The 72,089-nt window shown below is 34.1% G+C and overlaps 2 protein-coding genes across 4 annotated transcripts; both read left to right on the top strand.

Moving 5' to 3' along the window:
• The first annotated feature begins 23,012 nt into the window (after positions 1 to 23,012).
• On the top strand, positions 23,013 to 63,761 carry LOC149555063 (uncharacterized). 3 transcript variants are annotated; one of them, XM_089829096.1, is made up of 8 exons: positions 23,013 to 23,070; positions 56,894 to 57,058; positions 57,163 to 57,276; positions 57,376 to 57,529; positions 57,763 to 57,887; positions 59,867 to 59,980; positions 60,139 to 60,211; positions 63,368 to 63,761. In XM_089829096.1, the coding sequence occupies exons 2-8, from the start codon at positions 56,993 to 56,995 to the stop codon at positions 63,403 to 63,405; spliced, it is 684 nt and encodes a 227-aa protein (XP_089685222.1). In that variant the 5' UTR covers positions 23,013 to 23,070; positions 56,894 to 56,992; the 3' UTR covers positions 63,406 to 63,761. The 3 variants fall into 3 exon arrangements, with proteins under 3 accessions (XP_089685222.1, XP_089685224.1, XP_089685223.1); XM_089829098.1 differs by having other exon boundaries at positions 23,013 to 23,128; XM_089829097.1 differs by lacking the exon at positions 23,013 to 23,070 and adding an exon at positions 34,077 to 34,095.
• LOC149555064 (uncharacterized) lies at positions 29,148 to 33,737 on the top strand. Its single transcript, XM_089829095.1, has 4 exons — positions 29,148 to 32,509; positions 32,641 to 32,939; positions 33,075 to 33,471; positions 33,581 to 33,737. Exons 1-4 carry the CDS (start codon positions 32,100 to 32,102, stop codon positions 33,600 to 33,602), a joined length of 1,128 nt encoding a protein of 375 aa, XP_089685221.1. The 5' UTR covers positions 29,148 to 32,099; the 3' UTR covers positions 33,603 to 33,737.
• Positions 63,762 to 72,089: the final 8,328 nt, after the last annotated feature.

Here is a 72,089-nt window from a genome sequence, read left to right as displayed (position 1 = left end):
TTAGTATATTTTATGGTTGTATAATTATTTGGGAAGGTATGCATACTCAATGTGGTTATATTTATTTAATTATGAACTGAGGAAGTCTTAATAGGATTACATAATTGCTTGTTTGTAATTGGTACAAAGGAAAGAAATTTCCTTCATTTGTAAAGTGTGGAAAGTATGGAATGATATGCTTGAATATCAAAATTAAGCTAAAAGATTATTAGATGCTTTGAGAAGAGGTATGAGTAGAATCGATTGTTCCCAGTGGACTTCAAAGGAGTTGTAAAGGAAAATGTGTTGTTGTTTAGTTAGTTGAATCTTATTGGATTTGTATATCCAAAAGGTGGGTTTAACATATTTTTCAAGAGTTCAGTGATGTTTTGTATGGGAGGATAGTGATTTGAAAGGTCAATATTTCTCAACACACCATTGAACTTGAACCTAATACTAAATTAGTTGGATAAAAATAGAGTACTTTAAACTAATTTTTGGAGCCACTTATGTAGAAAGAAATAAACAAGAGGGGTGAGAGCTAAATTATCTCTCATATTAAGCATACATCATGGGTCTTAAACCTTGTACTTGTTAGGAAAAAGAACGGGGAGATAAATTTGTGTGCATATTTTTGAGATTTCGAGATAGATGTGTTGAAAGGCTATCAACCTTTTCCTTCTAAGGAGTAGATCATTCATGAAGTTTCAAGATTAGAGATGTTTTCCTCGCTAGATGGTTATTTTGGTTACAATCGGATATTAGTAAGGGGAAAGGACTAGTTCAAGATAGTTTTTACCACCAAATAGGTTACTACAGCATAAAAAAAGATGCATTTTTTTTTCCAATGTTGGGGAAACCTTTCAAAATGCTATGTACATGTTTTTTTATAATTTAATGTATAAAATTATCTTAGTGTACCTAGATGACATTACTATTTTTGTCAGCGAAGAAAAAGATCACTTAAAACATCAAAGGTATATTTTTGAAAGGTGCAAATAATTTGAGGTGTTCCTTAATCCTAAAAAATGTGTATTTGTTGTTCATGAAGGTAGATTTCTTCGATATGTAGTATCAAAATAGGGTATCACCATTAACCCTAAAATAATAGTAGTAATTTTGGCCCTTCCTTTGCTAGCACACAAGAAAGCTTTACAAAGTTTCACTGGTAGAATAAAATTTGTCACAAGGTTTATCCCTGATATTATTAATTTATTGAGTCCACTAGCTACTATGTTGTGGAAAAATGTGCCTTTTAGTTAGACTAAAGATGGAAAGATGAATAAAATAAGCACTTACAACAACTATGTTAGAATTCTTTAGAATAACTAAGAGGGGGGTGAATCAGTTATCCAAGGTCCAGATGTAGAAATAAAACTTTTCACACTTAGTGAACCCATAGCCATAAAACATATTCATTATGAATGTATCCATTAGATCATACAATCACTTGAACTTTGTAGGTTATTGTCAAATCAACTTTGCAGAATGTAAGCATGAAACATAACAAATTCAATAACACATTAGACGTAATGATTTTACATGGAAACCCAATTTACGAAAAACCACCAATAACATGTTACTCATTCTCACTCTTTTTAAGTGATGCCCTATGAAAGGAAAACCTTGTTAAAGGTTACAATGCACAATGTTAAATATGACCTAGTTAGAGGATTTCAATCACCGTGTTAGGAGTGAACCTTGTTAGAGGACTTTAGATCATTCACTTGGAATGTCACCTAGTTAAAGGATTTACAAATGATTGTTAGGTCAACCTTAATCCAAAGGATTTACCCTAGATTGATACAATGATTAGAAAGTAACAATAAGGCTTGATCTGATAACAACTTACAACTCACTTTGTAGATTACATATCTCTATTTTAGTCCCCCATTCTTCTTGGCTTTCACACACTTCAACTTTGATAGCTTGTCCCACCTGCAAGCATCTATACCTTTAAGCCTTCTTACTTTACTTGCCAGTATCACTCTCTTCTCTTTGGTCACTGAATGAAGCAATACCTTAGATTCCATGTCTTCCTTAGGTTCTTGAACATGACAACCTTTGCTTTTGATCAACCATCTCTATAAATAGAAAATTTAGATCTTTTGTTGTCCATCCTCTCTCATCCATTTAGGGTTAGTTAGGATTCAATGAATATACCCATCTTTTCATTTTATTCCCTTCTAGAAACTTCTCCTTCAATTCTCTTTGAATTTGCCTCAAAACAGTTCATCTTGAATTTTGTGCCACTAGCTCATTAAGCTTATCTTCCACATGGTTCACATAATCCAAGAAATTAAACTTGTTGGCTCAGATTCATTGAATTTATGATCTTTCTCATAATTCTATCACTCAACATTAACTTGCTTCTAATTCTCAGCACATACTGCATTGCTCAGCATCCACTATCAAATCACTTAGCATGAACTGAAGTTTACTAGTGCTCGACATCAACTAAACTTTCCTTGGATAACACTGTATCACTCGTCTTACACCAAAATTTGACTTTGCTCAGCTCCAACTAATTTTTTTCTCGTCTTATACTAACTTTTCTTGCCACCTACTATGCTTATTGTTAAGCTTGGTAGACACAATTTTTTCACTTGTTCTTCTAAACTTAATCAATGTATCCATCCTTCGCAACCTTAAGTATATAATCAGTGCACTATAGTATCACTGTCTTAACTAATCTTTGTACTCCTTTTCCATATCATAGCTCAACCTTTCCTCTAGGTAATATTGTTACCTCATTTGATCAAATCCTCTTCATCAATCAAACAAATGATAGTACTCAAATCACCTAAGCAATTATCTTACCAACAAGTAGCAGGTTTGACATCAGTAACAAAACAATGATTGAAACACATTCTCATACTTGTATCAATCTGTTTTCAACAAACTACACTTATAAATCCTAATTTCTCTAAGGATATTGTTTTATACACTTAACATTGATTTTATCTCAGTTGTGCTAGTGTAATACAATGATGAAGATTTGGAATAACATGTGTCATTATTGAATCAAGGGCTTAATGACTATGAGTGGATGTAAGCATTTTGTGGAGAAACACATTGTTTCTATTATATGGAGTTTGAAGAAATTTAAGCACATGTTGTCTAATAAAAAGATTGTTCTAATGGTTGCTCATTTGAGCATGAAAGAGTTCCTTTTGAGAAATGACATAAGTGATAAAAGAGTCAATTATGTAACTAAGTGTATCATCCTAAAAGGTTAGCACTCATAATTGGAGGCTCTAGGACCTATCAAACCCCATTTTGGTGATTTCCATATTTGAATATTCAATATGCTCGATCCCAAAAACCTAAAATTTACCCCTCCATTTCATCACATCCCCCAACCCCATGACTAATTTTGAGATAATTTCTCTATAGACAAGTTAACCTATCAACCTATCAACTTGTCCTTGATGTAAATTTGATTGGTGGAATTATCCCTAGGATTTGGGGCCTAGTTTTGGCCTAGGGCACAATGGTAGAGTTTTCTTCCAAGGTTTTGAACTATGCTCAACCTAGAAAAAAATTAAATTATGAAATAGGTATAAAGAACAGGCCATCTACTCCTATCATTTTTAATAAGTTGATATCATGAGAAAATGCAAGCTATTCATGATCTCAAGCAAGTTCAAGCAATTCAAGACATTCTATAATTGAGAAATTGGATTCAATATTTGAAGGCAAGATCTCCAAGTCTCTATTCCTTCAAGATCCATTCAAGAAAAGGAAATATTATCTAATTTTTGCAAGTTTATCTCCAATGATGACAAAGTGGAAAAAAATTCAATTCAAGAAAGAAGATCCACATATTTGTTCTTCTTCTCTCTCCTTCTTCATGTGGTTGTCAAACATACATACATTTAAGATCTAGGATTATAAATTGTATATCCATACATTTGTGAAGGAATCATTGATTATACATCTCATTCCAAGTACGCATCTCAAGATTTTTCATGGATTTGAGCAATTACTACATCTATTCATGAGGGTTTTATGCAAGATGAACCAATTTTGCATTCATTTGCTTAATGCAATATTAATTTTATTTCAAGGTCAATTCCTAAATAGGGCTTTGATCAACACAACTTCCTTTCAACAACCTTTTTCCCTTCTTTTTTATATGTAGGAATATGTTGTAGAGTCACAATTTTAGATCTAAGAAGTACAAGCACAATCATTATATTTGGAGTTGTTGGGCACAAGTTGACCTACCATCTTGTCCCTACACATTTTGGCTAAAATTGTACACACACAACTACAAGTTTTAGGTTCCTAGGTCTCAAATTATGACAAATTTTGACATTCTAGTGATAGTCAAATTTATATCCAAATCTTAATTTTGTTCATCTTGTTTTAAGGTACTTTCTTTCTCTCTATTTTCCTCTTGCTCTTGATTTAATGGATCAAATCTTCTACTTACACAAATCTAGATTTCCTTTAGCATATTGCATTATATCATTACCCTAAAAAAAGAATCAAAATAACCCCCATGAGTAGATATCTTCCATTACCACCCTTCATCCTTTTGGTTGTGCTAATCAAATTCATTTAAGGGTAGACCTAGGCTTTAATGTATAATACCCCTACTCATAAATTTTAAGAGTGATTCTGCATCCTATCATTGCACACCATTTTCCACTATACATTAAGGTAATGGAGTAAAGTGTAAAGATTAAGATTACCAAGATGGGCAGGGAAAAATTTTTGTGTAAGAAACTTATCGATGGTATAAAATGCAAAGAAAAACATGAGAAAGATATTGTTATAGTATTAAATGATGATAAGAAATCAGTTTCATCTCTTGTCACTGATTAGGTGCAAAAAAATATTCATTTTTTGTAGGTTGGTGAGCCCCAAAAGGCTTGAATAAAGCCAAGAAAAAATATTTTAGATTTTAGTCCATACCTTACGTCCTTTTGAATGATATTTTATTTAGGATAGATTTCAATGATGTTCTATTAAGATGTATTAACACTGACCATGTTGACAAGGGGTCCCATCAGTTCCATTAGGGATCAACTGGAGGTCACTTTTGACCGCCACCAACAACTCTCAAGGTGATGAAGGGTGGTTATTATTGTCTTTCTTTTTAGCAAAAAAATGTGCCAACTAATACCTCTTCCTGTATAGACTGATAGGGTTTGCAAGTGACACGTTTTATCACTTAGTTTTTACGTTTGTTGCATAATTGTGAATGTAAAAACAATATTAATAAATGATACATTATATCATTTTATTATTATAATTTAAAAGTGCAAAATATGAAGGGAAAATAGGTATTAAAAGTAATAAATGATATTTTGTTGCATCTCATATTAAAATTATTAAATAATTTGTAATTATCACTTTAATAAATATGATTGTTATAATAATATTATTAAGTGATTAACTGTTAATTAATGATATTATTGATGTAATCAACATTTACTAAAGTGATAAATAATGAATTACTCAATTGTGGTGCATAATGGATATATTTTTACTTGTAAAAGTCAAATTGGGTAATTCATTATTTATCACTTTATGGAAAAAATAAGAAATTACCTTAAATTACAAGTATGATATTCTTAATCTTACAACCACTTCATGTTCCAACAAATGTTTTAATTTGTGTACTTATGAATTGAAAATGAGAAAGGAACAATTGATATTATTGGGATTGATTCTCAAAATGATGGGTACCTTAAATTGAAGATGACTTTTGAAATGCATATGTGTGGATAACACATTTGGATTTTAGATTTCCTTATGGCTGGATGTTACTTGCATTTCATTGTGAAATATGGTGGTTTTTATGATTTTAAATGTACTTTGGGAAAATGAAAGAGTGTTTCTTATGTTTCTTTATGAGATGGGCATGACTTCCTTTAACCATACATTTCCATTACCTCTCTTGGTTTTACCTATTTAGAATTCCTTGTTGGCAGGCTGGGTATCTTTCATGTCAGGAAAGATTCTAGAAAAGCTTAATAGCTTCGCGATAGGGTGGTAAAGCACTCCTACAATATTCTTGCCCTTATGTTTCTTAGACAGGTTCTGTTGAAATTCTTTAGAATAACTGAGAGGGGGGGGTGAATCAGTTATCCAAGGTCCAGATGTACAAATAAAACTTTTCATAGCTTAGTGAACCCATATCCATAAAATATTTTCATCATGCATACATCCATTAGATTATACAATCATTTAAACTTTTAGGTTATTGTCAAATCAATTTGCAAAAATGTAAACATGAAACATAACATATTCAATAACACATTTGACACAATGATTTAACGTGGAAACCCAATTTGGCCACCAATAACATGCTACTCATTCTCACTCTTCTGAAGTGATGTCTTATGAAAGGCCAACCCTATTAAAGGTTACAATGCACATTGTTAAATGTGACAGTTAAAGGATTTCAATCACCTTGTTAGGAGTAAGCCTTGTTAGAGAATTTTAGATCATTCACTTGGAATGTCACACAATTAAAGAATTTACAAATGACTGTTAGGTCAACCTTAATCCAAAGGATTTACCCTAGACTAATATATGATAAGAGAGTAACAATAAGGCTTAATCGGATAATAACTTACAACTTCATTTGTAGAATACAAATCTTTGTTTCAATCTTCCATTATGCTTGGCTTTCACACACTTCAACTCTGATAGCTTGTTCACCCTTCAAGCATCCATACCCTTGAGCCTTCTTTCTTTGCTTGCTAATACAAACTCTTCTCTTAGGTCATTGACTTAAGCAATACCCTAGACTCCTTGTCTTCCTTAGGTTCTCTCATATGACAACCTTTGCTTCTGACCAACCATCTCTATAAATAGAGAATTAAGATATTTTGTCATTCATCCTCCATCATCCATTTTAGAGATAGGTCAAATTAGGTAGGATTCAATTAATCTACCCCTCATTTCATTTCATTCCTTTCTAGAAACTTCTCCTTCAATCATCTTTGAATTCGCCTCAAAATGGTTCATCTTGAATTTTGTGCCACCAACTCATCAATCTTATTGTCACACGGTTCACACAATCCAATAAATCAAACTTGTTAGCTCAAATTCATCGAATTCTCAATTTTTCTTATAATGTTGACACTCAGCATTAACTAGTTTCCAATGCTTGGCACATATTGCATTTCTCAACATCCACTATCAAAACGCTCAGCATGAACTAAAATTTATTGGTGTTCAACATCAACTAAACTTTACTTGGTTTACACTGTTTCACTTAGCTTACATTGAAATTCACTTTGATCAACTCCAACTGATTTTCTACTTGGCTTGCACTAACTTTTCTCGACACCTACTATCTACTTGGTCAAACTTTGTAGACAAACTTCATTTAACGTGTTCTTCTAAACTTAATCAGTATAACCAAACTTTGCAATCTTAAGTAGATTATCAATGCACTCTAATATCACTACCTTAACTAATTCTTGTACTCCTTTTCATATCATAACTCAACCTTTCCTCTAGGTGCTATTGTTACCTCATTTGATCAAATCCTCTTCATCAATCAAACAAATGATAGTACTTAAACCATATAAGCAATTTTCTTACCAACAAGTAGTAGGTTTGACATTAGTGACAAAATAATGATTGAAACACATTTATCATACTTGTATCAATCTGTTTTCAATAGGTTCTAGAGATTTTGTCAAAAAGGTCAATATAATCGGTCCATCTTGGTATTCTGGTAATTGAATTATGGATCTTTTTGATTAAGCATATATGTATATGTATCATTTCTATTAATTTTAATGAAAAATAAATTGACTAATTTTGACTATTCAATATTCCAATGGCTTTGATTCTCCTTGACTTCCGGATATTATGGGGATTGTTGATGTAGCATTGGTTTTGTAGGGGCAATCTTTACATATGGTATCAAAGCTCTTGGTTCCACACTCAGGCCTTGAGTTTGCTATGCTAGACACACAATTGTAAGTCAACTAGCTTAATTTATGTTATATGAGTTGATGATATAGTTTGCATGGCATGTCTTCTAGTAATGATTACTTTGACATAGAAGGATAAGATGCTCCTTATGTATGTCAAGATTTTGGATTGACATTGCATTTTTTTAAAGGTTGTCACAATTGAAAGTTTATGGAATGATTGGTAATTTGTGTACCTCATATGGTTATGATTATATTTAGATTTAGATTATGTGATGGTATAGTATGCATATTGTTGTATTATACTTAAGTATTGTTTCTTTGCATACGTGATGCAAGAAGAGTTTGAATTTCTATGAAGTGTTGAGATAGTCAAATAATGGTTGACTTTTGCACTAGGCTATGAGTGTGTGTGATGCACATGCGGTGCAAGAATTATTTTTTATGCCAGATTCATGTGGTTCATTGAGTAACCTAGTATGATAAGTAGGAAGAATATGGATTTCATTTACAAAAGTATTGCATGTTCCATTATGCATTTATAAATGTGTGATTATCAAGATATATATCATGTGATGCATGCAAAGTTTGGTTATGTTCTTAACAACCCTTGGACACAAGGTGTTGTTAAACATGTACTCCCTCTTGGTGACTAATGAGAGTCATTGTGCTTTAAGTGAATTAGGTTTTCATTTCATTATGTTCAGTTTCATGAACTTGGATGTGATAAAGGACTAGCTTGAAATTTTATATTCTTTGTGATCACTGAGCCACCAATTTCTTATGTGACCTATTTACTATGACTCTTGTTCAATTTTAATTTTGGTTTTGTACCTCCTTTTTGGACTTTGACTTGAGAATTATGAATCTCATTTTCAAGATTTCTTTGATCTTGAGGCGGCTAGGGTGTGTGTGTATTTTTGATGATGCTAGTCCTGTGATTTGAAGGTGATGTCATCTATCATGTTTAGTGTGGAACATTGATAGGATGTTGAAAGGATTAGATTGTGAAGAACATGCCTTTCTTCCTTTTGCATTTATTTTTTTAATTTTTTTTGTTTTATTTTGGAAATCTTACCTTCTAGTGTGGGTGTCGAATGTGGAAAAATAGGGAGGGGTAGAAGTGATGCTTTCATTTTCCACTCTACTTGCCAGTGTAATACTGGCACTACAGAATGCTTTGGCCAAAGCTATGTTGCCCTTGTTTCATCTCCTTTCCACATCCATGATTATAGCTATATGGCATATGCGAGGTTAGACATATGTGTGAGGTAATATGTTTCATGGTTGCACCAAATACCTCTTGTCTTTGGATCTATAAAGGCATTCCATAGTTGGGAATTCTACATTATAGGTGGGATTCCAAGAAAGTACCTTTTATATTACTAGGGAATTTTTGAGTTGGGTAATTCTATGAGTTAGGTAGGATCCCAAGGAAATGCTTATTGGTAATATTTGGGCATTTATAGAGTTGGGTATTCCACGAGTTAGGTAGGATCCCAAGGAAGTGTAAGGCTTCATGGTTGGGCAGGAAAGCACCTCAACCATATTTTATGTGATGATTTAATGGTTTGAAGGCCATACCTTACAACTTGTGCTTATATGTTGGTTAAGAAAACTATAGTGACAAGATGGGCTTGAGGGCCTAAGGTCACTAAATTGATAAAAAATGTATTTACTGATCCTTGCAGGTGATTGGTGAGAATACCTAGATGATTTACTTAATGGTGTTGATCATATGGTAGATGACATTGCACTTTTATGATGTGCTTATTGTTCCATGTCCGATGTGTAGATCAAAATTTTCTATGATGCCCATTGAGGTATGATGCTTTAAATTATACTGCGTGTATTTATTAAATCATGCATTTTGATGGATGGATGATGTGTAGGTCAACATCCTTGGATGATGTCATGTGTTACATTCTTAAATGGATAATTATTTGTTAATCCTTGATTATGGTAATGAAATAGTTGTTGACTATTCAAACTAGGGCTTTTCTTGATTATTTTCGTGTTCCTTGCAATTGATAATGTGAAAGTTGTTTAGTAGGACAAACTTTATTTCATCATATGTATGGAATATTAACATGATGATATGTTGTGCTCAACAATTTGGTTGATAATTAGTTTATGAAATGTAATTATTATTGCACCTATCATTTCAACATGTAAGTTGGAAACTAGAATGAAGTTGCATGATTAATTGGAAAATATTCTATCTACTTGTTGATTCAACTATGTGTAGTCGACTTTTGACTAACTAGACTTGACTTTTTGGTCTATGTAGTAAGTGTATGAAAATGTGGTCTTCCTATGAGAATGCAAAAGGGTAGGTATAGATTTCTTTTATTTATTTTTGGAAATATTTTGCATTCGTAATATGTATATGTGATGATCCACCATGCATGTGACTTCTATTTTATAGAAAGTTGTTAACTCATTTTATTTAGTCAACTCATTTGATGAACGACAATTAACGAATTTGTCATCTTGAGTTGTCTATTTTGGACTCCTAGTTGATATGTTGTTTGACATAGACTTGGTCATTATGTATTCGACTTAGACCTTTAGTCAATATGTCTGATTGGGATTTGGTTTTATTATTTGTTGATGTAGAACTTTGGGTCAAGCTAAATGATGTATTATGATGTAAATACATTTGGATGTAAACTTTTGCAGGCATTTAGATGCATAGTGATAATTAAATGTTTATGAGTACATAGTTTAAATTATATTTCATGAAAATCAAATGATGATGAATTAGATGTAATGTGATTGCATTGCCTGATTATGTATCATGGATAGTGACCTATTGATTTGGACACTTACTCACTTAGTGAGCACCACATGTTAGATGGTATGTATCATAAGTATGGTTGATTATTTTTGTTACTCTTGGTCAAGGTGTGATTAAAGATGAGTTAAGGGAACACATTGACTCCTGATGTTTATAATTGAATACTTCTCTTCTTGAGCTACTGACATTGAAATGAGTTAAAGGTATTGTAAGTGTACATGTATAAGTATCATACGAAGTGGATATGAAGTACCTAACAACGAGGTCAAATCCAGGTGATACAAAGGTATGACAAGTAAGCTCAGGTATGTGTTTAGTATCATATGATTTTAAGGTGATATGATACCTCAATTTTGAGAATCATGGAGATAATGAAGTATTTGATTCAATATTTCATTTGATATTTGATTTCATTTATGATATATGATGGATTAATACTTTGATGTTATTCCTATAATACAACAGAGGGAACATAAGAAAGGGGAAATATTGTCAGAGAGAGGTAGCCTAACCTTGTTAAACTATATAATGGTAATGGAATTCACATACACACATAGAAAATGTTGTTAACATGAATACTTATACATGTGCTTATATAAAATTGATTTTGTTACTTCAAATATGCTCTTATATTGTCTATAAAAGATTATTCCCATGAGACTGTACGAAGATTTTATTAGAATGCATTCAAATGACATGTAGGTTTTATTTAAGGGAATGAAAATTTTACTTTACTTGAGTAGATGAAAGTCAATTTATAGTGCATGCATTATTAAGAGTAATGAAAAATAGTTTTTTAATCTTGTTATTCTAATTTTCTCAAATTTCTTTAAATAATTATTATTTTATATTAATCAAGCATGAAGGACGATGCATTTTCTAAGTGGGGAAGGATGTCACAATCGACTATCTTATCCCCAGATTTTATCGGTGCTATTATTACCACGTAGATTTTTTTTTGTCTTAGGAAATCTTTATACATGGGAATTATTGAGAAAGCAGTTATTAAGTTAACAATTTTGTAGAAGATTAGGGGGCTAATAACACCAAATTTATTGGCAACCATATCATAACCATCTCCTCCCTCATTCATGGGGCAGAAAGTCCTTCAAAAGTTTCCCCTCTTCCTTCCTATGGGAAGCAGAGCCAAAGGTCGGTCTCCATTCTTCTACTAGCAGTCTATAATATTATGAAAGCGATGAATCTTGGATAGTGGTAACAAGGGAAGGGCCAAAGGAGCTCAAAATGAGGAACCAAAACATGAGTAGATTTTGAATCCTCTCCATTAGCACTCCAATTACAATCCAAGTTCTCTAATCTCTTTTCAATACTGAAACAATGTAATTTTCTTGTTCTTAGAAAATGCCACAAACTTGTGAATGAAATAGATTTTTGGAAAACCTACTATGATTACTAATTTATCTATTGACAAGCATAGATTGAAGTTATTTTCCTTCATTCTGTGGGAAGTTAGAACACCATGGTACTTAGAGTATGTTATCTTAGAAAGAAATGATTTCTATACTATGTTTTTATATTCTTTATTGAGTTGGAGATGGTCTACATTCAATATGCTCTACAATTAAGTTAGTTATCCATACAAATAATGGAAGAGGAATTTGTGTTTGAAATTAGTTTCATTTTACCCTCTCTACAATTGAGCCTAACTCTATTAACAACCACCAATGGACAAAGTTGCTATTATCTTAGTGTTAGAAATTTGTTCAACACTCTCCTCGGGATTTGTGACAAGGGCTTAACCACCTCCTGTGTACTATAAGTTGAGTGGTTGTATTGAACATTGATAAATCGATCTTTTGGTGCAATGACAACCCCACTCTAACAAGTGGTATCAGAGCTTGGTCACAAGTTCAAATGAGGGGGAGATTGTTAGAAATTTGTCCAACACTCCCCTCAAGATTTGTGACAAGGGCTTAACCGCCTCCTGTGTACTATAATTTGAGTGGTTGTATCGGGCATTGATAGATCAGTCTTTTGGTGCAACGACAACTCCACTCTAACACTTAGATGTTGATAAAATATGTTGTCTGTACTGCAGATAAGGAGAAGAAAATGGTCTAAAATCAACCTTCCAAATTTTCCTCTACCAATGCCATCATTGATATATATTGGACTACTAATAATGTGGCCATTGGCTTGGTACCAAACTAGTGAATGAGTTTAATCTCATGTTTCAAATATCTAAACATCTCACATAAAATATTTTAGTTATGGAACGTACCATTAAAGGATATCATAGATAAATGGTATCTTAAGTTGATACCTCAGAAGTGCTCTTAGCAAATTCCCTAAAATTAGCATGTAATGTGTAGACGAAACAATCAAATAGAGATGTGTTATATTTGAAAATGAGGTGAATGAAAAACATGAAAAGAAAGATTTTTTGAAAGATTGAAGTTAGCATAGACACTCACCTATATAACATGCCACTGTGAATTTAGGATTCAAATGATAGTAGTAGGTAATAGTGCTCTAACCTTCGATGATAAAATTTAAAGTATTTTCTCAATTGTAAATGTTACATATGAATTTGTGGCATTCAATGTGTATCTTTTCAAATATATACACACGAATAATTACTAATCTCTTTGAATTAGGAAAGATAAGTGGTTCTATGAAAAAATGATTCTATTCATTTCAAACTCCTGTGAGAAAGGGTAAATAATGAACTCCACTTCTTTGGAATGTGTCGCAAGACTCTATTTAATGAATTTTCTCATTAATGTGGATTGAACTAAGATTGTATAGAACTAGTTTGCAATTGCTTAACTAGAAGAACTTACTCCACTTCTTTGGAATGTGTCGCAAGACTCTATTCAATGAATTTTCTCATTAATGTGGATTGATTGTATAGAACTAGTTTGCAATTGCTTAACTAGAAGAACTTATCCTTGTTTTTTTAATGATAGTAGTAGGTAATAATGCTCTAACCTTCGATGATAAAATTTAAAGTATTTTCTCAATTGTAAATGTTACATATGAATTTGTGGCATTCAATGTGTATCTTTTCAAATATATACACACGAATAATTACTAATCTCTTTGAATTAGGAAAGATAAGCGGTTCTATGAAAAAATGATTCTATTCATTTCAAACTCCTGTGAGAAAGGGTAAATAATGAACTCCACTTCTTTGGAATGTGTCGCAAGACTCTATTCAATGAATTTTCTCATTAATGTGGATTGAGTTAAGATTGCATAGAATTAGTTTGCAATTGCTTGACTAGAAGAACTTATCCTTGCATATTTATGGCATCACGATATATAAAACTTAGTCAAGCAACTAGATACTAATGTCTTTGAGGTCATAGAAACTGGTGGCATACTTATTTAAATTCTTGGAAAGGAGCTATAGGTTCAATGTTTGTGAGGTTATTCTTTCGAAATTGTGTATTTTTGTCTATTGGTAGTATTACCTGGATCACTTACTAAGTATGATAGAAGGAAGATTAAAACTAAATTTCTTTAGTGGTTTGAATCGACCAAAAATAATAGTGATAGGCTTGCTATTGATTGTCATTGAGAAAATAATTGAATAATGATGTATTTTTCACCATCAATAATCTATTTAGTTGAAATAGAATAGTTTGAATTCAGTTCATCAGTAGTTGATATAAATTCTGAAACTATTCCAAAATTTTACCACTATAATTGATGCATTTCTCTTAAAGGAAATTGGTACTTGTACTCTAGTAAAAACTAAATTGATTTTATACAAAGAGAATAGGGAGATATTTAGTGCTTGACCACATTAGCTTAAAATCTTTAAAGAATATATGATTTCTTGTTTGGTTTTGCATAAGCAATATCAATCAAGTTGATTCCATCTATTGAATGATAAATATTTAAGAACAAATAATGAATAGGATAATTTGAGATCAAGGTTAATTGTTCAAACTTGGTTGGCTTCAAATTTTGATCATTATGTGATTAGATGGAACCTAATTTACCTTGCAAAAAAAAAAAGTATTCTTAATCTTACAACCACTTCATGTTCCAACAAGCATTTTAATTTGTGTACTTATGAATCCATAATGAGAAAGGAACAATTGATATTATTCGGATTGATTCTCAAAATGATGGGTACCTTAAATTGAAGATGACTTTTGAAATACCTGTGTGTAGATAGCACATTTGGATTTTAGATTTCCTTATGGTTGGATGTTCCTTGCATTTCACTGTGAAATATGGTGGTTTTTATGATTTGAAATGTACTTAAGGAAAATGAAAGAATGCTTCTTATGTTTCTTTATGAGATGTACATGATTTCTTTTAACCACACATTTCCATTGCCTCTCTTGGTTTTACCTGTTTAGACTTCCTCATTGTCAGCTTGGGTATCTTTCATGTTAGGAAAATTTTTGGGGAAGCTTAATAGCTTCGTGGTAGGGTGGTAAAACACTTCTACAATATTCTTGCCCTTATGTTTCTCGGACAGGTTCTGGAGCTTTTGTCAAAAAAGTTGATGTAATCGGTTCATCTTGGTATTCTGGTAACTGAATTATGGATCTTTTTGATTGAGCATATATGTATATATATTGTTTCTATTAAGTTTAATAAAAAATAAATCAACTAATGTTAACTGGTCAATATTCCAATGGCTTTGACTCTCCTTGACTTTCAGATATTAGGGGATTGCTGATGTGGCATTAGTTTTGTAAGGGCAATCAATTAATGATACAAATATTATTATTTAGTCGATAGGCTATTTTGGGAACTTTATTCTCGAAAATTAAAAATTGGACGAAAAATTTGCAAGTTGGCCAAAAAAGTTGTCAGTTTGGCCAAAAAATTGAAAATCCTTCCCATTAATTATTTACTAGCCAGTTTTTATCTCCCTCCACTTTTAACTCTTATTTTGATATTTATTATTTGTTATCTTCACTTTTAACTATTGTTTTTCTTTTTCTATTTATAAGTTGTGATCTCACATTAACTCATGTCGTGATCTATTCAGTTAACTTTTGATTTTAAAATTGATTTAGATTTTAGTTTTTAAATTATTTTAAAATATATTTTTATATTAGTTTAATTTTTCCTTTAAATATTATTTTTTAGTTTTTATAATTTATTTAGTCAATAGAATATTTATTAGACATTTTTTTGTATTTCTCTTATTAATTTTTCATAATAGAGTTTTTGATGAGTTTTTTTGAATGATTATTTCTTCATATTTGATAAATTTAATTTAAATAAATAATATTTATTAATCTATTTAAAAGATTTTAGTAAATATTATGTTATTTAAATTAAAAATTATTAATAATCTAATTTGTTCACATAAGATTATAATTTAAATATCCACTTTTAATTATTATTATTCTTTTTCTATTTATTTAAACAATAATTACTTGTGATCTTCACATTAGATTATGTTGTGATCTCTATTTATTAAACTTTTGATTAAAAAAAATTACTTGTGATCTCCACATTAGATTATGTTGTGATCTTTATTTATTAAACTTTTGATTTTTAAAATTGATTTAGGTTTTAATTTTTAAATTACTTTAAATTATTATTTTTATATTAGTTTAATTTTTTATTTAAATATTGTTTTTTAGCCGATAGGCTATTTGTATGAACTTTGTTCTCGAAAATTAAATTTTTGACAGAAAATTTGCAAGTTGGTCGAGAAAGTTGTCAGTTTGGCCGAAAGATTGAAAATCTTTCTCGTTAATTATTTACCGGTCAGTTTTTATTTCCCTCCACTTTAAACTCTTGTTTTGATATTTATTAATTGTTATCTCCACTTTTAACTATTATTTTTTTTACTATTTATTAGTTGTGATCTCCACATTAGCTCATGTTGTGATTAGGCCTGGAATTTGATAGTCACCCCTCCCTGTTATATGAATTTTTGATGATGGTTGAGTCATTTTGGTACCTTTCATTTTACGTTCAAAATAATTATTGATTGTCAAATTTTTTTTATATGAATAATTTAATAAATTATTTTTAAATTTTAATAAATTTTCACTGTAATTTCCAACATATTAAATATAAAAAAAAATTCAAAAGTACACCATCTAATATTCCAATCTATAAGGAAAAAAATTCAATTAAAATTAAAAGTAAACATTTCATTACTATGTTTTTTTTTTTTTTAAAGGGGTAAATGAGGCCACAAACAGGGGACCTCATCCCCGTGAGATTTGAACCTTGATGGCAAGCATAACAACTCAACAACTTAACCATCATAACATGCCACTATTGGCCATTTCATTACTATGTTACCATCATTATGAAAATGATTTAGCCACACAATTTTTTCTAGCCATTCCATTCGAAATTTTCGTTTAACTGAAATTTTTTTCTTCCCTTGATTAGAAATATTTGACCTATCTTCAATTTCATCATTAAAACTAAACCCTTCCCTAGTTTGATTTGTTTGTTCATTTAAATCGTCATCTGAAGAAGTCCCAAAAATTTCTTTGAAATTTTTACTGTGAGATTGTTCATCCTGATTTAGTAATGAAATACAAAAAACATCTAAATCTTTTTTTTCCAGGCCACTTGTACATTTCTCCAATAGTTGCTTGTTTCCTTCTCTTTGAAGACATTTTTTATATACCGGCAAAAATAAATATAACATTAGTAACTATGTATGAAAATAAGAGTTATGAAAACTACATACAATTTACCTTATGTGATTCAACATAGGAATTTTAAAAACTACATAAATTTACCTTATGTGATTCAATTGATGAAGAAGAATTTTAAAGTTACAAATAAAACATAAATACAATTGTTTGACAAAAAATAATGTTTTTGGTGATATGATTATATAGATACAAATTGGAATAAGTATAATTTAGTAACAAATAAATAAATCTCATATTTACAACAAATTTTTAATTTTTTCATATTTGTTTTGAAAACAATTCTAAAACCAATAATAAAAAATACGTACAAGTCAATCATATATTAACAAATCATGGATGTTTCTAAATTAATATAAGATAATGTTAACACATAGAAGATTTAATTTATAAGATTAAAAATATAAACTCATAAAAATATTAAAGAAACTTGACAACTTTCTAAAATTAATATATTTAATTTTAAAAATGTTAAATCAATATAAATATTAACAAGTTTCTAAAATCGAATGCTTTATAAAAAATATTCTAAAATAATAATAATTACAAATTACAATGAATTAAGCTAAAAATATAGAAATAGATATATATAATTAGTAATATAAAATATGTTAACAATTAAATCACAATATTATTTATTAGTAAGTTGAGTTTCTAAAATTCATATATTTTAGATTCTAAATTACTATTAGTATACAAAATATATATTATATATTAATTAAAATATCTTATATTTTATTATGCATATATTACATATATTTTAATATAATGTTATATCTATATTAGTAACTGAAGTATTATATTATTCTTATAAGAGATTTTGACGATTTATTAAGAAATTTAATTGTCAAATTTACAGTTTAAATTTTTTTTAGCTTGTCAATGTGTACGGTCTTTAAAAAAATTAGCCTATCATATATGGTAAAAATATCGAAAAACGGTCAATACGGCCATCAATTTCAGGCCTGGTTGTGATCTATTCATTTAACTTTTGATTTTTAAAATTGATTTAGATTTTAATTTTTAAATTATTTTAATTTTAATTTTATATTATATTAATTTTTTCTTTATAAATTATCTTTTAGTTTCTATAGTTTATTTAGTCAATAGAATATTTGTTAGACATATTATTTTTTTGTATTTCTCTTATTAATTTTTTATAATAGATTTTTCGATGGATTTTTTTAAATGATTTTTTTTTTCATATTTAATAAATTTAATTTAAATAAATAATATTTATTAATCTATTTAAAAGATTTTAGTAAATATTATGTTATATAAATTAAAAATTATTAATAATCTAATTTGTTCACATAAGATTATATTTTAAATATCCACTTTTAACTATTGTTTTTCTTTTCTTATTTATTTAAAAAATAATTACTTGTTATCTTCACATTAGATTATGTTGTGATCTCTATTTATTAAATTTTTAATTTTTTAAATTACTTTAAATTATTTTTTAATATTAGTTTAATTTTTTTTGTTAAATATGTCGATATTTTTAATATTATTTTTTGTATTTCTCTTATTAATTTTTCGTAATAATTTTTTTGATGGTTTTTTTTTAAATGATTATTTTTTCATATTTAATAAATTGAATTTAGTTGTAAAATCTTGAAATTATTGAACACGTTTCTTAAACAATATTCAAATTTCCTAAATATTATAAATTTTATATCTATGTTTTAATCTTTAACTTTTTTATTTTTTTATTTTTTATTTTTAAATTTTTTATTTTATTTATTTATTTTTATTATTCAAAGAAGCATTTTATTAATAAAAATAAACATTTACAAATAAATAACAGCAGATACAATGCTGACCGCTATAACAACATTAGTTACATTACAACGATCATCCGAGGTAACATCGGTATTGAGACAATTAAAAAATTTATATTTACATTATTTAATATTCATTCTACATTTTTCTCTTAAATCTCATCTCCTATCGTCACATCGTTGCATGTACAAAAGCATGCAACTACTAGTTTTAGTTTCTATAATTTATTTAGTCAATAGAATATCTGTTAGGAATGTCTCTATTTTTCATATTATTATTTTTGTATTTCTCTTATTAATTTTTTGTAATAAATTTTTTGATAGTTTTTTTTTAAAATATTTTTTTTCCATATTTGATAAATTGAATTGAATTGTAAAATATTGAAATTATTGAACACATTTCTTAAGCAATATTCAAATTTCCTAAATATTGTAAATTTTATATCTATGCTTTAATCTTCAACTTTTTAAATTTTTGTATTTTCATTATTAAAAAACTTAGATTTATATTATTTAATATTCATTCTACATTTTTTTCTTTAATGTTCATTCTACATTTTTCTCTTAAATCATCTCCTATTGGTGCACTCGTTGCATGTACAAAAGCATGCGACTGCTAGGTTGTGTAAGAGAGCTTATATTAGTGATTTTATAATTTGTTAGTTATTTGTGTGGGTCTCAAACATTCATTTGGTGCATCTTAAAGTGTAGGTTTGATTTTATGCACCCTTACATCTTAAAGTGTAGGTTTCATTTTATGCACCCTTATTACTCTTTTCTTTAGAAAAAAAAACATAGTTTATAAGGTAACAAATTAATATGACTAAAGTACATAATTAATTATTAGCTAAAGTACATACTTAATTAATTAGCTTATTATCAATGAGGTATGTACTTTACCTAACACAAGCTAATTAATAGAGGCTATAATTTATTCCACACATCATATATTTGACCTTCACAAGATTTTAACATGACCTAAGATCAAATATTATTAGTTCCTACCTTTGGCAGGAAACTAAAATCACCAAGTTCAAGTTCCATATTAGTTCTATAATCTAAAAATTTCATTGATATACCAATGTTTGCAAAAGGTTTATTAATTTGCATATTTTTTTGAAATTGAAAAATACAATTTTTTTAAAACTTTATTGGTTCATGATGAAAAAGGCAATGCAAAAATTCAATTTTCTTCATAAAAAATACAACTATTTTTTTCAACCTCTATTAATGCAAGCATTAATTGCAACCTTATCTTTTCTTGTGATAAGTGGATAATTTTTTTTTTTTAAATAATCATTTTTCTAACACCTCTATTAATGAATGCATTAATTTCAATTTTATTTTTTCCACATTTGTGACAAGTGGATAAATTTTTAAAAAAAAAGACAATTAGTTTTAATTGATGTTTATCTTTGTAATTTGTAAAATGTTATTCAAATATATATTTTTTAATCAAATATAGACATTTTAACTCTTTTAAATTGTCAATTTTCAAAAATTATTTTTTATATAGTTTAATTTCATATTTATTTTAATTTTAATTTGTATATAAGTTTACATTAGAATTTAATTATTTTTATTTTTACATATTTAAACCAATGCTTTTAATATATATATAATTTTATTAGATTATACATTTATTTAACATATATAATTTTTACTATATTGATATTTTTAATTTATACTTTAAAATACATAATATTAATTTTGTATCAATTTTAATAAAGTTCAAATTATTTAGCTTGGTATATTATCAATTTTATTTATTATAAGTGTGTTTGATTTTTTTAAAGCATAAATGTTATTTTTAAATTAATTAATTAATTTTTTTTATGCATTATATTTAACCTTAAGGATATTGTCCACCTTCTGCAATTGGATGAATTTATCACTTGAACAAGATATATCAAACAATTTAATAATTGAAATTAATCAATTTAACTCTTTTTAAAAAAAAAAAACAATTTTATCTATATCTCATGTATAATTAGTAGATAAATATTTTTGGTATGATAAATGTTCTTTAGGATGTCATCTAATTTTAATTTAGCATGATACTATAATGTTTATTTATATATTCTTTTACTATTTTAATTAATATACATCATTGCAGTTATATAATTTAATAATATACTAACTATACTTGTAATTTAATTTAGTTTAGCACTATAATGTTATATTTTTTATTACTATTTATTTGTTATTTTATTAAATTAAATACATTATATTTTAACCAAAGTCTACTTCAATCAACCATAAAATCATGAAGGCAAGAACTTTGGGCATGTGCCCCTTGTTTTACAGCAATTTTTTTTTCTTCATTGCAATTTTGTAAACCAAAACATTTCAATTCTCCATTCTCAATTGTCATAAATAATTAATTAATCTTATTTAAAAAATAAATTAAATCCCACAAAAATCATAATCCCTAAGCTTTTTCATCAATATCACAAACATTTTCTACATAATATTTTTTTTATCTCTATAAATATAAATTTTTATAAAATAAAATAATAAAACATTTTTAAAATAATTTATACTTAACAACATATATTTATAATAATTGTCCGTAACAAAATAAATAATAATTCATATTTCACATTTTACAAATACTTATCAACTATATTTGTTTTAAGAGTATATCGTGAACACATAGATACATTTTTATTACTTATAGATTAATATAATTATCTTACATAAATCTTAAACATTTCTTTAAAACACCCCTTAAAATATTGCCCCTCCAACTTGCTTTTATAAACCTCTGTTTGACGACTGCTATTAGGGCCTGTTTGGTTGGTGGAATATGATTTGGAAATTGGAATCTGGAATATTGGATTTGGGATTTTGGAACGTGAAATCCGGATTACAATTTCGAGATTCAGTTTGAGACCGTTTGGTTCACCAATAATTCATTATTAGAAAACACATTTTCTTTGTTTGGTTCACTAAGAATTTGTTATGAGAATTCAAACTATCATCACAAGAAAAGCTCTATACTCAAAAGAGAGAAAGAAAGAGATCAACCCAGTGTAGAAACAATGGTTGCAATTAGGAAGCTCGTCCCCAACTTTTGTAGGGCAGATGGTGAATGTCAACTTTGCCACAAAACTCAAATCAATAACAACGGGAGAACAAATAACATGTGCAAGGGCACCGCCAAAACCCCAGTTTCGACTTCCCTCGGGCATGACATTGACAGGGTGAAATACTTGGGATCCTTCTCCAACGAGCCCCCCTCTTACCTCACCAGTGAGTAGCCCGACGACTACAACTGGGACACTGCTAGCTTATCAGTGGATCCAGAGATATTCACAAAGAACATAGAGCTGGAGGTGATTCATAGTCGGTGAGCCATGTTGGGAGCTTTCGGCTACGTCTTCCCAAAGATGCTGAGTCGGAACAAAGTGAAGTTTAGAGAGGCAATGTGGTTCAAGGTGGGTGAGGGCGGGCTCAACTATTTGAAATTTTCATTGAAGAGACCTTGGCTTCGTTCTTCCTACGCAGAGGCAGCAAAAATTCTTGACAACAACATGAGCGAAAAAATATAAGGCGGACCAAGTGAGCAGCCAGGCGGATCTCAAAAACATTTCAATTCAATTATTGTGTAATGCTCATTTTGGACAAATTGGAATTGAAATGAGAATTAGAGCAATTCCACCTATTTAGATAGAAGACCGAATCCAATGTTTAGGAGTTAAATGGGCATACCAGATCTTCATTTTTTCTAATTCTAATTCTGATTGTGCCAACCCAAACAGCAAATTAAAACTTTTTTAGAATTCGAAATTCTAATTCTATTCCAAATCCACCAACCAAAGGGGCCCTTACTATTTGATTGACATGTTGTACCTCTACCTCTTCTAATGACAATTCCAGCCCTTGCCCTTTTATAAACTGCCCTTCTCAATCTTACACCAAAATTAAACGGCGTAAGCAAGGCAGGTCGTGGGTTACAACCCTACATCTTCTCAGAGGTATGTAATATTTTCCTTCGCTCCAGTGAATTTTTTTCAGGCGTTCTTGTATGTGCAGGTTTGTAGCTTGCATTATCCTTCAGTTTGCATCCGTAATTTCAGTTCAGTTTCCGTAATAGTTCAGCATAGAACTTGATGCAAGCAAATATCTCGGATCTCTGAGATTTTGGTTCTTTCTTTGATGTAAATTGATTGGGAAAATTTATAATTTGAAAAGCTCTGTATTGTTGTTGCATCCGATCTATATCCCTTTGTCAAATTCATCATAGGACTGGACCTGACCTCAGCCTATGGCCATGCCATGCCATTTACAGTTTTGAACTTTGGGTTCAGCTTTTTAAAGAATTAATAATGGGTACTTATTTTTCCATTATTTCGGGAATTTCCTTTTATGGGCGACCTTGTACCTAAGACTTAGCCTGGTCTTGTCTTTGCGGACATAAGCATCAATTAAATTATATGCCGTATTTTATCCAATTTCGTCGGTTTATCATATATGAGCAATTTGAACATGGCGCATCACATAAGAAAATCACTGGTGCTTTTACCATTAGCGTTCACCTCATTCCACAGTTCTTCTATCTTCTATCTGATAAGTTTCTCATTTGGGGTGTCTGTCCGATTAAATTCAGCTGTGACTTGTCCTCAACCTTGTTATTCGCTATAGTCCTCACTCAGCATGTTCAATGTGGTATCTTACCCAATTCTATACTTCCTTTGCTTCCTGGGTTTTGAAAATGTTGTGTTTTGTAGTGACATAAGTTATTACAAATCGGACAATGTTTCATTGATTTATTGTGTTTCTCCCTAGATTTGATCATGAGGCTTTTCGCTATGAAATTTCCAACACTACTACCACTAGAGTTGATCTCATTTAACAATTCTTTATAGGTTTATATTTTATCTTCTAGAATTTGAACTTTGACTGTGAACATATGGAATTAATGATTCTTTTACCATTCCAATTAATCTTTTTGTGGAATTTCTCTGTATGTTTAATTTATTCCCATTGAATTTGAACAAAGGGCATTTCCTTACAAAATCACCAATGCTTTTACTACTCTTCCATTACATTTGACAATTCCCTTAGGGAGACATATATCTATCAGTTTTGTGCAAATCTAGCAAATAAATGCGAGGATTAAAAACACTCACAAAGTCGAACAAGAAGATACAAGGATTTAATGTGGTTCACCCAATCTTGGGTTATGTCTACCAAACAGAGAGTCCAATCTTATTATCCAGTGAATCAACCTGATTGCAATCTGCAATCCCCTTGCAACTTAATACCACTGCAAGAAGCTACTAAATTATCATATGAAAAATCCCTAACCCTAAGCCATTTCAACAATACTTTTTTCGATTACAAAATAAGGGTTAGAGGGCCAATAGAAAAAATAACTTCTGATGCCTTTTACAATAACAAAATCATATTTTAGCTTCACAGAGTGCTGCCCTTGGACCCCATCCTGTATTTGACAGGGAGCACACCAGGGGCTCTGCCCCTCGCTGCCCTTGACCTCACAAGGGGTGTTTCCCCTTGACCCCATCTTGGGGGTGCTGCCCTCAAACCCCCAGAGAAAAATCTGGGGGGAAACTGTACCGATAAAAGTGGGGAAAAATAACCTCCGACTCTAATTGGGCTCCATATAACAATATATTCTTGGTATATTAATTGTTTTATTGTTTCATGGATTTTTGCAAATAGATTAACAATAAAAAACACGATACATACGACCAATAAAACCTGTTAACACCAATGAGAAATGGGGGTTACCAAAATAAGGCATACCAGCATGAAACTAAAATGCCATGTCCCCGCTAAACCACTGTGACTAAACCCTGCAAGAAGAAACAAAGGCTGGAAATCTTAAAAACCTGGGATGCAATCCTTTGTGGAAGAAACTGGAACACACAGGTTGACTATCTTCTTCCTAACATCATTGGAAGAGTCAACATTAACAGTAGTTTTACCAGACATCACTAACCTATTTCAGCTGAAAAATATCAGCAGAATTACCAAAACTCACCACCAGTCGCTTCCACACAGTACTCCATTAAAAATTTAAATCATCAAGCATGATAAGGTTAACAACAGCTGGTATGACCTGGTACAAAAGCCACTACTGAACTGCTATATCAGAAACTCAAAACAGTTAACTTTTACACAAAATCTTCTGCAATTGAAGCATGGGTGCACAGCAACCCGGATTCCCCTGCTTATTGATGACAATGACAGATTTAGTCAAATTCAGGGTAGAGATGTCAGGGATATTGAATGTATTCTGCAGATGTCTTTTCTGAAACAAGACCTAAATACATTGAATTTTATAGAGTCTTTCAGTGACATCAGAACACCTCGAAAGCCCCAAGATCTGCAGACAGACAAACGATAAAACCCAAACAAATGACTGCAGAAAGTGACGCAAAAATAAAGCCAGGGTTGGAATAAAAAGGTTTGGTGCATTGACCAAGCCATGAGATCAAATGACTGGGAATCAATTTACACACCTGGAGAACTGCTTCTTTCCCAAACTAAAAGAAAAATGATTACACTTTGATCATTCGACAGAGATTTGAAGCTGGGTGCAATAAAACCTTTTTCAACCAACACATATTTAACAACCATCAGTACAATATCTATCTCCTTCAGTCAAACACAAATCTCAGACTGGAAGGGGAGAAAGTCCACTCTGTCATTAGTCAATCTATTTTTAACTGCATTGAGGGATCAATACCATTCAATATGTACATCTGTGGTGCGGTCAATGCAGTTACATTTATGGCAATGATTTCATCATTCAGTCACCACTCTAGGCATTGCCTGCCCCCCCACCATCGCCTCCGCACCCCATCCCCACCCCCGCCCCCAGTATAGGTGGGGTGGGCCTTGGAGGAGCACTTCCTCTGACAAATGAATGAGTAGTTACAGCAGGACTCCCCTATCCACAAGCCGACTGTGAAAATTAATAATATTAAATGTACCTTTAAGGACCACTTTGTCATTTGTACTTTTCAACTCCCAATCCCGCTGTGTATCAATCTTTAGACCATGAATAATCAGTAAGAAAAATCCTCTGACCCCTAAGTTCTTTTTCCCTTGATGCAGCTGACAACTTGATCCCATACAGAAATGTTAAAGCGTCTGCTTCATTATTTGACTTATGTTCAATAAGGAACACGGCTTCTTGATAAAACTTCCATCTGCCTTTGTAAGGCAATCCCTGCATGTGTAATCTTGGATAAACCCGAACTTCACCATCAAAATTCATCTTGATATTCTCTAACTTTGGAGGTATCCAGTGAATCATATCACAATCAAGAATTTTTTTCAATTACTCCTTTAACAGGGGATCATGTATTTAATTTTTTGTCAATCATGCAAAATTAGATATTTCCAGGGTTCTATAAGTATATTCGCCTAAATTTTCGTTTCAAGATTTTCTAATCAAATTCTATTTATTTTGTTAATATGAAACGTGATTTTTAATTGCAACTGGGAAGTCTAATTTGGATCTTTTTAAAATTGTATTTAAATTTTTAATAAGAATTTATTTATGTGTCAAAGATTTTCTGGATTAACTGTATAGAACCTTGTGAATGATGTTCCAAGGTAGCTAACATTCTCATCAGGGGAACAAAAAATGGTGGAGGTGTAATAGGCAACTGTTGAGCTCTAAGTATTTTTGAAAGGATAGAAACTTAATTGTAAGTTTGATACAGAGGCAGTGCAGCATCAAAATTTCCTGCTGTTACTTAGGATGTCTTGAACAAAGTCTTAAGCAATCCCATCAAAGGCTTTTTTGGAAGGATGATTTTCCTGATAGAAAATAGTTGGGATTTAAGGTAGGGCCTAAAGCCCTGAGAGAATTTTACTAGGCAGCCCAGGTCACCCTAATCTTGCACTAAATAGCTGAAATTTGTTCATTATAGATTAAGAAAGTCTCTGTATTTTCTAATAAGTTAGATTGTCTTTTGGCTTCTTGAAAGCAACATTGGAAAATAATTTCATCAGACACTAGCATTAAAGTCCTCACCTCATTAAAGCATCCCATTGTTATCTCAGAATCCTTGTCTCAAAAAGAATGTTGTTGTTAAGCTAATTAAGGATTACATCTCTGAGTATGGCAGTGAAGATCAGGAGGAAGTCACCCTTAACAATGAGGCTATTGATAAACCAATCTCAGATCCACAACAATATTAAGACCAAATGACCCCACCTTATTATCAGATTTTATAGGAGAATCCTAGAGGCACATACATCTATGATCCCTTCGTAGGCCTTGAGCTGCAGGAGCAATCCCAGGGCCATATTTTGATACACCATCATAATTTAATTCAAATGTCTATCCCTGGAGGGGACTCTTCTTGTTGAACCCCATTTGGGTTTAGGAATAACTATTAAAGACCCTATGGTATTGGCGCTCACCTAACTTATTTTTCTGATCAAGTAAATATCACAAAGAGGCACCAAATTCCACAAATGAATGTACAGAAAATCCCTTATATAGGGCAAGTGAGTATTACCTTTGTTATAACAAAGTGAATTGCCACAGCCAGGCAAGTTAACTATATGTCCAACTACAAGGAAAGGGAAGGAGCAGCATGTAACTGATAACCTGCCATTCCCTTACCTGTAATAAACAAAAGAATAGGTATAGAGAATAAATAAAATTATAGAATCAGGGTCGTTATTATCGCATCATTCTGCGCCATTGCCCTTGCTCTCACTGCTGGGAACCTTTGTCCGGGGTTCCTGTATGTTCAAAGAAATATTTTGCCAACACTACCTCCAGGTTGCCAACATATGTCCTTGTCATGTCATAGAATTTTGGTCATTTTTTAGCTTCTCACAAAGTGCCTTCAGCATCTTGCTTTGAGGCAAGGCCTTTCATATATAGTTGCTTTTTGAACTTTACATATGATACCCAATAATCTACGTTGCTGGATTTGCGCGTCTGGCCCTCAGAGAAGATCTGGGTCCGTACCAGGTCTGGATTTGTGAACCGGAAGTACCAGATTTGCGCAGGGTTGGTATTTGACCTTGTGGATTTGTTTGGATTCCCGATCCACGAAACTGGATGAACCCACAAGGTCAAATCCAGACCCTTATGAATCCGTAATGAATCTTTTGGATTGGGAGAATACACATGAATCCACACATACACAGGAGCGACGTGTATCCACATGGATCCCTAGGGACTCGCAGGCCAAACTTCGAATAAGTACACATGAATCTGTGTGTGTGTGTGTGTGTGTATACAATGATACATAGAATTGGACTCTTGTACCCGAATCCAAATCGGCAACTTAGTTAATCATTATCAGCAATCACTAAAACACTCCTTTATAGCCAACTATAATCTCTTTTTAAGCGGCTACTTTTCTCATTTGGCTTTTTCCATAGTTTTAATTATAATATCCATATTTCCTTCAATCTATGGGAAAAGGAAAATGAGGAAACTAGCTGCTTAAAAATATTATTGTTGGCTATAAAGGAGCGTTTTAGAGATTGATGATAATGATTACCTAAGTTGCCGATTTGGATTCATGTACGAGAATCCAGTTGGTAATTTTTTTCCCCATAATGATTTGTATGGATTCGTGTGTGTGCATATATATATATATATATATATATATATTCGTGTGTACTTATTCTAAGTTTGGCCTGCAAGTCCCAGGGGATCCATGCAGATACGCATCGCTCCTGGGTATATGTGGATTCACGCCGTATTCTCTTGGGTCCGTGTGGATTCATGTCGGATTCATATAGGGTCCAGATTTGACCTTGTTGGTTTGTCTAGATTCGCGGATTGGGAATCCGGAGGAATCCCCAGGGTCAAATCCTGACCTTGTGCAAATCGGGTATGTAATGATTCACGAATCCAGACCTGGTATGGACCAGGATCTGCTTTGTGGGCCGGATGTGCAAATCCGGCAACGTAGATTTTTTGGGTATCATATGTAAAGTTTATAAAGCAACTACATATTAAAGGCTCTGGCTCAAAGCAAGATGTTGAAGGCACTTTGTGAGAAGCTACAAATTGACCAAAATTCTATGACATGACAAGGACATAGCCTTCATATTACAATGCTTTCAAGCTGAAACGAAAAATGAATTCTCCTTTGAGTTTGCAGACTCCCAGAAAAATATACAGTATTCACTACACCATAACAAAGAAGCTGCCACTGATATGCTTTATTATAGCAAACACACTAATAATCTTACCCAAAACACCTCTTAACAAACCAGCACCATGATATGCTGTCATAAATGCATAAATATCATCAATACTGAAATGGTGACAGAAGAAATCTTGCCAGAATCATCATTCGAACGCATACAGCAAGTACACTCAACATTAACCATAGGGATGACATATAGAACACCAACAGTCGCTCAGTATCTATACAGATACCACACAATCATCTTTTGTGAATAATAGACTCTGTATTAATTTATTCAATAGAATGCAAGAAAGTACTTTAGCCATGCCAAGGAGAACGGCACACTTTCTTGTAGTCTTGTGTAACCGACACTAAGACTTCTCTGCTCCACCAATGACAGCTCATCACCTTGGCCACAATACATCAAATTATTAACAACTCTTAATTTCCTCTGTCCATGTCAGGCCCTTTCCTATTTCGATTATCACCGTACATGAAGGAGAACGATGAAGACGTGCCTAGTATAGCACACATCTAAAGGACAGTTAGAAAGAGTGATTGTATGTAGGCTGACGCTGAAGAATGAACAGCCGTGACTCTTCAAATACTTACAATATTGAGTATTTCATAGCCTGGAATGATCATTCCATGATAGCGGAGAATACACAACAAAAGTCCCAGAATCAATACTGATGCAAATACAGGCACAATGATAGTTCAATCAAAACACAGAAGCAATTATTGCAGGTAGGCTGATATTTCCTGCAGCTAAAAACATTAACACATTATTAGCCTACCACATCTGGCCTGCTTGTCTGGAGAAACTTGCTAGCTATATTGTTGTGAAAGGAATTTGAAAAATGCTCATGTTTTTACATGTTTGCTTAGTATCATTATAGGCAGATAAAAGTCTAAACTAATCACATGACGACTTCTTACATATCAATATGGGATTGATAGTGGTTTTAGCTGGTAGTTATTGATGTCTAAATTTTCTGATAAAGCAAGAATCAGGTTTAGCATCCAGGGTTAATAAAGAGTCTTAAGAAACTGGAGTGATTTCAAAATGCCCATTAAAACTAGGCAGGGTTTACTAGATAGTGAACATCATTTCATATGGATGCTTTCATCTAAATCTAGCGAAAGATTCTAATTTTCTCTTTTCTTTGTTTTTTTAGTCTCTGTTTTTTGAATTTATTATTGGGACACTTGAGTTAAAATCTATCTGGAAGTGTTTGAGCTAATCTGTTTGCAGATCAGTGAAAGTTAACGGGATGGGATATTTTTGCTGATGGAGTTTTTAACAAGTACATGATAGTTAGCATACATTGCATTTCAATAAATATGAAATATATGTATCATGGAGAAATGTTTAGGGAAATACTAGAATTTGCTATAAAATCATTTTCTTTTTAAATTTGGGCAATCTATAATATGTACTGTAGATTTTGCAAAAAACCCTGGAGGAGATTTGCTATTGCACTGAAGATGTGTATGGTCTTTGCAAAAATGTACCTTATCTGCATTTTTTTGATGTATATGCAGTTCTTTATTTGTTTGGCTCATGGATTATGCACAACACTGAAATACATTGTCTCATTTTGAAGACTGCAAGCAAGGGCAGATCTTTCTGTTGCATACAGATCATTGGACCTGTGAATTTTTCAAATTAGTGGATTCTGTAGGAGACGAGATTTCTTGGAAATGCAGGACGAGGATGTTTCTAAATCAAAAATGCAAAAATGGAAGTCATCAGCCCAGACACCTCCTGTAGGCCAACTTCAGGCATACAATGAGGCATGACAAGAAGATGCACCAAAGGTGCCAAAGTCATCACAAAAGAGTCAGAAGGCTGAGATTTCTTTAAAAAGATTTGAACCTTCAAGGTCTCCCCAAGATAGTGGCTTGCCTGAATCGTCACCACTGATGTAAAACCAGGTAATGACCATAGATGGAAATATCGCTGAATACTCGGCGAGTTTTTCAGATCTGCGAGTTTTTCGCCACTTGACTCGCCAAAACACAAACTCGGCCGAAAAAATTTAATCGCTGATTAATCGCCTATTACTTGGCGAGTAATCAGCGAGTTTTTATAAAAAACTCGCAGTTTTCCTGGCCCACGGCCTGTGACAGCTTAAAAGGGAAAAAAGTCATTTTTTCCTTATTCTTTGTTGCATTTGTGTTCTCTAGAGCCTTGAGGTGTGGAGAGAAGAATGTTTGGACGCATTCTTAGCTGATTGCAAGTGATTCGAGGTGGATTTGAGTGGATTTTAGAGGATTCTAACTGGTTTTAGAAGAGAAATTTCTTTCCAGCTATGTTCATTTTATCATAGTTTGAAAACTTTTTATAATTTTAACAAATGTTCTATTGTTTTTGTTGTTGTTTGTAAATGATTTCAAATAATTTAAAATCATTTTAACTCTATGCTTGAACTTTGAATCATTTGAAACCCTAGTTGTTCTAAACTTCTAACTTCTAAGTTCTAACTTTGTTTATTCATTTTTCTATAAATTTATGTGTAGGGCAGCAGTCAAGCATAAAAAAAACATTACAAACCCGCAAGAAGAGTGGCCAGAAACACCATGCCCATCTAGATATATAGGCACTCGGCCTAAAAATGCAAGAGATAAGGCATGGTGGTATGCGTATGAAGCTCCAAATGATTTTGGGAAGGTGATATGCATTTCATGTGAGAGAATTATTTCTGGAGGCATAAACCGCTTCAAATACCACCTTGTAGGCATAAAGAAACATGATTCAAATCCTTGTCTCAAGGTAAGTGAAGAAGAAAAAAGATTCATCAATGCCCTACTTGTAGTTGTTGAAGAGAAAAAATTGAATAGGGAGGGCAAAATTAGCTATGAGGGCAGCCATAGCTGAATCTCAAGGAGCTCCTTTTGATATGCAAGAAGAAGAAGAAGCACTTGAGAACATATCAGGATCTCTTCGTGGCCCACGGATCCACAAACAAAATGTCTCTTTTACCGGTTCCACTTCTTCTACAGGTTCTAGTTCTTCATCACCATCCGCATCAGGGATAGGGAGTTATTTTGTGCCCGGGAACACACCTGGAGCACAACCATCATTAGAGGGCACTGCATGGTTCAAGGAGGTGCATGAGCAAACTTATATTGCAGTAGCTGATTTTTGGTTTTTCAACAATATCTCAATGAATGCGGCTGATAGTCCCTATTGGGTCAATATGGTGAATGCAATTTTAATATCGGGCAAAGGGTACAAGCTGCCTAATCACAAGGATATGAGGGGAAGGTTAGTATTTTACTAATTAATAATTGTAAATAATTGTGATTCACTTCAGTTCATTGTTATATTTTAAATCTTAATTGTTATAACTTATTTCCTATTTTTTACTAACACTTTATTACACCTAAATTTTGTAGGTTGCTTGATAATGAGGTTGATAGGGCAAGAGTATTGATAGAAGACCAAAAGAAAGAGTGGAAGAAGTGTGGCTGCACCATTTTATCTGATGGGTGGACAGATGGAAGAAGTAGAACCATTATTAATTTCTTGGTTGCTTGCAAAGATGATGTGGTGTTTTGGAAATCTGTTGACGCCTCCAACAAAGTGAAAAATGCACACACATTGGCTTTAATGTTGGAGAATGTTTTCATGGAGGTGGGGGTAGAGAATGTGGTGCAAATAATCACAGATAATGCAGTAGCATATGTGGCAGCGGGTAAATTTAATTTTTTATGTTCGAATCAATATGAATCATGAATGTAATGCTATGGTATTATTCAGTTTAGATTTGATGTAAATACTAAATATGGAAAGTTTGTAACTAATTATTGATTTTTTGCTAATCTTTTAGGTAGAATGCTCCAAGAGAGGCATCCCACACTTTTTTGGTCACCTTGTGCAGCACATGCCCTTGACCTTCTTTTTGAGGACTTAGAAAAACTTGATTGGGTGAGTCCAGTTGTGGAAGATGCTAGGCGAGTCACCAAATATGTCTATAATCACCCATGGGTTCTCAGTTTGATGAGAAAGACCATTAAAGGCAAAGATTTGATGAGACCTGCTATGACAAGATTTGCAACGATCATCTTGACGTTGCAAAGTATTCTTGATCACATATTGGCTCTGAAACAAATGTTTGTGTGTGCTTATTGGATTGCTTCATCTTACTCAAAGAAGCCTGAAGGAGAGGCTGTGGCATGGATAGTCTTTGATGATAGTTTTTTGCAAAGGCTAAGGAGATTGTGGAGGTAACTTCAAGAATCAAAACATTATATTTTTAGTTTATTCAAGTTTCATTATTAATTCATAACTTACTATGTTATTAACTAATTTGTATTTTTCAAATTTCAAATGTAGATGTCTCTGCCCCTGGTTCTAGTCTTGCGCATATGTGATGGGCAACAATTCCCAATGGGAGGTCTTTATGAGGCCATGGATAGGGTCAAAGAGGCTGTTAGAAGTTACTATCATGGGGATAGTCTCAGATTTGACCTCGTTTGGGAAATAATTAATAGGAGGTGGAACAATATGCTCCACCAACCCATTCATGCAACAGGCTACTTCCTCAACCCCAAATTCAGGTACTATGATTGTCCTTGAAGTTGAGATTTTACTAAGACTTTATTTTACTTTACTTTTCAAGGTTGTGTAGTAAGACTTGATATCATTTTCTATTTGTTTTAGGGCTGATGATTCCTGCTCAGATCCTAATGGAGAGGTCATGGAAGGTCTCTCTAGATGCATTAAGAGAATGATATCCAATGAAGTGGAGAGAGACCTTATTGTGACTGAACAACAAGTCTATGTGGAATTGAGGGATAATTTGTTCTCTTCTATGCTAGCAAAGAGAGCAAGATCTACTCAAGCACCAGGTAAATCGTCAAACTTTAAAATTGTAGTGGTCATAGCTTCACTTCCTCATTCTCCAAGCCAAACATTGAAAACATCAAGCCTAGAGAAAGCTATTGCAGGATTGATTGTGTGTGTTTTTGATTATCTTTTTTTATTGCTTTATAACTTTTTATATTTTGTTTTGCAGATTCTTGGTGGGCAAGTTGGGGTGGCAATACCCCCAATTTAAAGAATTTTGCTCTCAGAGTCCTATGCCAACCTTGTAGCTAATCCCATTGTGAGCGCAATTGGAGCTTAATTGAGTCCATCCACACAAAGAAAAGAAACATAATGACTTAGAAATGGCTTAATGACTTTGTTTATGTGCACTATAATCTTAAGTTGCGCATAAAAAAGGCACAAAGTTCAGAACTACCTGGTCCACTTGATCTAGATGAGATAGATCCTTATTTTGATTGGACAACATAGGAGCCAGGTCCATTGTTTACACTAGATGAGATCGCTGATTTGGAGAGGCAGGCCATGGAGGGGGATGTTGGAACTGATTTTCATTTCACAATGGATGACATTGAGGACGAGGAAGATGATGATTCAAGCTCAGAGGATGAGGCATTACTAGTGCCACATATAGGAGGAGATGCATCCTCTTTCAGGATGCCGAGGCAGTTAGTAGGGATGTCGAGCGAGAAGGCACAACCACAGAGTTCACAGTGACGCAGCTCACGCCCTATCCTAGTGCGGGGCACTTCTTCGAGGACTAGACCCCCTCGCTTTCTTGCTAGTGCAACTGGAAAGAGGAAGATGTGATTGTATTGAATCTTGATGTATTTAGACTTTTAGTATTTACTTCTAGTTTGACAGATTGAAACTATTTACTATTTTGCTTCCTGCCATGAGCATTCCGCATGAGAATGCAATTTTGTATGCACTATGCATTTATATATATCTAAACTTTGCTTATTTTTTTTGTATTTTCTTTAATTAACTTATTAGATGCATCTTCTCATTAAATTTTGCAAAGTAAATGTATTTTTAATTAAATTTCAGTGGTTTTTTTAGGTTCTTGAGTTTTTTTTTTAAATTGCCGAGTTTTACTCGATTAAACTTTTGAGGGGCTTGGCGAGTTTTTCAACTATGGTATATACAATACAAACCCCGTCCCGTATATGCCAAATGATAGGGTACCATCCAAGTCATCCAAGCCTTGTCCAAATTTATATCATAAATGTCTCAAGTGAAGCTATGGCTAGCACAAATAGGGATTGAAAGTTTTCAAAAGGCCTCCAACATGAAGGTTGAGCTCTTAGGCTTACCTTGAAAATTCACCATGGAGGATTTTAAAAATTAACACTAGAAAATCACAATCAAAATCTGTGATTTTCCTTTAGAATAACTGACAAGCAACAAAAAGAAATTGTGGTAGTTGAAGGATGCACATGGCAACAAAATGCATTCAGAAGTCTGCACAAAAAAACCCACAATTCTGGAAAACCATTGTAAAGTCACAAGAAACAGCAATTCACGATAGAATGTTGAAATTAAACTTCACCAGCAGAAAAGATTTTTTACAGTTGGCAGCACAAGAAAGGAAGCGGTGGATAAGCATAGTTTTTTAAATGGCTTTTCTTTGATTTAAAGCTTTGCACATATGTGTGGTTTTACACTCTGCCTTTCTACTTTAAAGCTGCATAATCAAATTGCAGCATTGTGTTTTTAGGAATGGCTTTACATTTAAATGAAAACATGCTGAGCCTGAATTTGCACAGCAATCTCCGTTTGCAACAGAGCCATTCTTCATCAAACCAGGACAGGAACACTTAGGAAACAAGTACATAAGGCATATAGATTCTACAGTTTCATGCAATCTTTTTGAAAATTGTATATACCATAGTTGAAAAACTCGCCAAGCCCCCCAAAAGTTTAATCAGGTAAAACTCGGTGATTTAAAAATAAAAACCCGGGAACCTAAAAAAACTGCTGAAATTTAATTAAAAATACATTTATTTTGTAAAATTTAATGAGAAGATGCATTTAATAAGTTAATTAAAGAGAATACAAAATAAACAAGCAGAGTTTAGATATATATAAATGCATAATGCATACAAAATTGCATTCTCATGGCAGGAAGCAAAATAGTAAATAGTTTCAATCTGTCAAACTAGAAGTAAATACTAAAAGTCTAAATACATCAAGATTCAATACAATCACATCTTCCTCTTTCCAATTGCACTAGTAGGAAAGCGAGGGGGTTCAGTCCTCGAGGAAGTGTTATATCAAATCTAAATTGAATAATACCATAGCATTACATTCATGATTCATATTGATTGGAACATAAAAAATTAAATTTACCTGCTGCCACATATGCTGCTGCATTATCTGTGATTATTTGCGCCACATTCTCTACTCCCACCTCCATGACAACATTCTCTAACATTAAAGCCAATGTGTGTGCATTTTTCACTTTGTTGGAGGCGTCAACAGATTTCCAAAACACCACATCATCTTTGCAAGCAACCAAGAAATTAATAATGGCTCTCCTTCCATCTGTCCACCCATCATATAAAATGGTGCAGCCATACTTCTTCCACTCTTTCTTTTGGTCTTCTATCAATACTCTTGCCCTACCAACCACATTGTCAAGCAACCTACAAAGTTTAGGTGTGATAAAGTGATAGTAAAAAATAGAAAATAAGTTATAACAATTAAGATTTAAAATATAACAATGAACTGAAGTGAATCACAATTATTTACAATTACTAAATATTAAAATACTAACCTTCCACTCATATCCTTGCGATTAGGCGACTTGTACCCTTTGTCGGATATTGAAATTGCATTCACCATATTGATCCAATAGGGACTATCAACCACATTCATTGAGATATTGTTGAAAAACCAAAAATCAACTGCTACAATATCAGTTTGCTCATGCACCTCCTTGAACCATGCAGTGCCCTCTAATGATGGCTGTGCTCTAGGTGTGTTCTTGGGCACAAAATAACTCCCTATCCTTGATGCGGATGGTGATGAAGAACTAGGACCTGTAGAAGAAGTGGAACCGGTAAAAGAGACATTTTGTTTGCAGATCCGTGGGCCACGAAGAGATCTTGGTATGTTCTCAAGTGCTTCTTCTTCTTACATATCAAAAGGAGCTCTTTGAGATTCAGCTATGGCTGCCCTCATAGCTAATTTTGCCCTCTCCCTATTCAATTTTTTCTCTTCAGCAGCTGCAAGTAGGGCATTGATGAATCTTTTTTCTTCTTTACTTACCTTGAGACAAGGATTTGAATCATGTTTCTTTATGCCTACAAGGTGGTATTTGAAGCGGTTTATGCCTCCAGAAATAATTCTCTCACATGGATTGCATATCACCTTCTCAACATCATTTGGAGCTTCATAAGCATACCGCCATGCCTTATCTCTTGCATTTTTAGGCCGAGTGCCTATTTATCCAGATGGACATGGTGTTTGTGGCCACTCTTCTTGCGGGTTTGTCATGTTTTTTTAATGCTTGATCGATGCCCTACACATAAATTTATAGAAGAATGAATAAACAAAGTTAGAAGTTAGAAGTTAGAAGTTTAGAACAACTAGGGTTTCAAATGATTCAAAGTTCAAGCATAGAGTTAAAATGATTTTAAATGATTTGAAATCATTTACAAACAACAACAAAAACAATAGAACATTTGTTAAAACTATAAAAAGTTTTCAAACTATGATAAAATGAACATACTTGGAAAGAAATTTCTCATCTAAAACTGGTTAGAATCCACTCAAATCCACCTTGAATCGATTGCAATCAGCTAAGAATGCCTCTAAACCTTCTTCTCTCCACACCTCAAGGCTCTAGAGAACACAAATGCAACAAAGAATAAAGAAAAAATGACTTTTTGCCCTTTTAAGCCGTCATAGGCCGTGGGCCAGGAAACTCACGAGTTTTTTATAAAAACTCGCCGATTACTTGCCGAGTAATAGGCGATTAATCGACGATTAAATTTTTTCGGCCGAGTTTTTGTTTTGGCGAGTCAAGTGGTAAAAAACTTGCAGATCTGAAAAATTCAACGAGTGTTTAAAAACTTGTCGAGTATTCAGTGATATTTCCATCTATGGTATATACTATAGATATGATACTTAAAATGCTAATTATGAAAATATGTGTAACAATATAAGACATAAATATGAAGTATAAGTTCACCAAGGCCGCTATTGTTAGTTTAGTTTTAGTATTAACATTGCATTGAATATTGAACAATGAACAAAGAAAGAGATCTAAGTTCTAACTTCTATCAAATAACTTAAATTAAAATAATCAAAGATTGAAGATTCAAATGGCATCAAAGTATGAGATTATCTCATCAATCATTTAGTGGCTTCATAAACTTAATTACATCAAATTGCAACAACCATGATATGATCACAATGTTCAATGTTCAATGTTTGAAACTTCAAATGACAAATGTGATAATATCCAAGTCTCAAGTACAAACTAAAAAATCAAAAGACAAAATGTCAAGTACTAAAAACCCAAGGGCCACCAAAATTCAGTAGAGGCTGCCTAGAGGCCTCCAATCATCCATGTCAGCGCGAGGCTCAGGCTCGACAAATTCATCCTTCGAACTCTTGACCTCTTCAAGGGTAAGAGCCTCGAGAGGAATACCAACCAACCTCGCATCAAAAGTATTTTCATCCTCATCAACCTGTGGGGGCTCCTCTGGCTCTACATCCCATCATGCTGCAAGGCTCTCTTTGTACACACGTGTCTTGCAATCTTTAATATGCAAGGCACAATGTACAACCACTAGCTTCTTTTCTTTCTCTGAGGTAAGTCTACTCCTCTTAAGAGAGTAGATGAAGTCTGTTCCTCTTAAGAGAGTGGATGAAGCTATAAGTAAACTAGTTTCTCTCAGAAGCTGAAGAACTAGATACCTAAGATAATTTCATAACAATCATTTGGCTAGTTTGAGATTAAAAAAATTGAAATTCATGACTAAAAGACTAAAGTAAAGTGAAATTGGAATTTGAAAGTGAAAAGTAAAGGTTGTAAAGTTGGAGAACATGAAACCTGAGATAGGAGACGGACAATGTTGGAAATATAAGGTAGGCTAGGTTGCTGAGAGGGGAGGGGTGAATCAGGAACCAATAAAACTTTAAACTTCACCAATTAATCCTTCATATGTTATTTTTTGAACTAGTTGCATGCATGAAAGTGAAAGCAATAAAACATTCATAACATTTTAACACAAGATATGGTGACCCAGAAACCTTCAATAGAAAGTAAAATTGGGGTGGGGATGATACCCACAAGCTTTAGTACTGCAATATAAAGTTGGCCTGTTAAGGCTTACAATTGGTCACTTTTGATGATTTGCCTAATTAGGAGCAATAAGGACTATTAGTCCACCTTGTGAAAGGATCTTACAAACATACTATGAAGTATGCACTCTGTTAGGAGATTTAGCATAAGACTGTTAAGTCCACCTTGTTAGAGGATTTGACTGATGCACCTCTTAGGATGAACCAGTGACTGATCTTCGATCCGCAACTTTGATTTGCTGAATGAGATTCCTCGAATTACAATGATCACCTTGTTGGACTGATTTTTTACTTAAAAAAATCGCAAGTACCAGCGAAAATCAGAGTTGAATTTGCCTTTCTGTGCCTAGGGTTTTACAAAAATTGTCATCCATGTTCAAACCCTAGGGATTTCCCTTGCCTTTGTCTTGCTTAGGGTTTAGGGTTTTAACCCTTTGATAGGGATACATAAAAAACATGTTTATATATTTATGTCCCTAGGTTTTTCGCCCATTATCCCTTTTATATTGTCTTGCCTAAGTCGCGACTGTGCAAAAATACTTTGAGGTGCAGCTTCGCTACTTTTCCACTGCTAATGGTTTGTGAAGGTGCGATGGTGCGAGACAGTTTCATTTCATGCCGGCGCAATTTCGCAACAGTTATGGATAATTGCGTGGTCTAAGGTGTGAAGACGCGATTCAATGCATCGCATGATTGCGGCTATTTCCTAACGGTTACACTTTGTAGTGCGATTGAGCGATCGAAAGTTATGATGATTGTCACGACTTCGCAAGGAAATTCACGCAGTTACATTTTATCTGCGACTGGGCGACATGGTTAACTTGATGGTCTAATGCATAATGTTCGCAGCATTGCAGGAGTTTAATGGTTACTTGAGGTTAATGTTGTGACATAGCAATGGCTTGGTTTGCGGCTTCGCAAGGTTTACATTGAGTTAAGGATTTTAAAGTTGAGATGGTGCTATCGGGTTAAAGTGTCTCTTCAGTTGTAGGATCACGCTGGGTTAATGCTAACCTTGGGTTTGGGTCGCGAAATGGCAAAATGCACTGGATCGCAGGTTCGTTGGTGTTAAAGGCTAATCTTGGGTTAAGGTTGTGGAGTTGCAACTAGGTGCCATGTGGATGATATGATGATGTGGCAGTGCAGTGTCAGAATGATGTGGCGTACGGGCAACTCTTGATTGGTTGTAAGTTCAGACAAGGGTCACAAGTTTGTAGTTTTACTTGGCTCGTAGATTAGATGAAGGATTAACAGAGGTCGCTACGTTGGTATATAAATTTGCTCAATCGTTATCCGTAACAACATAGTTTTTCGGTTGTTCGACCGCAACCTGGCATAAATGTTTAATATACTTGATTGCATGGTCGCGTAGCTAGTGAATAGCAATGAAGGATGGACTGCGAAGCGGCAGAAATAAGTAAAATGTTGTAGTCAACTGGGTTTGACCCTCAGGGTGGCAGATGAAATATTAATATAAAATGCAGAAACAAAGCATGGCACAAGGTCGGCACCGAATAGATAAATGGGTTGGTGTCTCGAGCAGAACATTCATGATCAAGATTAGATTTCCAGTTGAGTAAAGCTATGGTGAAGATCAAATAAAATCAGATCCTTTAAAACGACTACCAAGAGAAGTAAATATTTTTGGAGGCAGTTGCAAATATTAAGGCTATGCTGGCGGAGGCAGTTGAAGAATGTCATGATTAAAGGTAGTAGAGGACGAACCGATTAATGTTGAGGATTCCTGCAATAAGTGTCTATTGCCAACTTTGCAACTACTTCCCCGAGTTTTGATTGAATGTAGAGAATGTTTGTAATGTAACAATATAGAAATATCTTTGTAGTTTTGTTTCCAGTCAGATTATGACATGTGTCCTCTCATTTGTAGCTCGTTGCAATCCTTCTCTATATAAGGATTTCTAGGATGAGGAGGAAAAGGGGTTCCAGCTTTGGAGAAATTTTCTCATGGTTGTGATACCATATTTTCAATTGTCTCTGTATATGAACAGTTGTAACAAAGTTTTATGTATAGTCCTAGTATATTGAGTTGTTTCTCAGTTATTTACGTGCATCTTAAGTGTATTGTTTCAAAGAGATGAATACAATAAACAACTAATTTCTTAGTTTCATTTTGATTCTCATCTCTTTCCTTTGTTATCTGCAATCTTTTGTGGTTTAGAAACAAGGAGAGTAAACCTGTTTGCAGCCCCTTAAAGTTGTATGTCTTGTTAGGTTTTGGTATTGGAACAAAGAGCCGAGTAAATGCTTGCTTACCTTGACAGGGTTGCAGGTTTCATCAGAAGCATGTTGCATAAGCATGAGAGTTTTCATGAACATTGATATCTGATTCACAAGGTGATGGGATAGATTCGGGGTCCTAATACATGATATGTGTCAATGATTTCCAGGGATTTTTGTTTGTAAGTTGTGGAATTGCCCAATGGATAAGGGATTGGTCAGCTTAGAGATTACATGTTCTTGCTGTTGCATATTCAGATTTTTGCTGATATCAATCTTTAATCGTATATCTTTTCTCTTTCAGTTTAAGAGTTGAAGAGAAGTTTCCCTCACTTAGTTTATCAGATTCATGTGCCTTATGTCCATGAATGTTTGCATAAACATAGAAGATTCCGGGGTTTTATCTGTTATATAGGTTCAGTTATATGCTTTAACACTGGTACCATATAAAGAATCTGAGGTCCACCTGCCTAGGTCTTGTAGAGCTTGAAGAAGAAGGAGAGTATAGCCTTATAGTTGGCCCTGGTGTCTGAATAGGTACATTGACCATGGGAATTAGCTTCCCCTAGGTGTATGTGTTCTTATCATTGGGTTATTTAAAAACTGTTAATTCAAAGCCAACACACCTTGCTGTGATAGATAAGTCTTTGCAATACCTTATACTGCTTGTAGCCTTCACTAATTCGCACTCTTCTGCTTCTTCTTCACATTTTCATTCTATTGGATATGATATAATATTTTACATATATATCAATTCACTTAATTACCTTTTGGAGTCGGCTTTAATACCAAATTCATCATAATTCCCAAAGTCGGTCCACTGTTGTAACTCGGGTTTTAAAGACAACTTGGTGATGTTCTGACACTCGGCAAACACTGTCAACACTCAACAAACTCTGACACTTTGAAGCTCGGTCCATATTGATCACTTCAAGTAGTAGGAACTCGGTCAACATTGTATGACTTGGTGAATACTAAGAAACTCGGTAAATACTAAATCACTTGGTTGACATTGCATGGCTCGGTCAATACCGAATTCACTTGGTTAACACTGCGAGCTCGGTAGACACTGATATGCTTGGTTAACACTATAGAGCTCGGTTAACTCTAAGATCTTCATCACTTCTATTGGAAAGCTCGGTAGCCATTGCTACGCTTGGGTAACACTGTACATTTCTTCTGAAGCTCGGTAGACATTGTAGAACTCGACAAGCATTGTATTCTGTCTCAAATGCTCGGTAGATACTATGAAGCTCGGCATGAACTATAATCTGTCTGTCTGGCTCGGTAGCAATTGAAACACTAGGTTAACACCGCTAGAAGAATGGTAAGCTCGATAGCAACTATAAAGCTCGGTAGCAATGAAACCAACTGAGTAAGTGTTAAGTTTTTAGTAAACAAATGATTTGACCATAAGGTCAACAATCTCCCCCTTTGGCATTAGTGACAAAAACACTTACCATACAAAAATTTGAATTCTCAAAATTATAAGTCAAAACTTCCTTTATCAACAATTTGGGTCTTCAACTCAGTTTTGACTACTGTCTACTGCTGAAGCTCAGTAACCTCTTATGCTGTTTTTGTTGATTTTCCAAAATTGTTTTTCTAAACATATTTTCTGTTTTCTGTACATGTGTTTCCTTTTAAAGTACTACTCCCTATACATATATCTCTACCCTCTACATATATCTCGAGTATAATATTCTTCTCTTTTTTTTCAATAATCTTAACTTCTCCCCCTTTTTAACATAAATGCCAAAGGTTCAAAAAATATTTACAAGTTAATACCAAAATGGGACAAGAAATCACTGCGTACCTTCAAAATGATTTCCATGGTCGTGTTCCAATTCTCTTGTAATACTTTGGATGCATGCAATGCTATCTACACTTCTGCTGAAAGTTCCATCATGTGGTCTGCTATGGAGAGGTTATCGTCATGGACCAATGCCTTTGCATGAGCAATATGCTTTGTAGTGCATACATGTTGGGAAGGATCATGCTTTGAATATTTGCAAGTGTGGCCCTAATCCTAGCTTCTTCCGTCAATAATTTTGCCTGAAGATCTGTCAAGTACCTGATCTTCACAAAATGTGCAGAGCTGCAACTAGGATCAAGTGACAATTGCTGTGCACTTGCCGTCATTTCCTCATCTATCTTGGATAGTTTATCCTTTATGTCCTTAGTAAAATAGATGTATCACTTGACAAATAAAGAAACAACATTATTTACATAAGTTTCAAGTGTAGCAAGACTAATAGACAATTCTACTTGGTCAATAGCTAACTTCTGTTCTACGTGCTCCAAAACTTTATTTTCAAACTTTCTTTCTGCCCTCTGCAGAAGTTTTTCTTGCCCATTCAGCTCCTCATTGTACTTGTGAACAACTTCCATAAGTTGATCCAAAATAGGTTGTTGCTCATCAACCTCAATGCTTAGAGCATCAACAAATATGCTCTTGATGTCTTCAAGTACCTGGTTTTTCTTTTTCTTTTCCCCTCTAAGCTTTTGTTGCCTTGCTCTTTTCTTGTAGAGCTCAGCAAGGGTATCCATCTGATCAGGAGTCAGATTGGAAAGATCCCAATTTGGTATTACAATGTCCTCCTCTAGATCAATTTCTTCCTTAGAGGCTTCAACCTCTTGACCTTTTTCCTTATGAATAATAGAGGAAACAATTTCTTTTCCTTTATTCAAAACTTCAGTGCTCGGTTGAGACCGAGTCTCAACTGTCATTGCACTAGTTGTAGACACACTCAATATTGAAACAATAGTTGAAAACGTAGAAACAACAAAAAATGTAGGAACAATAGAAACAACACTAACAACAGGAATAACTTGCTGTTGCTCGGTCGAGCCTGATGTTGGAATGATTTGAGCCTGCTGCTTGGTAGATGAAGTGACAGCAACTTCACTCATCTTTTCACTTGGTAATGGTGTTCCAGAGATTGGTTGTGTGCTTGGTAATGCAGTCTTCACCTCAGCCAACTCGGTAGAAGCCTTCTAAGATCTAGATTGCACTAAGGCTTTGCTCGGAGAATGAGGAAATGAGGCCATAACCTCTGCTGCTATCTTCTCTACATCAGATTCTTGTGTACTTTGAATCTTAGGAAGATTTCCTCCAGTAGCTTCTTGATCTTCCTCATCAACATCATCTTTTACATTGTCAACTTCCTCATCATCAATGTCCTCATTATCTTTTTCAACATCTTCTTGATCATCCTTGACATCTATCTACACAACATGTTCACTGGCTTTGTGTAGCATATAAATGTTCTTCCATGCAATAGTATCTGATTTTACAACTAATTTAATGTCCTTTGCAAGGATCAGTAATGCATTGAATTTTGTTGTGAGCTTCTGCTCATTTTTCTTCAATGATTCCTTCACCTCCTTGTCTGATAGATTAGGCATTAGTTGCCTCAAGGTTTGCTCTCTAATGTCCTTTGCCACATTGAGTGCATGCTCACATATTGGTGTTACTGCCTTCAAGATTTGATCAGTAACTTGTTTGACCAGTTCCTCAGGGGAGTACTTCTATTTTGCCATCTTTGCCACTAGGGCATCTTCTATTTGTTTCTTCTCTGCTGCACTCCTAGTATCATATTTAAGAGATTTGAAAGATCCCATGCCACCTCCTAGTCTTTTCAATTTCTCTTCAAAGGTAGGGGCAGTCTTCTGAAGTATGATTTGTTCAGCTTCATCTTCATCTCCATCGCCCAATTTTAGCTTCTTTCTTGACGAAGTTCTTTTGCTGAACACAACAGGGAAAGACTTTGCAGGTTTTATTATCATAACCTTCCCTTTCTTCTTGGGAGGCTTCTCTTCTTGAGGTTCTGCTTCCTCTACATTCTCCTCTTCTTCTTCATCTTCCTCTATGTCATCTCCTTTACCCTCAGTCAGCATGAGAGGAGAGCTTGATGCTTTGGTATTCTTCATCATTTTTTCTATCCTCTTTCTTTCACTGTTTATTGCATGGGGTAGCTTGATTTCAAGTTCAATCTTGGCCTTTGCTTCCTCATAGGTTCCAAAGTACGGAGCCTTGGGATCTATTGGCTCATTTAGTAGAGCCTTAGTGATGTCCTTGGTGTCATCTATGTTAACTTTATATTCCAGAGGTTTAACCCATGCCACTCTAGGCCTGACTGCCTGGATGTAGGCCTTGTCACAATCAACCAAAAAACAAATATCCAGCTCATAATCTTCTACCAATTTCTTTGGTATCCTATATCTGCTTTGCATTTTCTCCTTGAAGGTCTCAAAATAAATATCCATAATACTGTCAAAGTTTTCTCCCATCTCTGCAATAAATTCATTTATTTGATATAGCATTGGTGTATCCTTCTTCCACACTACAGTTCCTTTTGAAGGAAAAAAATTTTGAACATAGAAGAATAAACATGTCAACAAAGAACCAAACTTACATGGGTTCTTCGAGACTCGGATGTTGTCCATGTTCTTGCTCAATTGTGTTGTGAGGTTCTCACACCATCGCCCCAAAACTTTGGGGACCCCCTTTTTAAAAAATTGCCTTGGCAAATTTTTGGATTGTCCAACAATTTTGATTTGATTTTTTGAGATTTTTTAAGCCATGGACACCATCAGGCTAGTGGGGAGAGGGTTAGACTTATTTTTCATCCGCTTTCAACTTGATTTTCCAGAAGGACCAATTTCATCCTTAGGCCGGACAAAATTTTCAAAAACAACATTTGGTAGGATAAAATTGTAAAATTTGTACTTAAACGATTTCTTTTGAAAATTTGGATATAATTGTGTAAATTTAGATAATTTTCAAAAATGAAAGTTTGTTAGATTTGAGCTTTTTTGGAAAATCTTGAATTTTTTTTTTGGTGAAAAAATTAATTTTTTTTATGATGAAAGCAAATTGCAAAATCGATTTTAGACTTTAGAGGAATAATTTTGTTTGTGTTAAAAATTTAAACAAAGTCTATTTGAATTGAAAAATTGCAAAAATTGGCTTTAATGGATTAAAATTGCCTTGAAAACTTTTGCCATTTAATGAAATTGGTAATTTAATATTGAAAAATGGCTTTTGGTTAGCCAAAATCCGATTTTTATGACATTAATTACTAGATCTTCATTAAATGGAAGTATTTAACATCTCCAAGGCATTATTTAATTTCTTTTTGCAACTTTGGTCTAATTGGCAATTTAAAAAGAAGTAAATTTCATCATGGCCAAGTTAATTTCGTGCTAAGCATTTAATTGGGGGCCATAATTGTGCATTAATTATTATTATTCTTGCTTCCAGGGTCCCAGTCAGCCAGCTAGGAGGGAGTGGCAAGTTGGGTATAATAGGAAACTCGTTTCCTCTTTTCTCCTCACTTCTCATTTTTTTTCCTCTCCATGGTGTGAGCGATTTTGCAAGAGCAGATTTTCTTCTTGTTTTGGCAATTTTGCAAGGCAGATTTTCACCTCCCTTTGGCGATTTTCCTCTTGGGGCAGAATTTTCATTGTTAGAAGATTTTGAGAGAGCAGACTTCTCCTCCATTGTTAGGCAATTTATGATGGAGCCCTGATTTTCTCCATTTGGGACTGTATTTTTTTTTTTACATCAGATCTGGGTGGCTTTAATTTGGGGGAGAAATACATGATCAAAGCTCTGAATTTTTGTGGACAAATGGTGGACAGTTTCAAGTCTTCAAATTTCTGATTTGCAAGAGGGTTTGAAATTCTCAGGGTCTGATCCTAAGTTCCAAAAGAGTCAAGATTCGGCTATTGGTAGAGGTGACTTTTAATCATTTAGAGTTGAAAGGGGTCTTTAAGCTTGGCTGACTTCTTTCGTTCTAGTCTAAGGATTGCCTCCCTTGGTTCTGCTAGTCTAATTGTCCACCACTTTACCATCCCGTAATAGGGCAACGAGATGGAGGATGTTAGTACAAGCAAGAATCCCAAGGGGACAAATACTAAGAAAGACAAAGAGGATATGATGCCCAAAACACTTTTCTTCTCGAAAATGAAGCGAATAACTGACACCAATATCGGTACAGTAGACATGATATGGGTAAAGGACAGACTAAAGGAAGGACAATCCCCCTTGGCAAAAAAGAGATATAGAAGGTGGTTGCACAACACAGCCCAAGTGTCAACACTTCCATTTCAACCGTGATGAGTGATGTCAGGATGACGCTTGATTTCAAAGACATTAGAGAAGAAGATATCAATGAGCCAAGACTTGGATCGAGATTGGATGAGCTAGGAAAGGTTGCCATCAAGAAGAAACATTTGAACACCCTTTCCTCCCTAAATGTTTTTATTGGATTCGCAAAGGAATATGAAAAAGATCATGAGAAGACATTACAAGTAGTAAGCAGTATGGTGAAATCAACTGAACTCAAGATGAAGCACACACCTTGTCCTCCTATCGAGGAATTCAACGAAAGGCTAGCTAGTTTCATCGCCTTAGCTAAAAGAACAAAAGAAAAGGGAAGAGTTATATTAGAAGATCATTTAATGTAAGCCCAAGTGGCAATTTCTTTTTCTTCTAGAATAGGACAAGTGTCTATTTTTGATTGGCTGTCATTTGGTGCCTTCTCATTGGTTGCCACTTTTCCACTTTTTTCATTGGTTCATTGATGAGGTGGCGTCTTCTCATTGGCCGATGTGGTGGCAACCCTAATTAGGGTTTCTAGAATTCAATCTGGATCGTCAGTTTTTCCTTTGATCTCTACTGTTCGTTGTAATTTTGGCATCTATAAAAGGCCATTTGCTCTCATTTGTAAGGGTCAGAGAAAATTGTTGCATAAGATAATGCCAAAATCGCTTTCTTTCTCATTGTTGTGACTTGCATGGTGATTAAGGGCCTTTGGTATTATTGCATGGTTTCTACTTCTAAATAGTCAGAGTAAATTTCTTTTCAAGTTGTTGAAGCAAATTTCATTTCAAGTTGCTAAGTAAGAGTAAAGTAGATGGATAGTTGCATGGTAGCATTAGTATGTGTTTGATAGGGATCACTACTAGACCACTAGCATTCTAGCGGCTTGTTGGGAAGCCTTGCGTGGCAAACTAGTTTATTTTTTCTTTTGAATCATTGCACTTGTGGAAGTGAGGCCATTGGATAACTTTCTTTAGGTTTGATCCTAGTCCATTTGCTAGTCTTCCATCCATAGGAGTAGGAGTAAGATAGCAAGTAATTTAGGACTTAGAATTTAGGAGAAGAAAGTTAGAAAAACACTGGTCGTAAGAACCGTTCACCCTCCACCACCATCACTTTCCATCAGCACCATCTAGCATCCATATCGAACCACCATCTCCATCATCCCACCAAAACTCAAGTCATCCTCGAATGAATAGCGTAAGGCTACCTACGTGATTACCAACAAATCACATCGATAAAACTGAGCGAGTATCGACAAGTGTAAGAAACATTGGAGTTATTCTCATATCCCATGAGCAATAACTTTTCAAGAGAGGAATTGTATCTTTGATACTCCGTATCGGATATCCAATTACTAATATGTTATGTAGTGGTACAAAAACTCGCATCAACAAATTGGCTCAGCTGTCGCTCGGCAAGGTCAAAGGATAAATTGTTACTTACCACCTTGTAGGCCAAGTCGATTGCTTCACATGAGATGTTCAACCGGCTTGAGTTGTAGATTTTGTATGCGATCACATGGATGCCAAACTTCAATTCCATGTCAGTCACTCTACTCAGTTTCATTCATCTGCTATCCCACTCGGCAAGAGTCTTCTTTGCCAATTCAACCTGACCTAGGGTTTTCATGGTCTTTGCTTTGTTCAGCATGGGCAATCTAGTGATCCTGTGTATCATCTTCTTTGTTATTACAATAGGGTGATCTAACCATAACTGCATGTCATGGACACGACTCAAGATGAATCCGATCCACTTCCCTTGGAAGTCCCTCGGCATATGTAAAATATGCATCAAACCCTTCGTCTCCAAATGTTTATGCTCGGGTTTTAGAACACCATCAATACATAGCTCATTGTATGCTTCATTCATTTCTAGGGTTCTTAGTTCTTAAATTGAGCAGTGATAGAATGAACGAATGTCATGAACAAGGAGTATCTTTGGTGGAATCTGAGATTGCGCTTCAAAATGGTCAAGTGCCTTTGCAATTGCTGGACTTAATTTGAATGCAGGAGACTTGCAATCAACTCCACGAGCCAACATTTCTGAACCTTTCTTAATTTTGCTGTTGAAGATGCCATTGCTCAGTAGGGTTTCTAACACGGGAGAAATCTTCAACAACTACTTAAATCGCTTGAGGGCTCTGAAATTGCTCTTTGTTCTATGCACTGGAAATTCGCGATGAAACAATATATTCAATTTTCTCCTTTTAACGAATTTTAGTCTTTACAATCGCCATTAATACTTTGTCAAATGTTCGCTCAGTGACATGTCCTCCACTCGGTTAGGTCTTTAATGCTCGGAAGACACCTTTAACTCGGTAAAGTTACCACCACTTGGTTTGAACTTGGTACTTTGTAGTCTCCAACTCGATAGATTCAGAACTTCGTAAAGATAGACCTTGCTCGGTAAGGTCTTGCGACCTGACCTTGCTCGGTAAGGTTTTCAACTGTCATCATGGCTCAGTGATTCTCATGCATCTTAAATGCTGATGTGAATCGTTTACTTGCTAATTGGAATTGATGTGAGATGTCATCTTTTGAATCTTAGTTCCAGTAATCTCCATGGATGTCTAAGTTGAGATGATTGTCACCCAACTCATTGACTTGGGTGTCAACAATTTCAGGACTTTGGCTTGCATTCTTTGGAGGTTTCTGCACCCATTGTTGCCTCGTTAGTCTTCTAATATTGTCAGCCTTTGCTTTCTTTTTATCTTCAACTCTTCCTCTGTTCATACAGTTCTTGGCAAGATGTCCAAGCTTTTTACAAACAAAACACCTCTTTGTAGTGTCCCTTTTCCTTGTATGATGTTTCACAATTTTCTCTAATGTGTCCAAACTCACCATAGTAGTGACATCTGCACCATGTGTTGTAATCCCAACCAAATATTGCTTTCACAATTTGCTCTGTTGGGTTCCACTTCTTCAATTTGTCCTGGTTTGTTGTTATTGTAGCACTTTCTACTGAACTTTGATTTACCATTGCTCCAACACTTATTTGATGTATGACTTATCTTACCACAATGATTGCAAGTAGGTCTTTTATTCTTTTGTGCTGCTTGCTGAGATGATTCACCTTCTTCTGTGTATCCTAATCCAACTTTACCTTTGTGTTTGTACTGATTTTGCTTATTTAAATGATTCATGCTTTCTTGAGATTTCATCATCCTCTCATTGGTTTGCTTTTCTATGCTGAGATCATTTTGCAGTGTTTCATTTTCTAATCTTAGGTTCATAAGCTCTTTATTTGCACCACTGAGTTGATCAATAAAATATGCTCACTGAAGGGACAGTTGATGGATTTCATTGTCTTTTTCTTCTATCTTTTTAGTAAGCAATCCCTTCTCTTTTTTGACTTTGTCCATTTGTTTCAAGTTTTCACACGTCCTGACTGATCGGATTTCTAACTCTCTTTTCAGCTTTCTGACTTCTTCTTGAAGATTGAGATTTTTCTCAAGTAGATCTTTGATTGCTGCATCAGCTTCATCTGAACCTTTCTCTTGGCATGAGCCTTCAGTTCTTTCATCAATGTAGAGATTGTCATTCAATTGTACTGCTAGTTACTTTCTTCTTTGCAAGGATTGAGAGAGATGCTCCTTTGCCTTTTTGAGATTTCCATTGGCCAATTCTAGATCCAACTTCTCATTCTCAATAGCCTTTTCTAGTTTGTATACCTCCATTGCCTTTGATCTTTTCTCAAGTTGTTAAACTTCTGATTTGAGAGCCAAGGGCTCTGATATCAATTGTTGGAAATGTAGAGTAGGCTAGGTTACTGAGAGGGGAGGGGTGAATGAGGAACCAATAAAATTTTAAACTTACTTCACCAGTTAATTTTTCATATATTATTCTAAACTAGTTGCATAGATGAAAGAATGAACACATGATATGGTGACTCAAAAATCTTCCAAATAGAAAGTAAAACTTGGGTGGGGATAATACTCACAAGCTTTAGTACTTTAGTATAAAGTTGGCTTGTTAAGGCTTACAATTGGTCACTTCTAATGATTTGCCCTGTTAGGAGCAATAAGGACTATTAATCCACCTTGTGAAAGGATTTTACAAACATACAATGAAGTATGCACTTTGTTAGGAGATTTAGCATAAGACTATTAAGTCCACCTTGTTAGAGGATTTGATTGATGCACCTGCCAGGATGAACTAGTGGCTGATCTCTGATTTGCAACTTTGATTTGTTGAATAAGATTGCTTGAATTACAACGATCACCTTGCTGTGATAGATAAGCCTTTGCTATACCTTGTACTGCTTGTAGCCTTCACTAATTTGCACTCATCTGCTTCTTACTTCTTCACATTTTCATTCTATTGGATATGATATAATACTTTATATATATATATCAATCTACTTAATTACCTTCTGGAGTCGGCTTTAATACCAAATCCGTCATAATTCACATTCACAAGGTCAGCCCATTGTTGTAACTCGGGTTTTGAAGACAACTTGGTGATGTTCTGACACTCGACAAACACTGTCAATACTCGACAAACTCTGGCACTGGGTTGATGTTGAAGCTCTGTCCATACTGATCACTTCAAGTAGCAAGAACTTGGTCAACACTGTGTGACTCGGTGAACACTAAGAAACTCGACAGATACTGAATCACTCGATTGACATTGCATGGCTTGGTTAACACTGAATTCACTTGGGTAACACTGTGAGCTCGGTAGACACTAATATGCATGGTTAGCACTACAAAGCTCGATTAACACTAAGATCTTCATCACTTCTACTGGAAAGCTTGGCAGCCATTGCTATGCTTGGGTAACACTATACATTGCCTTTGAAGCTCGATAGACATTGTAGAACTTGGCAAGCACTGTATTCTGTCTCAGATGCTCGGCATGAACTACAATCTATCTGTCTAGCTCAGTAGCAACTGAAACACTTGGTTAACATTGCTAGAAGAATGGTAAGCTTGGTAGCTACTGTAGAGCTTGGTAGCAATGAAACCAACTAAGTGTTAAGTCACTAATAAACAAATGATTTGACCATAAGGTCAACAGACAAGGGTGGTTGTTGATTTGGTCCATGACAATTCCACCACAAAATAGGATCCTCTTGTGCCATTGTTTTTATGTTGGCCTTTGCTCCAGCTGGATAACCCCTAAGAGTAGCAAATTTTTTCCACTCAGTCCAAACTTTCCTTGCTGTCTCAATTTCATACATCCTATCAATGCACTTGAAAAATCCTTCCTTCACTTGAAATTCAAATTTTAAAATCAGTAAATTAACAAATTAAATATTCATAAATGCAAGTGTACTAACTTCTAACTTTCAAGTGCAAGTATACCAAATTCGAAGTTTATAATAGATTACCTCATCATCATTCAGTGGTGTAGCTCTCCCAGGCCTAGGTATGTACCACTTCAGATTCAATGCATAAGCAGCCATATTTAAGGCAGTGTTGAGGCTGTCCCCATCTACACTGAATAATAGGCCAAATGTGCTTAGTGTAAAATGCTAAACTCGGGTCCCTCTCTCGCACACTTGCCCTCATGTAGCCAAGCATAACATCAATGCACTTGTACACCTCTCCTAGAGTAGCTGCATCTGCATCCCCATATTTGATGACCTGAAAAATTGGAGTGATGAAAGAGACAATGTATTTTGCATCATTCCAAAATACATTACTCTTTACTATCTCTTTCACCCTCAACCCTTGTTCTGTCTTGGACCCATCCCACCTATTCCACTCATTCGTCATAACCATGAGTTGCAATGGCTCCTGCAACCCAATCATTCTCTCCAATAGAATGAAGTAGGATACATATCAAGTCTCAACTGGTTTCAAGAACTCCTTCCTTGCGAAGCTCTTGAAAAGGGCATGTGATGTGTGGTAATTGCAAATAAACATCTACGCATCTCTAGAATCGCTCACTACTTCCTTAATCTAGGGAATCTTCCCCATGTCCTTTAGTGCATTGTTCATGGCATGCTGATAACATGGAATCCACCAAATATGTCTATTTGCTTTCTCAACAAGTCTCCCTACGACTCTACACACAAGTGCCACATTTGTCACTACTTGGACCACATTTTGTGGCCCAACCTCCTCAATAGCATCCCAAAGTATATGAAATTGAAAATCAACATCTTTTCGATGCACTAAACAATCAATAGCCTTGAAAAAAAATGGCCCCTTTGTGCATGATGATATTGATGAGTGGACGGTTCCTAATGTCCATCCACCTATCCATGATGATGATGCAACCATACTCCCTAAACGGGCCTCAAGTTCTCCTTCTCTAAAGCAATCTTGGCGAACTCCTAATCCAAGATTGTAGTCCAAAATTTGTACTCACCAGGTGGCACAAATGACAATCCTCCTCTCCTTGCCACCAGTTGCATCATCGCCTTATAATAAGGAGACCGTTTCGCATGAAGAGGTATGCCATTGGAAAAAGGAAATCTACCAATGCCCTCCTCTATCTCATCTCTTAGGCGAGCATTAAATAAATCAGCAATGGGGTTACTTTTAGATGACACCTTTCTTTTCCCCTTGTTGGATTGTGCTTCAGGAATAGCACTAGATGTAGAAGGACCTGAGGCTGCCCTTGCAAATGATAAAGCCATAGGTATTTGCTGTGGTCTATCTCTAGGACTAGAAGTAGAATAACGTGGCTGCCCCTGCTCATAAGCCTGTTGAAGACTCTAAACTTGTTGCCTACCACTCAAGGTGGTAGGTACCTCAATTCCCAAGTCATCTGGAACACCCCAAAGATTGATGAACTCAATTTTGTAATGCAAATTTTTTGATTTCGTTGAAAACTTGCATGGACCCACACCTTTTCCTATCTAAAAGAGGAAATGTGCATTCACTCTAGTGATGCTCTTGAACCATTCTGTCTTACAAATGTTATATTTCCACTTCCTTGTACCACCACCTATAGCTGTCCATGCAGTTATCCTTGTTGCAAATTGTTTGAGGGGAGATTTAGAGTCATAACTACCCCTAGCCCACTTTGCCAAAAGAGTGGAGGGGCAATTTATTGCTAGTGGACCGGGTGACCAATTATCTGTTGATTCTAAATCTGTTTCTTCATTCTCTTCATCATGTTCAACCTCAGGTTTATAATCTTCTTGGCTGCTATCACTATGAGAATCAGCCTCTAAATCCATCTCATTATCATTGTGATTTGACCCATTTGAGGCATGACCTTGGGAGCTCATTTTCACACCGCATTTCACAAAATGAAACAAATATAAAATAAATACACGCTTTCAGCCTATGCCCTTCTTCAAAATCACAATTTTTAAAAGTAAAATTCTAGCAACAAAAATTCGGAAATGAAACAAGAAACATCTACTAAAATTTAGAAATGAAATTCAACTAAGCACTAAAAGTTACAAACTAGAAACAAAAAACAATGATCTTGAGTTGAAAAATCAGAAAAATAAAATTAAAAAACCTTGAAAACCCTACCTTTTGCTTCACAAATTTCTTGATCAAGCTGAAAAATCTTGCTTCTCCTCTTCTTCTTGCTCCTCCTTACTCCTCTTTGCCTTCCACACACTCTCTTCACTCAATTAAGCACCCTTCTATGAGCTCTTCACTCTCCTTTTTGCTGCTGTTGCTAAAACTAGACAACCATGAAATGAATAGAAATCAGAAAACAAAGAGACTTAATGGGTTTTCAACCTCTAGATGGGCCCCACACACCCTAGGGTTACCAAACATTAAAAAATAATTTAACAAAACCTTTGAATTTTTTTTTTTTTTTTGCACTTTTTCATTGGGATGGCTGGCTGCTGCTGGGTCAAGAGACACATCCTCGTCCCCCACGTCCCTAGCAAGGATGTGAGGACTTCCCCCTTCTGGCGATGTTTGGGTGGCGGTGCTTGGGACACAGGAACGCCGTCCCCCCATCCTAGGTGCGTCCCTGTCTGAGGTGCAGCCCCCAAAAACAGCGGGGAGGCTTGCCTGTGTTACTATGGATGTTTCCCTATCTTCAAGGATGCTCTATCAAGATATTAGTTAAATCTTAAAGGAGAGTTTGTGGATAGTGTGACACTGCATAATTGTTTGGGAGTCCAGCTTACTGGTCCATCTCTTAATCTGAATTTTGAATCTGAGTACATTTGAAGGAGATGCGGCATTCTCATTTTGAATAGTCGGTGCATTCCTTTGTCACTGGTTTAAATTCGGGTTTGTTGCTTCACCGATTTTTTATTTTTCTCATAATTAGTTGGCTGGGGTAGGGTGTTCAATATTAATATGTACATATATTATTATGACTTTTGAATATATATATATATATATATGCGCCAATTGGGACAAAAAACTCAATCATTTATGCATAAGGTTCTGCCACCAAAAAATAAAATCCAGATCATTATTGCATTGATTATTTTGAACATTAGAGCTTTTCTTTGGAGAATTCAAGCAGCAACATGAAGGTTGAATGCCAAGGTCACTGTCTTCAGCCATCAAAAGCTGGGACTCTGCCCCAGAGCCCCATGAGGGGTACTGCCTCTGAGGGCTATGAATCCCAGACCCTAGTCCGGTCTTAAACAGAAAAAAGTAAAAGTTGTTTTGGAACCATGTCTAGCACAAATGAAATTTGAATTATTAATGCAGATATGTAATTTATAATCACATTGGCTTATTGTGAAATGAATTTGCGCTTTATGTACAAATTAATGGCAGAGGGATCTATTATAGAAGCTAGCAAGCTGATTAATGGCAGCCCCTACAATTCTAAGGTAGTCGGTATATAGTTGTATTGTTCTGGATATAGTTGTTCGACAGTTTAGAATAACTTGCCCCCCATCCATATTGAAGTTTTCCACTGCTGGCTAGCACATGACTTTTTGTAAGATTATCGTTATCAAAAACTTACGAGGCTAAAAAAAAAAAGAACAGAGGGATAATTGGCATTACATTAACAATTGGATAAAAAATTGCATAAGCTTCAGGGTACAAAAGGAGCATTACCTTGGACCTTCAAAAAATCTGTGTTTTGGGATGTTTAAATTTTTTTCTTGCATATTTATGTATTTTTGAATGTTAAAGAGTGTGTGAAGATATTGCAAAGTCCAATTTTTTGAAATTTTTGGGTCGCTAAGTTTTTGCCAAGTCCAAGTTTTTCAATTATAATCATAATTGCAATTAACCTGCATTTGGTGCTTTGTGCATACAGGAATATTGTTTTCTAATTCTTGTAAAATTGATATCCATCCAACAATCAAGATCAAGGTAATCTGTACTATATTGAGCAAAACTTGTACATAAATTAGTCATGGAGATGGAGTGCAAGGACGAACCAATGCCATTGGGAAAACTGTTCAAGCAGGGTGCAGAGGGTGTGAGTGCTATTCCTTAGTTATGTAATTATTTCCTTAATCTTGTTTCAACCTTGCTCTTTTATATTCTCTCTTTTTCTTAGGTAAATTGGGTTCTTGCATGCAGAGAATATTTGAGAGTATATTTATGGGAAGAAGGGCCATTGTTAAGGAGCGTTTTTCAAAGAAGTATAGGCATCCTATTTTGGATTCAAAGTTGACCATAAAACGTCTTTATGGGGTCAGGATATACAAAGAATTACCAAATTTCAGTTTTCGTTGTTATGTTATATTGACAATCACGTAAGACAACTGAAATGATTTGAATTAAAATGTATAGGAAGCACGAAGTATGACCAAGGCTAGAAGGCTTGGAGTTGCAACTCCCACTCTTTTTGCTCTGGATTCGGAGTTGCATACGCTTACCTTTGAATACATAGATGGTCCATCTGTCAAAGAGGTGCTTCTGCAAGCAGGGTCAATTCCTGGTTATGGTACACATTTTTAGGAATTTGCACATCCAACATGATTGATTATTTCACTTTGATGATGTCACTTATACGCATTTCATAATTGCTTGCTTGATAATATCTTATGTACATTTTACACAATATCTGCTTCCTTGATTCTATTTGATATTCCTTTAGCCCCATATTTTAGTAATTTTCATGCCCTTTCCAAGCTGAAAGAAGAAACCATTGAGTAATAAGGTTAGTCTTGACATCAGGGGAACAAATAGAGGACATTGCTGTGCAGATAGGTAGAGCTGTTGGACAGTTACATGATGGAGGCTTGGTGCATGGCGATCTAACCACATCAAATATGATAATTCATGGTGATTCCAAACAGTTGGTATGATGCTGTTTTTAAAGATTCCTCATTGTATTTTGGCAGAGCTATTGCATAGAGAATGAAACACAAAAACAAGATTTTGCATCATGAATTGTGAGGAATGTAGTGATGTTTATGGAGTCTGATCCCACATGCAATTTATTACAATCTTGATACCCTCCACCTTTGCATGACTAGTTACGACCTATTTATTGTCTTTGCCTATGACCTTTAAGGCTTTAACCTCTCCAAGAGTCCACTTTTGTTCAAATCAACTTGCATGCATTTGAGAGTTTACAATAGACCAATGTCTTATTACTATTTTAGTTTAGTGTTCGATAGCTTATTGGAATACTTAATAGTATGTTAAGACCAGATATGCTATTAATTGAACAATCTACCCCTATCTAATGTGATTCTTATATGCAGATGAGTTCTATAGTTTTATGCGACTGCTGAGTATGGGCAGCATGCACTTTACAATTCACAAAGGACGAATGACTCATTAACTATTTTAGTTTAGTGTCTGATAGCCGATTCAAACATTCCCCGTTTAGTAAAAGTTAAGTTCAAACTACTGATTGTACAAGATCCCCTGAAATATTTCTTGAAGTTGAATTTTCTATCCTTTTCTACAGACTACAAGATGGTAAAACCTGATATGCTATAAATTGAACACTCTATCAATACCTAGTGGGATGCTTAAATGCAGACCCCTTAGGTCTATGATTCTTTGTCAATCCCAAGCATGGGAGTACGGATTTGATAATTCACAATAAACCAGAAACACATTACCTATTTTAGTGGTTCTAATAGCATATTTGAACATTTCCCATGTAGTAAAATTTAAATTTGAACTTATTCCCTAAAATATCTCTTGAAATTGAATTTCCTATCCTTATCTTATAGGATGGTTAGACCAGGCACTATAACTTAAACAGTATCTCTATCGAGTGAGATGCTCAATTGCAGACCCCAGAGCTCTAAGGTTCTTTTTCAGTCTTGAGTATGGGCATTCTTTGAAGGATTCCCATCGCTTCAATGTCTCTTTTGTTTCTAAATATCTATATGACTAACTGCTTAATGTTCTTCACCACCTCAGGTGTCACTGTAACATATACTCAAGTAGTTATTGCACAAAATGTTGTATTGTTTCATGCAATGCACGATGCTCTGTATTGATTATAAAGCAGTTAGTTTGACAACCAAATATATCTATTTACATCTATTTTCACTTTCATGTACATCAACTTTTAAAGAAATTGAAGACGATAAATTGGCCTTTCGCTTTTTATATTGTCTCCTGTTCATATATGAACATCAACATAATCAAATTTGAAATATATTCTTCTTAGAATATTGTCTAAACACTCTAAAAAATTTCCTGACATGCGTTATTGTCATCCTAACTTGTTTGCAGTAGACAGTCTTTTTTCACCAATATTCAACCCTTAGCTTCTGCAATACCATCGTGTGATTATTGTTTAGAAATAACTTCCTAAAATATATATAAATTCTTGAGTCCCCTGCACTAACTAAAAAAATTATGCATTTCTGGTTTATGATTCCTAGATCTATTCCAATTCGATGAGATAGCTAGTACTACTTCAGATGTAAATTAAGAGAGAAGTATATCCATGATAGCCATTATAAAGAGTACTGCAAGACCTCAGCAATATTATGTGAACAGGGATCACACCTGATTGGCATGTCTCCATTTGTATGTGAATCCATCGTTCTAAAATGTGCTTGATACTTCCACTGTTGAGACAAGGATGAAAGGAGGTTCTTGCTTGGGTAGCTCTATGAGTCCCATTATCCCATATAAAGATTTGTTTCTAGAGAGAAAGAGCCAATCAACTCAAATTAAATTAATGGGTAGCTGATTTTCAGAGACTTAGGAAAACATATTTGATGTTTTAGCATGATGATATTGTCGTTGATTCAGATGATGCTTAGTGGAAATTAATCATCAGTATTTTATCATGTTTCTGGAACAGATCTTGATTGATTTCGGTCTTAGTTTCAACTCTACATTGCCAGAAGATAAGGCTGTGGATTTATATGTACTTGAGAGAGCATTGTTGTCAATGCATTCTTCTAGCGGGAATGTTGTAAGTAGCATGAACATAAATACTTTTCAATGGGACATGCTTTCTCTCTGTTGTCAATGTATCTTATGTTTCTATGCTTGTATTGGCATAGCGGTTGATAGCTTGATCTAATATTTATTGAAAGATGCTAATTGATTTCATAATTTGTTGGTGTGCAGATGGAAAGAGTACTTGCTTCTTACAGAAAATCATCAAAGCAATGGTCTGCCACCCTTAACAAGCTAGCTCAAGGTAAACCTGAGATTCGTGGAAACCTATGGTGGTTATCAATAATTTAGGTGTAAATTTCCAAATTTGAAAAATAAATATTTTCTTCTTTTTTTTTTCTTTTTTTTTAGCAGTGTGCCAATTATTATATTTTTATCATGATTTAACCATATAGTTTGAGTCAAATTCATTTGGCTATATTTCATGGGTAATTTTTCACATGAATCCATCTCTCATGAGTATGAATGGTCCACTTAGTTTATGGGATACAAGTGTTGGACTTTTTGAAAGTCAACCATGTACTACTCTGGCTCGAGCATACATATTTATCTAACCTATTACAACTCTGACTCAAGTGTGCTTAAGTCACCCATCCCAATACTTCTCAAGATTAAGCCCATTTAGCATACCTCACCCCATTTGTAATAAATTGTGCCTCATGAGCCATTCATTATGGATTCCCCTTAGCTCACATTTGCGGAACTCCATGTTTAGGTGGTATTGAGACGACTGACCTCCTGGGAAGTCCTGATGCTTTTCTCCCAAGAGCATCACCTGAAGACCTCAGATTCACTATGAAGAGGGGGCTACTACTAGGGTTGCTAGGGGTGGGATGGATCCTGCTGCTGCTTTTTCCACCTAATTTTTGGTTGAAGGGAGGATGGTCAGGGTATGATAATGCCTGAAGTTGCAGTGAGGCTAGGACTTAAACAGGAAGAATGGTGATGCCCTACTATTCTATGGGGCCTAAGGCATGTTACGCATACAATATGCTCTAGGCGAAGGCCATAGAAATTATAGGCCTGTCCCGGCGCTGTTCTGGGTTAGCCCTTTTCCATGGTAGGGGTCGGGCATGAAGGATTCCGCTTAGAATTTTGGGGGGTGGGGTGAATTAGCAGTGAATAAACCTTCGTCCAGTATTCAATTTGTTGTTGCTTCAATTTGATTTGATCAAAACAGAACATTATAACAATCAAGAAACCAAACAACAATGCACAAGCATGTGGCATGGAACCCAATGCAGGAGAAAACTACAGTCCTAATCTAACCTCATGAATCTTAATCCGATTATAACTTTAAGTGCTCCAACCCTAAGGAGTCTCCAAACCCTTTAATTCCTTTTTACACCAACCTAAACCCCAACATAGACGACTGAAAGCATCAACTTTTGCAACAAATAAATTCAAACTGAGAGTTAACTCAGAACATTCAAATCTGATCTGTCTCTTTACACAATGATCAAACTATCTTTTTACACAATGATCAAACTAGGATTCTGATATAACAAAGCAATCCTGATCTCTGCAAACATTCTTTAGTCTGATTTCGAATTAGAAATGCCTCTATATCACTTTTGTAAAGTTAGACAATACTGAAAATGACTCCACCAAAAATCTGATATTTTATCCTGCAAATTGATCTGATCAAGCAGATCACATAACAATACTCTTCTGCGAAATCTTTTGTAAAAGACTTCAAACTGAAGAGCAATTTAAGCTGATAGAATTTGAAAATTGATAACAATATAGATTTATCTGTAGTATCTTGACTAAACTTTTGGACTAAAATGATTATCAGACTTCTGAAATTAATAACTGAGAGGGATCTGAGTTATTCGGGACCCAATGTTTGTATTCAGACTCTGCTGATTGCTCATACTTTGCAAAGTCTCAACACTCTGTAACAATATGACAATGCAGCTTCTTTACTTTCTGTTAGCACTTCCTCACTCACAGAATTTGCTTCCTTTCAACACATACAACATTCTTCCTTCAAGTATTCTTCTTATAAAACATTTCATACTTGGCACAAAACCGCTCTATATTTCAGGAAGAATTTTTCTTAATATTTTTGAAGCCAAACAAAGACATTTATAGGAATGAAAATTAGGATATTAGAACTGTAGGATAGTTCTCTTAACTTCTTGCCAGTTTTCCAACCTGGACACCATCATTAGCAAGTTGCATCAGATTCAAAATGAATTCTTAAGATTCTTGACCATGTTTAATAATCTAATCTTCTTTGCATTGAAATATATTGGTCAGAAGGAGAGTACGATAAACATCATATTTTCTAATTTGTCTCCTTCCATGCGTGGCCAGCTGTAACCAATTTTTGTTTATAAAATTAAATTAGAACTGATCTAAAAATCCCCTGATGTATAAATCAAATGAATGTTGTGGCAGAACTATGAACCACTTTTTACGTGGCATTTCCAGACATACAGTTTATGTATATATGAGAAAATGTAACTGCTCATCCATCAACATATAAATAATAACAAATGCACTGTCTCTGCTTGAAGCTTTTTGAAGGTTTAGAAGTAATATATTATATTATGCTTGAACAAATTAGTAACCCAACAAAAATTCAGGAATCTTTGTGTGCTGAGATTCTGAGAAATAGTGATCCAACTATAATTCTGTCGTACCGAGCCCATAGTATGCGTGGAAGGCATCGCATGTTGGTATTTCTGCTGAAGAACTCTACATATGGCTTTGTCTTCTTCACTACATTACAGATACCAGCACTGACACACAAATTTTAGAACCAGAATTTGGAGTTTCTAATCCTGTGATGTGAGTTATGAAAAACACTGAGATAAATATAAATAGTCTCTACTTTCAGAATCACTGTGTAACTTTCATGACTGGTGGCTTCAATATTGTATATCAACTATCCCTTCGGCATTCCCAGTCAAGAATAGAAAATACAGTCAGCTGTGTTCTGTCTGCACAAACTTTAAACCCTGGCTTACAGTGAGCAAACTTGTTAATTCAACTCCATGTATTTGGAATCATGTTCAAAGTATGTATGTAATCCAACATCACCTAAATGCAATGAGTGCTAACTTGTTAAGTGAGCTTGATCTTGGGAATTATGAGAGGTGGGTTCATGTGATATATAGGTCAAAAGAGTTTGACCTAAAAACCATGCAGTGGAATCCTGATACAGCATCATAATCCTTCTGCTATATATATTTAAATCTATGTGAAGATTACTGAGGTTGATTTTACCTCATTTAGTCCAATGTGTGCCGAACAGGCTTCTTAGAATAAAAACCATTTCACTGTTGTGGGCCATCTTTGTTTCCAGCTCTGTACTGAATAGGTTTTAGTATATAAAATTGACCCTTTTTTATTCCTGCACTCATGCAGATATTTGTGGTTTGTTTTGCAGTTCGTTTGCGTGGTAGGAAGCGAACAATGGTGGGCTGACAAATTCAAAACATTATAAATACTATTCTAACTGTAAATTTGTTAGTGTTAGGATTGTTTACTACTAATCTTCAAGTAGTGTCTAGTCTGATTCCAGGCTTCACATCTAATTTAAAAGAAGAAAAAACGCATTTGTTATAAATATCACAGCATTCAACATTTCTTACCAATAATGCTGCTGAGGTTTTCTATCAACAAAACCGATCATTCTCGAGCTCATAGTTGGGAAAAGTTTATTGTTAAGATTTTCTAAATGTTGTGTCTGGTGTATTTTGATATTGTTGTACATCTTTTGTATAGTGTAAACATTATTTCATCTCGAGGGATACCTAATGCTGCTTGAAAAATTAGATTCATTCTTGGTTTCCTGTAAACATAAAAGAGAATTTGCTTTAGAATTTTATGGGTTAAATGAGGATTGTCCTTCGATAATTACCCTCGTTGCCTTTAGTCCTGCTTCTCTCCCACTCTTCCTTTTCAATCTTCATTCCCTTCATATCTGGTCTAAATTATTCCTTCCACTCTGAATACATAGCAATTTCAAGAGTAAAAAAGTAAAACATATATCTTACCAAGGGGAACATAGTTTTTTTGTTTTGAAATTCATCTTTATATGTCTATACACGTTTTAGTTGGCTATTTAGCCATATTGGTAATGATAGCTTTAGTGAGATAAACATGGATGATACATATCAATAGAATGATCTATGGTTCTATGTATGTATGTATATCAATATATAGTGAATAGACATGCATAATTATATATTAAACCATGAATCATTGTATTGATTATTTGATAAGCAAACTATCATTCACGATAATCAACTTGATAAATGATTATCATTGCAGTTACCTTCCGACTATAAATATGTAGTTATCTATGTGCATTTAATCGATATTGAAGATCATTATGCTTGCCATCTAAACAAGTGTTGATTTAATCAATATTGGACATTACATACTGCCATTGATAATGTTATTTACTACCATTGATAGTGTATAATTTGCATCCATTAATGTCTGATTACATTAGCTATATCACCGATAACAATTAGAGTTTGACTAAAGATGCTAATTATGAAACAACATGTAGACATGGCAATGGTGAGACTTGTCTCCATGTACGTGGAGACAAGTCTATCCATTGATATGTCTTTTCAAATGAATATATATCCAAATCCGATCGACCAAATGATAAGTACACAAAACATAAGTACATACGTGGAGAAATGTCTATCCATTGATATGTCTTTTCAAATGAATATATAGCCAAATCAGATCGACCAAATGACAAGTACACAAAACATGAGTGCAATTCATTTAGAATTCAGTCTCTCTGTATATTCAGAATTTTGTGATTCAAGTTTAGAAATAATTAAAGTATTATGGAAATAAGAATAATCATCACATCATTGTTCTTGCAACAACCTGCAAAGAATTAGAAGATTAGTAGAGCAAAATTCTAGAGACTAGAATTAAAAATTATTTACATTCCTAATCAACAATAAATCTAATTGACGTTAACATGGTATCAGAGCTTCATTAAGGAAGATTCAATTGAATTTGAGATAGTAGATTATCTAGAATATCAATTTGCTCTTAAAAGAGAAATCATTAGTAATCAACAATAAATCTAATCGACTTTAACATGGTTTCACAGCTTCATTAAGGAAGATTCAATTGAATTTGAGATGGTAGATTATCTAGAATATCAATTTGCTCTTAAAAGATAAATCACCTCCCATTCTTCAGAATGACTAGTGGAATCATATTTGAAGATCATCTTAAAGGAGCATCAAACTATGTATCATGGAAGTTTAGGGTTATGCTAATCTTGAAGGAAAATGAATTAGATTCATCTGTAAAAGCAAACATACCTGAACTAGAAAGTGATCAAAATGATCTTGAGAAAATTCAATGGAATAAGAACAATGAAAAGGTTATGAAATGATTATAGATACAGTTTGGGACCACAATGTTCCAATTATATCAAAATGTGACAACATACCACATGTTCAAACCACTTGAAGATGCGTATGAAATAAACAATACCATTAGAGCTCTCACATTAAAAAGACAACTTCATCATGCAAATATGAATAAGGGAGAAACTATCACAACATACTTTATGATGATCATTGAATGGAGAGATCACTTTCCACAATTGGTCATCAGATTGACAATAAGGAGTTAACATTGATTGCTCTATGTGGATTCCCATCATCACGGGAATCATTTATTCAAGCAATAAGTGCATGTTCAAAACTCCCTAAGTTCAATCGATTGAAAACATATTGCATTCAAGAAGAATCCAAATTGATATCAGGGGGATCAACCAAAATTCCATCAATGAAGACATTCATGTATTGGACATTGGCTCTTATGAGAAAGGAAGAAAAATACCTCTGGAAAAGGCTCTTCCAAGAAGAGGAAGGACATATCTAAAATATAATGTTTCAGATGTGATAGGTATGGACATTATGCTGTAATGTGTCTTGATATGACAAAACAAAAAACCTCCTTTACTAAAGATGAAAAAGCTAGCATGTAAAATGATAAGAGAAACTTGTCTTTTATTCAACATTATCAAGTTTCAAAACAACTCAACACCTCGATGATTGATAGTGAACCCTTATGGCATATTACCGATTTAGAAAACACCTGGACACTTTGGTAGAAAATTCCAATGAGGAAGTAACTATTGGGGATGATTCTAACTACTCAGTCAACGAGATTGGAACCAACACCATAAATTTGAATCAGGTATCTCTCTTCAACTCACATGAGTATTACTTGTGACGGGAAAAAGAAGAAATCTAGCCTTCATTTCTACACTTTGAGGACAAAGGGTATAGAATAACCTTTATGGAAGGCAAAGTTCTGGCATGGCAAAAAAACTCCACTATCAAGAAGGCTCATACTATAGGAATAGGCAATGAATGACTTTACAAACTATGCACTAATCCCACTCAAGCCCTAATTCATGAGACTTCAAACTCAAGTGAGATTTGGTGCAAGATTAGGGCATCTTCATTCACACACTCTTATCTTCAATAGAAAAAAGGCGATTGGTTTGCCCAAACTAAAAAAAACTCATAAAGGAGCATGCAAAGGTTGTGCCCTAGGAAAGAATACAAAAGGAATTTTTCAAACTAGTGTTAGCAAATCTAAAAATGTACTAGAACTAATTCATTCTAATTTATGTGGACACATGCCTATAACCTTTATAGGATAATTCTTATACTTTATAATTTTTATAAATGATTTCTCTAAGGATACTGGATATACTTTCTTAAATGTAAAGAGTGAAGAAATCCTTATGAGGTTTGAAGAATTCAAAGCTCTTGTAGAAAACATGTCTAGGGAGAAAATCAAAACATTGGGAGGATATATACTTTAAACATCTTTAAAGAGTTCTATGTGAGTGTTGGGATTAAGAGGGAGTTTACTGTACCTTGTAACTCTAACAAAATGAGATAGTTGAAAAAAAGACAAGACCATTGTAGAAGATGCTAGAGCTACGTTGTATGATCAAAACATAAAAACATAAAAATGTTTGTTTGCTTTCTTCTTGGTGTAAGCTTCCAGTCCCATAGACCCACATTGTGGTCTTTTGTTGGACATTAATAAAATTATCTTGTCTTATCTAGAACAACTTTCTACATCCAAAATAGATGTCCTAATTCACTTCTAGACAATAAAACCCCTAAAGAAGCATGCACTGACATCAAACCTAGTATAAGTCATCCAAGGATCTTTGGGTGTCTTGTCTACATTCATGTGCCTAAATAAAAGAGGTCCAAGTTAGAACCCTCAAGCAAGAAAGGAGTATTTGTAGGTTATAATGAAACATATAAAGCCTACATAATATACATACGGAGACAAAAATTAATCAAACTTAGGAGAGATGTCATTTCTAAGGAAGACATTGCTTTTAGGAGATCCAAGAGCTCTCATGAGATAAAGGATCAAAATTGTCTTAAAGATATGGAAGAGGATCATGTTCTTGAGGCTTAGAGGGGACTTATAAAGAGATTTAAAATGACGATCAAACTACTCCATTAGACGAACCCAACAATGATTGAAAGAGACCAATTTGGGCTACGAAGATGATTTAGGAAGCATTAATGTAAGGAACACCAAAGGGAACCTTCAGGGAGAGCAAGAAACCTCATAAATTCTCTAGTTATGTTACCTCAATGAGTGAGATCATGAAATCAAAACCATCTTGTGTTGAAGAAGTTGTCAAACATTAAGTATGGAAATATGCTATGTTAAAAGAATATTGGGCGATTGTATTAAATGATGTATGCAACATCGTGCCAAGACCCAAATGAAAATTTGTCATATCATCAAAATGGTTCTTCAAGATCAAACATGTTGTAGATGGTAGCATTGAAAAACACAAAGTTCGGTTTGTTGCCAGAGGTTTCTCTTAGAAAGAGGGAATTGAAGATACTTTTGCCCCTGTTGCTTGATACACTTTAGTTAGAGTTGTAATTGCTATTGCAACATCAAAGGGATGAAAGATCTATCAAATGGATGTGAAGGCCTTCATACTTTATGTGTCGTGTATACACATATATGCTTAATGTCTTTTAGTCTCACAATCTCACATTGGCATTTGAGATCTCCTCATGAAAATGGTGGCATCCTGCATATACCCAACTGTATATTTTTAAGATCTCAAAATTTATGAGAAACCCCTTATCAATTGTTCAAAAACTACAACTATAATTGATTATAGAAAAAACTAGCAAATGTTTAGGAATAAAATATTATAATAATGCCTAGTTAATTATATAGAAGTGGACTCCTTCATTACATACAAAGAAAAAAAGTGGGATATCTTGGCATACCAACAATATCTTGATATTTAAATACAAATGTCATGTTAATGCTCATGTAGTGCCTTCTAACTTAGACTCACTATCCAACATCAAATCAATTGACTCTCTTTTGAGCTCTGTTCTAATTTCATCTAATTTAATTAGTGCAACTCATTTCTCTTTTGAGCTTCTATTCTAAATTCATCCAGTTCCACAAACTGATTCATTTTTATGCTTTGTGCCTTTTGTGATATGCATATTCACATGTATGCTTCACACTTTATGTGAATTCCTGACTTCATATTCTGAGTCTTTTGTTGGGTGGATATTTTTGCAACTGATAGTTTTGGGTAAAAATCCAGTCACAAAATAGGATGACCAGCCACAGCGTGTGAGACAGTCTCTCTTACTTTAAAGAGAAGGTTCCCCCTTCTCACTATTCCTTGGATCAACTCAAGGTAAGCAAAAGTAGAGAGATTTTGTAAAAAGGGTGTTACCAATAAACTTTCTTCTTAACTTTCAAGAAAAAATCCACTTACTCATAGAGCGAGTAATGGGCAGGGTGAATCTCTAACTACACTTCTATCAAGAGCTAGAAATAGTGATACTAATAAACTTTTACTAACTCAAAGGCTAGTTGAAAATGTACTGGTTAGGCTCTAAGTCCGGTCCTACTTCTATATGAAAAGCTTTACAATTAGGGCACAAAGACTCCTAAAAGTAAGAATACTTAGCTATTTTGTGAATGAAGAAGAAAATATAAGCTATAGACAATGCTTCTAGCTATATATTTTCACAACCGTTCCCAATCAAAGCTTCGGCTCTGATTACTTCTTAAATCAATATGCTCTTTTATTGGACTCACAATAATAACATGAATCAAGACAATAGGCACAAATTACAGTCAAAGCTTCTAATTTGCTCTATCATAATTGCTTCTAGTCAAAGCTTTGAATCCAATAGCTTCTTTTATTCACTTTTCTCCCAAATTCATGCTCCGCAATCAAAGTTATGCTTGCATAAATGTGGTAGAGCTTTCTTGTGGGAGCAATTCAACCAACTTTGGCCTAGTCTAACTATAAGAGAAAATATAGAGTTACATGCAACTGCACATGCAACTTGCATTACATGTTTTACATACACATGTAACTCGCATCACATGTAATTACACATCTTTATGCAATGCATCCTCTCCAACTACAAACATGAAAGAAGAAGACAAAAGAGAAGGAACCAATACTAAAGGGCCTTGTACTTGACGATGCAATCTTGAGTGATTACAGAATCAAAAGCTCAAGTACTTTGTACCGTTGCATTCACTTTGATAACCATTGTGTTGCATCTTTTGATAACCTCTAACTTTGACGAATTGTCTGCTGTCGTTTGAAAAGTTGATGTGATCTAGCTTTTAGATCAACACATTCTGGATTCTTTAACACTTTGAAAACCTTCTTGATGATGTCTAGATGTACACTTGGAACAACTTTCCATCAACGCCTTTAACCTTTTTTTTTAAAATTGAAGTAAAGTGTTTGGCGCATGGGAATGCGTTCAAATGGATATTGCTAATTTCCAAAATGTGACTTGGGCTTTCAAGATGTCATTGCACAAAAAATGGATTACATGTAAATGCAACATGTAATAGGGAGTGAAAAGTGAGATGACATGCAAATATAGATGGAGGATTCACTTTACATATAAGTGCGGGTGATGGGATGAGGCACAATGCATATAGAGAGATGAAAATGGAAAATGAGATTACATGCATGTGTAGATGACGAATGAGATGAAAAACATGCAATCACATTTTTCGGATGAGATGTGAAGTTTTGTGGCATAGAAAGATGGAAATGGAATGTAATGATGCTTTTGCATGAAGTGAAGCAAAAACAAGTGCTTGGGAAAGAACTTGTACCTTCTCCAAAGTGGAGAAAACTGACAAGCACAAAACAAAAAAACTTAAAAGAAAAATGTACTTTTGAAAAGTGACTCAAAAATGCCAATATGCAATGCAGTTCAACACTCAAATTAGAATTTGGAAATTGGAGAAAAACCAAAAACAAGAAAATGAACAATTTCTTCATTTTTAAAGAAAAAAAGGCACTTTCTATGGCATTGATTCCAACAAGTGGCAATTATCAAGCAATAATGTGCATGAAAATAGCAAGATAAGCATGAATTGATGAGCAAGTTTGAAAATGTCCACTTACTTGGAGGTTAAAGAGCCAAAATAGTAAGTTTCATAGACTTGAAGATCATTGTTCCTCAAATCCGGATTTTCAAACAACTTCTTGACTTTTTCCGTACTTGCATTTAAAAAAAAATAATGAGCAATGAAGGATCGAATTTGACATGTAAGTGTCAAATACATGGTCTACAAAGACAATATCATGCATTTAAAACAAAAAAAACAATCCCTCTTGATTAAAGGTATGGGCTGGAAATGCATTGTTTTGATTTTTTTGAACAAAAATATGACTTTTTTATGCAAAAATCTGAGCCGTTTATGCAAAAACGTGGCAAAAATGCATGTTTTAAAGTCATTTTTGACTTGTGAATGCAAAAATGACTTTCTCAAATAAATATACATGGATCAAAATGCAAAAAAGTGGCTTCAAAACGCATAAAAATGGATTTAAACCCCAATTTTCTAGGCATTTTAAGCAAAAACGTGATTCATAAAACACATGAAATGAATTCATTTTTAGCTTCCAAAGTTGAAAATATGTATCACAATGCAATGAAAAACACTTAAAATGCCAAACTGATTTGGATTAGAGCAAAAACATGCATTAAAAATGGATTTTTTTTGTGCAGATTTCTCCAAAAACATGATCCATCATAAAAGTTTCAAAAACATTTTTGAGGCAAATGAATCCATTTTAGAAGCAAGGAAACTCATTGCCATGCAAAAACATTTAAAATAGAACAAATCTCATGCAAATCCATTGAGTAAAACTCAAGTTATGAGCAAAAATGAAGGAATTTGGAGTTTTTCTTCAAAAGCACGCCCTAGGATTGATCTCCAAAAACAATTTTCAGCACACTAAATCCATTCTTGATGCAAAAAAAAAGTCATTGCCAATGAAAAATGTCTTGAATGGAGAAGATTTCATGCAATTCCACTAAGAAAATCTCAAGTTATTGGCAAAATTGGGTTCTTGGAGGCCAAATGCATGCTTTCCTCTCAAAAATGGACTTTTTGGGATGCATAACATATTTTAAAATATGCTTTCCTTCCAAATCGGACCTTTTTAGGTGCAATGCATGTTTTAAAATTTGCATCAAGTGAAAATAGGACCTTTTTAAATGCAATGCATTTTTAAAATGTGCTTCTTAGTGAAAATTAGACCTTTTGAAGGAGAATACATATTTTAAAATGCATCTCACTTTTTCGATGCATAAGCATAAAAACTCCACTTTTTGTGTCATAGCATCAAAAAGGTCCACTTATGGTGAACTTTTGATGTAATGACATGAAAAATGTCCACTTTTGATAGAGTTTACATGTAATTGCATATAAAATGTCCACTTATAAGTCTTTAAGTCTTTAAGTCATTTAATTCACTTAAAATTATAAAAATGTTACAAAATGGGTCAAAAACAATATTTATTAATCATATTATGAAATATAATACATAAACATCATTTTAAAGTAACATTTAAATAAGTATTTGATTTTTAAAACCAAAAAATAAAATAAAACTATATAGTTATATAGTTACTTAAAGTGAAAAATTAAAAAGTAACTCAACTTAAAATTATAACATAAAGTGCACTATAGTCACTTTAAGTTATAAATTTAAAGTAAAAGTAACTTAAAAACATAAAAAAAAGTGAGTATAATGTTATATT

This window comes from Cupressus sempervirens, chromosome 5 (assembly GCF_028749045.1).
Source record: "Cupressus sempervirens isolate cs-2001-9-10 chromosome 5, ASM2874904v1, whole genome shotgun sequence".
Lineage (NCBI taxonomy): Eukaryota > Viridiplantae > Streptophyta > Pinopsida > Cupressales > Cupressaceae > Cupressus > Cupressus sempervirens.
The sequence above is the reverse complement of the archived record's forward strand: the minus strand, read 5'-3'. Positions and strand labels throughout refer to the sequence as shown.

Bases quoted from the DNA above. Each gene is read 5' to 3' on its own strand.
- LOC149555064 (XM_089829095.1), top strand. From the start codon at position 32,100: ATGAGGGCAGCCATAGCTGAATCTCAAGGAGCTCCTTTTGATATGCAA. The intron at 32,510-32,640 runs GTTAGTATTTTA...TAAATTTTGTAG, and splicing joins CACAAGGATATGAGGGGAAG to GTTGCTTGATAATGAGGTTG. The intron at 32,940-33,074 runs GTAAATTTAATT...CTAATCTTTTAG, and splicing joins AGTAGCATATGTGGCAGCGG to GTAGAATGCTCCAAGAGAGG.
- LOC149555063 (XM_089829096.1), top strand. From the start codon at position 56,993: ATGGAGATGGAGTGCAAGGACGAACCAATGCCATTGGGAAAACTGTTC. The intron at 57,888-59,866 runs GTATGATGCTGT...TTTCTGGAACAG, and splicing joins ATGGTGATTCCAAACAGTTG to ATCTTGATTGATTTCGGTCT. The intron at 60,212-63,367 runs GTAAACCTGAGA...TTTGTTTTGCAG, and splicing joins CCTTAACAAGCTAGCTCAAG to TTCGTTTGCGTGGTAGGAAG.